The sequence below is a fragment of the Papaver somniferum genome, unplaced genomic scaffold (assembly GCF_003573695.1).
Source record: "Papaver somniferum cultivar HN1 unplaced genomic scaffold, ASM357369v1 unplaced-scaffold_15, whole genome shotgun sequence".
Taxonomy (NCBI): domain Eukaryota; kingdom Viridiplantae; phylum Streptophyta; class Magnoliopsida; order Ranunculales; family Papaveraceae; genus Papaver; species Papaver somniferum.
The window spans coordinates 363,365-435,453 of NW_020624376.1; the positions used below are offsets into that span (position 1 = coordinate 363,365).

The 72,089-nt window shown below is 36.6% G+C and overlaps 4 protein-coding genes, 1 long non-coding RNA gene and 2 pseudogenes across 5 annotated transcripts in view; 3 read left to right on the forward strand and 4 right to left on the reverse strand.

Moving 5' to 3' along the window:
* LOC113335629 overlaps positions 1-1,365 on the reverse strand; it is a 3,225-nt gene extending 1,860 nt beyond the window's left edge. The window contains exon 1 of the long non-coding RNA XR_003353430.1: positions 1,104-1,365. This is a non-coding gene — a long non-coding RNA (uncharacterized LOC113335629). The remainder of the gene's footprint in view (positions 1-1,103) is intronic.
* A 21,090-nt stretch (positions 1,366-22,455) lies between these two features.
* Positions 22,456-42,978, forward strand: LOC113335545 (annotated as a pseudogene).
* Positions 42,979-43,015: 37 nt separating this feature from the next.
* On the reverse strand, positions 43,016-44,965 carry LOC113335546 (nucleolar protein 56-like). Its single transcript, XM_026581582.1, has 2 exons — positions 43,841-44,965; positions 43,016-43,072 (listed from the first exon to the last, which is right to left on the reverse strand). Exons 1-2 carry the CDS (start codon positions 44,963-44,965, stop codon positions 43,016-43,018), a joined length of 1,182 nt encoding a protein of 393 aa, XP_026437367.1.
* A 4,919-nt stretch (positions 44,966-49,884) lies between these two features.
* LOC113335547 (codeine O-demethylase-like) lies at positions 49,885-55,498 on the forward strand. Its single transcript, XM_026581584.1, has 4 exons — positions 49,885-50,154; positions 54,401-54,651; positions 54,807-55,131; positions 55,223-55,498. Exons 1-4 carry the CDS (start codon positions 49,885-49,887, stop codon positions 55,496-55,498), a joined length of 1,122 nt encoding a protein of 373 aa, XP_026437369.1.
* Positions 50,493-51,637, reverse strand: LOC113335639 (zinc finger BED domain-containing protein RICESLEEPER 3-like). Its single transcript, XM_026581665.1, has 2 exons — positions 50,871-51,637; positions 50,493-50,729 (listed from the first exon to the last, which is right to left on the reverse strand). Exons 1-2 carry the CDS (start codon positions 51,580-51,582, stop codon positions 50,686-50,688), a joined length of 756 nt encoding a protein of 251 aa, XP_026437450.1. The 5' UTR covers positions 51,583-51,637; the 3' UTR covers positions 50,493-50,685.
* A 5,399-nt stretch (positions 55,499-60,897) lies between the features above and the next one.
* Positions 60,898-62,845, forward strand: LOC113335614 (annotated as a pseudogene).
* Positions 62,846-69,408: 6,563 nt separating this feature from the next.
* Positions 69,409-70,122, reverse strand: LOC113335548. The gene has a single exon (XM_026581585.1). It carries the CDS (start codon positions 70,120-70,122, stop codon positions 69,409-69,411), a length of 714 nt encoding a protein of 237 aa, XP_026437370.1.
* Between the last annotated feature and the right edge of the window lie 1,967 nt (positions 70,123-72,089).

A 72,089-nucleotide genomic window follows, 5' to 3' on the forward strand; every position in this document is an offset into this window, starting at 1 on the left:
TCCACGAAGATTTTTTAGCCGGAAAAATTTGTTCATAGATACAAATGAAAATGACTAGGTGCATGAGAAGGGTTTGGTTATGTGCCAAGCATTTAAACACACAACCAAGTTCACACAGTATAGTACTCATAGAGGGACATATGTTTAAAAAGAGGAAAAACGAAAGCAAGTCAACAAACTAACCCCTTTAAAACCAATCACAGTCTGTACCAAGGTACAAGTTCCAAATGAGAGTACCAACGTACAAGTCCCAATCAATAGTACGGCAAAACTTAGCCACCACAAAGAGGCAAATGAGGTGGATGTACAAAAATGATTAACACACTGAAGTATTGCTCTTGTTCATCTTAGCCAGTAACTACTATCCGTACACCCTGCACCAGTAGCTAGTATGAGCCGCATATCATCAAAGTCCAAATTATTAATTTAAGGAAGTGACCTTAGATCCGAGACAGCTTATTAGGCATATTTAGTGGACACACTAAAGTAATCATGCATCAGACAAACTAGTACTATTGATTTTCTGTAATACAGACTCCATAATGGAAGAGTGTTCACTGTTTTCTATATGTTTTAGATCAATGGGGTCAAGTACAGTACAGTAGGAATAGAAGTCTCAGTGTTCACTTGTTCACTAAAATCTTTTCTTAAGCTAAGATGTGTAAAATAATACATATGGAGTTCTATATCACATAAATCATCCTAAGCTATTTATGAGGCCATTCTGCTAACTTTTATCTACAGTTGGGATAACAAAATAGATCTCAAATCAGAACTTAAAAGAAAAGCATCCCTTTTTCTAAGTTAAGGAAATGAGGTGCCTTAATGGTTTAACATCGCCAACAGCTAGCGGCATCGATCTACAACACAAATAAATCCATCTACCAAAGGGAGTTTCAATTCATTGATTACAGGGTAATACAAATCATATAACAAAATCAAGTTATCAATCTAAGCTAATTGAAACCACATCAGAAATCAGTTCTATAATCAATCTAAACATTCAAAATACCCCCCAATTTCGCCCTAATCTATCACCCAATTTCATATGATTAAAAAAATTATCAATTGATTCTCAAGAAGTAGAGAACTCAATCACTTACCTAGTCAAATAAAAATATTGAACCAACGTAATTTATTATCAGCCGAATCAAGTCTCAACCATCTTCTTCATCTTCATCGTTCAAATTTTAGGTCAAACGATCCACATAACTAACAGAATACATAGCCCAGCTAAAATTGAACAAATTTGAATTCAAACTCAGATTAATTTTTAGGTGAAACTGGTTGGTTTCGAGATGAAATTTTTACACTCTCAGAGTGTGTTAATGGCGGCACACGACGAACAAAGGAAAGATAGTGTTTTTCTTTCTGTGTTTGGATGGAAAAAATCGAGAGAAAGGGATGATATTTGTCTAAGTCTATTTTCTACTGAGTCAAGACCCGTTGACTTGGTCTCTATGGATTTTTTCTAATATTAAATATTATATTAAAATTTAAAATAAAAATAAATTTTGATTAATAGAAATTAAATATAATTGTTAGTTTGTATAAAGTGTGAATGTTATAAATATCCTCCATTTTTGTTGACCTTGCACAAATACCTCTGAGGGGTAAAAAATAACTTTTTTGGAGTCAACTTAAGAAAGTTGCAACCACTTCCACTTAAAAATAAGTTTCTTCCACTTTTTGGAAGCAACTTGTATAAAGTTGCAACCACTTTTGGAAGCAACTTGTGCTAGTTGCGTCCACTACTGAAAGCAACTTGCGCTAGTTGCATCCACTTTTCAGAAGGTGGGGGTATTTTTAAAAATTGAATAAAAGTATAATTTAAGAGGCGAATTTTGAGGGGTATTTAAATAATGTTCTCTTGTATAAATGTTGCAAGAATTGTGACAAGAAGCGTTATAAATTTGGGGATGTTTTAGATGTGGTGAAATCTTTGGGTGAAATCGTCAATTTAGATTATAATTGTTGGTGTTTAGGTAATTTCCAACAAATATTATTGTTCCTAATTAAAGAATTTAATATTCCTAATTATTAGTACAAATATAAAATTTACTAACAATTATAACTGTTGCAAGACTTATCACGGGTGTATCTGTTACTGAAAAAGAAATTGTGACAAGTTACACTGTGATAAAATCCTGGATTTGGTGTAGTGGGGGCAGTAATCGTTGGTCGATTGGTAGCATACGGAGGTGGCGAGGTGGTGTGTATTCTCGCCAAGGTGGAGATTGTTGGAGTTGTGTGGCTCAATACACACATGTGAGTCACACATATGGTAGCTAAAGATAGTCTCACATGGAGGAAGAAAAGTTCCATATGGTGATATATAAGCAAGACGTTCTCCCTACACAGTACCGAGGCTTTTTGGATGAAAACCCCACACCTAAACCTAAGGTGGTCAAGTGGGGACAGTATCGGTGCTATATGGCCGTGCCCGGAGAGGTCCGCGGTCCGTGAGTCCTACAAAATGGTATCAGAGCAAGGTGGAGCTACCGGGAGTTGGGCTGAAGAGTGGTTATGGAATGCCAATAGTCGGAAGGTCGCAGGTGGAGCCGGTAATCTCAAGTTTGAGTAGTGTTCCAAGAGCATCTGGTGGCAGTAATCATTGCCCGATTGGTAGCATACGGAGGTGGCAAGGTGGTGTGTATTCTCGCCAAGGTGGAGATTGTTGGAGTTGTGTGGCTCAATACACACATGTGAGTCACACATGGGGTAGCTAGAGATAGTCCCACATGGAGGAATAAAAGTTCCATACGGTGATATATAAGCAAGACATTCTCCCTACATAGTACTGAGGCCTTTTGGATGAAACCCTCACACCTAAACCAAAGGTGATAAAGTGAGGACAATATCGGTACTATGTGGCCGTTCCTGGAGAGGGTGCGGCAGTCTGTAGGTCCTACAAAATGGTATCAGAGCAAGGTGGAGATACCGGGAGTCAAACTGAAGAGTGGTTATGGAATGCCGGTAGCCGAAAGGTCGCAGGTGGAGCCGGGAAGCTCAAAGTATGAGTAGTGTTCCAAGAGCATCTGGTGGCAGTAATTATTGTCCAATTGGTAGCATACGGAGGTGGCGAGGTGGTTTGTATTCTCTCCAAGGTGGAGATTGTTGGAGTTATGTGGCTCAATACACACATATGATTCACAAATGGGGTAGTTAAATATAGTCCCACATGGAGGAAGACAAGTTCATATGGTGATACATAAGCAAGACATTCTCCCTACATAGTAACGAGGCCTTTGGATGAAAACCCCACACCTAAATCCAAGGTGGCCAAGTGGGGACAGTATCGGTGCTATGTGGCCGTCGGGTCTGTGGGTCCTACAAAATGGTATCAGAGCAAGGTGGAGCTACCGGGAGTCGGGCTGAAGAGTGGTTATGGAATGCCGGTAGTTGGAAGGTCGCAGGTGGAGCCGGGAAGCTCAAGTATGAGTAGTGTTCCAAGAGCATCTGGTGGCAGTAATCATTGTCCGATTGTTAGCATAAGGATGTGGCGACACTAGTGGAAAACAGCAATTCCGCAACCGTCATGACCGGTCATATGTACGAGTTATACGACCAGACCCAACAGTCTCCGATAGGGTCGCTGATAAAGCGTTTTTTTTTGGCGACCCTAAGCCGTGCGTTTCAGAATAACGACTGATTTTAAGTGTACCGAGATGCAGACTCTCAGCCGTGGGTCTCAGATTTATATTATAATATAAAAAAAGAATAGATTCAGATTTGCTAAAATGCCTGGCTGAATCTGAAATGATCTGACTGCAAAGTCAAGTCAAATTGAATTGAAGTCAATCCATAGTCAAGTCAAACTGAATTGAAGTCAAGTCATAGTCAAGTCAAATTGAACTCAACTAAAGTCATAGTCAATCAAGTCAAGTCAAGTCAGTCAAGCCAAGTCAGTAAAGTCAAGTCAGTCAAGCCAAATTTAACTTAAATGGAACTCAACCTGAAATCCAAATTTAAACTCGAACTGAGAATTCCATATTCATTCATTCATTTCCATTGGGTTTAGAATTACACAAAAATGTTGATTCTGATTCAAAACAATACATGTACAATCTAGCTAGCTAGTGTTACCAACAAAATGTTAAACAAATAAACGACAGGTTCAGTTCCTCCGACGATGGACTTAGCCAATGCTTCATGAATGATATCAAGTAGAGCATAGAAAATCAACAAAGATAGTCGTTCCTGCAAAGCAAATCAACAACAGTACAAGGACTTCGTTCAAATCATAAACTCTGTGTGTTTTATTTTTTGGAGATTAACAACATCACAGGGGAATAATGTTAAAACCTGTATCAACAGCCAACATGTTATACATATATATATATATATATATATATATAACTTACAGGTCTAGTCGGGATTTCTTTAGATACGCCGGCACTACAATAAACAATTGTTTCCTCTCCAATAATGATAACACCCCCAAGAGGCACAGGGATGGGAATTAACAAGCCAACCCATTATCAAGATTATTGTGACCATAGACCCTCCGAGAAGTCTTTTTCCTTGAGTGCAACCGCATGTGTTTTAACATGTCTCACATTTTTATTGTACTGTAGTTCAGAGGAACCACGCCGGATTTAGATTTTACTAGACTAGAACAACTTACGAACAGAATATAAGTGCAACACCAACTTAAGAATAGTGCTTTGGAACATGTAGCAGGACCAACCCCATGTAGCCGGACCAACCCCGATCTTGAAGCTCGGCCAACTCTACAAGTACATATAACACACAAAGGAGAGTGTTAAAATAGAAAACAGAAACAAACCCAAAAACTAAAGAATTAACAGTTAGAAAATGCTTATTGTTTTGGTATAAAATCCGGTCTTACCCGCTCGGCAATATTATGGGGATCAGTAGCCTGTTCACGTCTTGCTATCACTCTAAGTAAGAAGGCAGGTGGTTGTGGATCAAAGGCACCAGTGGTGGATGGTTGACGTGCATGTAAACACTGGTCATAAATATTGTAAGTGGGCTCATTTATTATTATCAAACTTTAGATTTCACAAATCAAAAATAAGTTATATGCTTTCACTCACAGGCATCATACCAACATAAGACCTTAGTTTCGAACTCAGATGGGGGTATAAGTAAAATAAAGTAATATCATCTCTTTAGTTGCGGATCATACCCAGGCGAGCAACACAACCATTTCCAGTATTTCCACCTCCTTGTATTCTCATTGATGCTAACTGCATAATTCAGGTGCAAGGTTCTAATATATTCACCATGTACTTGTATTGCAGATCTCCTTGTATTCTCATTGATGCTAACAAACACTAATCTGATCAATTGTCTCGACACCGTTATCTTTTGTGATTTTCCTCCTTGCAGTAAACGTCTTGATGGTCTGGAAATAGACATTCAACATTAGACAAGCTAATTTCAAACTCACAAACAAATGAAAAAAAAACATATTTTTGGAAACTCTTAAAGATTATAAACAGACTCGTGTTTTCTTCCAAACATATTCATTACTGATGCCTAAAGTGCTTTATCGATCTACAAATAAGACCTCTTCAATAAATATAAAAAAGTATTATCATACTCTTCATATTCTTTGTCATAATATAAGTTATCACTCACATAACTGTTTTAGTAATGATGGTTTAAGAAGCCAAAGACATCCCTTGCATCCCTGTATAGGGCATATCAACAACTTAATGCAGACCAATATATGTTGTAGCTAGTTTTACATATGCAGCAAAATAAGTTTTCAACATCAATTAACCAAAATTAACTTGGGAAGTATACTACAAACTAGCTTGAATTGAAAATAGAGCTTTAAGGGATTAAAGATTATGCTGCTCAGTTTTTCTATGAGAATATAGCTTAAAGGGATTAAAAGGGATTATAGATTATGCTGCTCAGTTTTGCTGTGAGAATAAATACATAAAAGCAATGTCAGCTTCGAAATGAGATAATGCCATGATGATTGACTGCAAACCAGTAGAGGCTGTAAAACCTAGCTCTGTTTTGAAAAATAACTTAAGAACTCACATATATAGAAAAGGTACTACCCCTGTGTTACGATGGCATAAAGAAGCATGGTACTACGCTACATAGTACTTTAATAAAGACCCTAAGAAACACAAGAACAACCAAATTGTGCAGGTTTTGATATATGTGTACTCACAAGTTTTGATATATGTTTACTCACAAGGCACTTAGATTGTTAGTGGTTCAAACAAAAGTATGATATCATGTTGAAGACACCATGCATACATCATATGTCTGCAGCAACAGATTTCACAAGACTTCTAAGCAGTGACCAGAACTAGAGCATTGACAAGGGATTCGTAGATGCAGTGTGTATATAGATATTGATATGTGATTTATTTATTAGTCTTTCTATAATAGTTGTAGTTGTTCTTCTCTGGTCTGGGTTATAATGACAACAAAAATGTAAGCCGGTGAGACTTTTCCCGTATCCTGTAGTTTCGATAAAACATTTCAGCCATATACGATAAGTAATGATTATAATTTGTGCTAGTAGGTTGATCTAAGTAATTACCTTGCAAACTGTTGATATAATGATGCAGATTCCCATAGAAGAAGAGTATAAAGCCTTCGTGGAACTCCAGATGGAACTTTCCTTGGAATAAATTGTATGCGGTTAGGTGTGACCTGATTGCCAAACATAAAGAAGCAAATATAAGACCCAAATGTACGCATGACATCAAGAGTACCACCACAATAAGCAAAACTTCAGAATTTTTTGTTAGTTTGAAGGATAAATGATTCACTTTGACAAACACTCAGTAGAAAACTCCTTATCTCTAGCGGTAAAGCACTTTCATGGACTCCAGTTTTATGATACCTCTTTTAACATACTATAAGGCTCTAGAATCTTTCTTACCTGGACATTATGCAAACCCATAAAATCTTTTTGTCTATAATCACTTTAAAGATCTTCATAAACAATACCACCACCAAAATTACACCAGGCCTTGGAATACGGAACATGGACTAATCACGAATTATATCGAGTGTAAGAAGTGTGCATCTTTGGTCTATCAAACCCCAAGCTTATTCTATAACAATCACACCATCCTGTAGGGTATGAAGTGCAAAGGACAAAACTAAACCACTCCACCATTAACACAGTCCCATAAAACAAAATTATCTTCCAAATATATTGCATCATTACTAATCTATTATAATGATACTCATCTCCAATATAACAACATCAAAGCAATTGAAAAATCAAGTAAACAAACATAAGACAAGTGTGCAAAGGATATTACCAAACCCTTGGAACTCCTCATGTTGTCCTCTCCTGCATCAATTTTTTGGAGTTGAATAACCACCAGATGCTCCTCTTCCATAATCATACTTGCACGATGACTCCGAATAATCTTGCATAATGATACTCATCTCCAATATAATGATACTCATCTCCAATATAACAACATCAAAGAAATTGACAAATCAAGTAAACAAGCATAAGACAAGTGTTCAAAGGATATTACCAAACCCTTGTAACTCCTCATGTTGTCCTCTCTTGCATCAATTTTTTGGAGTTGAATAACCACCAGATGCTCTTCTTCCATAATCATACTTACACATTGACTCCTAATTCAAAAACTAATCCTTTCTCTTGTGTATTTTCCTATACATCCAGCAAAAAAACACAAAACTTCAAGATATTAGATACTCATCAAAACTCTATTTGTCATTTCATCAAACAAATAAATTGCATAAATAGAAATGGGTATCTGTTTATTAACTTCAGGGTCGAAATCAATACTAAACACAAAGAAATCCCCAAAAATATCAAAATCCTCAAAATAAAGATAATTAAAACCCTAGATTTGAAAAGTAAAGGGGTTGTTTTCTTCTCATCTTGTAAGAAAAATCTAAAATTGTTTAAACTCTTAAACAATCTGCAAATAAAAACCACAAATTAATCATATCTAAAGTTTAGATCTCTAAAAATAGATATTAGAGTGAAAAATTCAGAGAATGTTAGTAGTGACAGGTGAGAAATGGGAAAAATTAAGGTTGTGATGATAAAAAACGAAGATACGGTTTTGGTAGTTGTAGATGAAGGAAATAAAACCCTAATTAAATGCCTTCGTTTGCAGAATCAAACCCAATCCCAAGAATTTTGATACCAAATCAACACAAAAATTAATGAAAATTTCAACAAACACAATTTAGTGAAACCCTAAGAAAACCCCCAAATCAAATCCCTAATTTCATTCCAAATCTAAACATAATTTGAGATCTACTGGTTTCCTCTGCAAATAATGTGGATTTTCATATGAAATTAGAGTTTTGATTTAGGGGATATAGACATGAATTCTTTTTCATGGAATTTGGTGATTTTATTTTCTGTTTGGTAAACAAACCAAAAGAAAAATAAGAACAAGATCGGTGTTGTTTGTGTGCTGAAGATCGGTGTTGGTTTTTTTCATAGATGCGGTAGATTGATGATTATTGTGAAGGTAGATGGTGGTGGTTGGAGGGAGAGGGAAAGATGAGATGACGTTGGAGAAGAGATGGATGGGAGGGAGTACTGAGTAGTGAGTGTGAAGAGGAGAAAGATGAGGCGCAGACAGAAGGAGAAGATATTTTTATCCTCGATAATAACGAGGTCTATTCTTCCCGATCCAGCCATCCATCTCATCTCAACCAATGGCTCAAATCTTATACATCTTCATCCGTTCATCAGACACAACTGCAGCGTATGCCTAATGGTCTCTGAATCGGAGTTCCAAGAGGGATACTAGGGTAAATAAAATTTGTCATTCTGATACGGCTTAGTAGGCTCTCGGATATGGTCCGGGTTTTTATTATATCATAGACCGCTATGTGTGGTCCGCGGTCCAACTGCCATTAATGAGGGTCTCGGATGTGGGTAGCTAAACCCCCATTTTCTATTAGTGCAAGGTTGTGTGTATTCTCTCCAAGGTGGAGATTGTTGGAGTTGTGCGGCTCAATACACACATGTGATTCACACATGGGGTATCTAAAGATAGTCCCACATGGAGGAAGACAAGTTCCATATGGTGATATATAAGCAAGACATTCTCCCTACATAGTACCGAGGCATTTTGGATGAAAACCCCACACCTAAACCCAAGCTGGTCAAGTGGGGACAATATCGATGTTATGTGGTCGTGCCCGGAGAGTGTGCGGCGATCCGTGGGTCATACAAAATAGTATCAGAGCAAGGTGGAGCTACCGAGAATCGGGCTGAAGAGTGGTTATGGAATGCCGGTAGTCGGAAGGTCTCAGGTGGAGCCGGGAAGCTCAAAGTATGATTAGTGTTTCAAGAGCATCTGGTGGCAGTAATCATTGTCCGATTGGTAGCATACGGAGATGGCGATCCAAGGTGGAGATTGTTGGAGTTGTGTGGGTCAATACACACATGTGAGTCACACATGGGGTAGCTAAAGATTGTCCCACATGGAGGAAGGCAAGTTCCATATGGTGATATATAAGCAAAACATTCTCCCTACATAGTACCGAGGCCTTTTGGATGAAAACTCCTCACCTAAACCCAAAATGGTCAAGTAGGGACAGTATCGGTGCTATGTGGCCGTGTCCGGAGAGGGTGCGGAGGTCTGTGGGTCCTACACTTTTTATCTTGTTATGCCGTTAAGTAGTGTACTGTAAGAGGCAAACTATACCGTAGGAGAGTTTGTACAATATTAAAGGTTTATATCTTAAGGCTCTTCCTCTATATACCCCCAGAAATTATAACGATATCCCTTGATCCCTGTAACCCACAACCTATCTTCCTACCCCATCTTAACTGCCTATTTGTACAAGATTAAAGGTTTATATCTTAAGGCTCTTCCTCTATATACCCCCAGAATTTAGAATTTATAACCATATCCCTTGATCCATGTAACCCGCAACCTATCTTCCTACCCCATCTTAACTGCCTAACATCCTATACCCCCACGTACTAATAACAAAATACTACAAAAAAAAAGTATTGTCTTCATCTTCTTTCCTCTCTTCTCAGATCTTAAAAGAAACAATTGGAAACACTACTTATTTTTCTTCTTCTCCCTTTGGTTTTGAAGAGTAAAACCCTAGATTTTCACCTTGAATTTTCTTCTTCTTATTAAAAGCTAAACAAAGGGTATTTTGAAAAACAATTTCTCATCCCATAAATCAGTTTTTCGCCTCTTCTCAACCCTTAAAACGAAGGGTTATGCTTTTGTTATATGAGCGGGAGACACAAAGGGGATTGGATGTCACTCCAAATGCATGAAATAGCGGCATACACCATCGATTCATTTTATAAGTACAATCTATAAGATTTAATTTTATAGATACTTAATTTAGGATTGCTGAACTTCATGATTATCACACAATAATATACAAATAGAATAGTCAATATAAAATACCTGTAGCGTTAATCCATTGTATGTTACCAATCATCTTTGGAGAAGCGATAATACCTTGTGGACGTCATGGTTTCTCTATCTTGACCTTAGTTGTACTGAGTCATTCCTTGGATACAATAATGATGGTTATTGTCTCCCTTTCATAGGTAGAGAGAGGACCAAGTTCATAGGGTTTTATACTAGACATTAGATCTCGACCGTCCATCAAGGAAGAGATAATTAGGAAATAATCCCAGAAATGGTAACCGACATAATTTAGCAATATTCTCTAATTAACCAAAATTATTACATGGCCCAAAGGAATATTTCTATATACACAAATATTCTTACACAATCTAGTAGGAGCACCATGGGGAAACATTCTCCCACTGGTCCATGTGATAATCTATTTAACGGTTAATCGTATAAAAACATAAGCACGCATAATTGCTAAATAAAATTTAATGGTTCAAACATAATACCTTAACCAAGTAAATCATTTATGTGAGTCATAGCGGTCACACATTGTCCTGTTATCAACATGTTCCCTTCCATGCACCACAACACAAATAACTTACTTAACTAGACCTTAAGTTGGGATATCATAATGGTCCACTGATGTCTTCAAAAGAAAGATAATTTCTGTTAACATTCATCCATTCACATAATTGTATACTAAACATGGATACAGAAATAATTCATAATGACATTAATAAGAGCTTAATAAGTGTTCAAAATGAAGCACATAAATTAGCTGATTCAGTAATCAATTACTCCCACAGACCTAATATTTTGATCTTTTCTTAAGAGGTCTTAAAAGGTAATTGTTCATTAAGTGAATTTCCGAATTCAATTGTGCTTAAGTGATACATGAACAACTATGGTTTCTGAATTTCTTAATTCACGCATATATACTCAAGGTTCATGTGTTTTTTTCCTTTTGTATCATATCGTGCTTTGATGCTGTGAAGTTAAGACGATAAATTTCAGCAATGTAGAGACAAATCTTAAGTCTCTTAGTATCACAGTCATAAATATTAAAACTCAATTGTGGGACTAGCATTAATGGATTTTTCATTTATAGAATCCATACATCCACAAAATTGAAGTCTGAAAACCCAATAGTTGGGTTTGCTAACTAATTATAAGACATAAGTTAAGATAATATCTCAAAATTCTTGATAGCTTTCCCGTAATTTGTTCTTCGATTCTTAAGGCATTTAGTTAACATATCAACAACTTGTTATAAGTTTCATATCAGAATTAAGACGTAATGAAGATTAAATTTATATCTTCTATCCAACATGAAATAAAATCTGTTAAATATATGTTATTATCTCAAAATTCTTCGAATATTCGATATATGCCTTATATGAGAGCTTTAGTAATCCATATGATATTACTATCACATGGTAAGCTTCATTGATATCCTTTATTTCAAAAAATATAGAGATATGCATAAAGTCAAGATCACTACTCGTAGGTAGTATGTCTTAACATACAAGACCAAGAGTATGAAATTCTCCCACTGATCTTGAGGTATATGCATAAATCTGTAATAATTTCATCCAAAACTTGAAAAATTTATAGTTTTGTTGAATTTCATATACCATTATGGGAGGCTGCTTAAATTTCATACTTTGATTTCTAAAATTTATCATTCATAAAGGCTATTTTCACATTTAATTAATGCAACTCTTAGGTCATACTGAGCTACTAATAATACTATGATAATTCTGAATAACTCTTTCTTTGACACGAGAGAAATACTTATTTATAATTAATGCATCGTATCAGAGTAAAATCTTTGGCAATAAGTCTTGCTTTATACCGTTTAAAATTGCTATTACAGTCGTATTAGGTCAGAAAGACCCACTTTCATACAAATGATTTGTGTCTTTCGAGCAATTAAACAATATCCGAGACTTGACTATCAACCAATGATTTTTGCTCACATAGCATCAATACATTAATCAAAATTATTACACATAATATTTGTGAACCTAAAACCGAGTCTTTGCCATTCCATATGAAAATGTAATAAATTCTTGTAAGAAATCACTGAAACAACATGAATAACTTTCTTTCAATCTATGTTGAGACCTTCTTAATGCTGGTTCATGTTGTTATCAAATTTTTTTTTTTATTGGAAGTAGTTATATTATGGAGTATTGAATCAGTAATTTGTGGTCTTTCATTATCTAACATTCTTATAATGAGAAGATTCACAATATCTGTAGAAATCTTAAATAAAGGGATCGTTATCATGATTTCTTGAAATCCACGTACTCCCACTGATTATGCCATCATTAACGAATTTATATTTTCGGTTTCTACAAGTCTCATACTACGGTTAGAACGTTAAAGAATACCATTTGGATTATGTAGGAAAACCAATGAACCAATAATAATTTCCAAATCCAATTTTCATTCTTCGGAATGTAAGCCCCCACCTCCAACTGAACAACCATAAGTTAAATGTGATTTAAACTAGGTTTCCAGCCATTCTAGTCCAAAGTGTGTCTTTGAAACTACTTTACTCGGAAATCTATTTAAATTACAAAGTTGTCGAAAGAACATACATTCACTGATATGTGGTCATCATGCATAACTCATCATGCTTCTAACCATTTTCATAAAAGTATGATTTTGCATTTTGTTATACAAAATTATGCCAAGGATAAGTTGGCCTTGTGTATTGAGCAACAATTCTAAACTTTTGAAGATACTATACAAAAGATTTAGGATATTATCATGTATTATCATACCTTTCACAATATTCACCACCTTTGTCCGACTTTATGATTTTTCACTTTATCTATAACTGACTCTCAATTTCAATAATGAATGTTCGATAAAACATCCATGGATTGAGATTCATAATACAATCGATAGATTTACACAGTAACCCAAAAAATCATCAGGTGATAAACAATTTTATCTTCCAAAAATTGGACCATTAAAAGTCTACAAAATAATCATAATCTACAATTAATAAGAACAAAAGCTGAAATTTATAATAGAGATAAATGACAATTAAGCTTACAATAGTTACATACCTTCAATAAGATTCTCCTGTGGGTAAAACCATATCAAGGAACAATGTGAGACATGAAAAGAAAAACATCAATATGTATTTTACCTTTTCATACACACAACATTATGTTTGTATAATACCGAAACTAGAGTCGTCTGTGGAAGAATCTCGTCCTAACATGTATTAACAAACTCAAATAATTCTAATGTTCAACCTAATACAATATGAATTGTAGTCACCTGTGGGTGGCTATTATTTCACATGTATATGAAACATTTAGATAACCTTAATGCTTGTTTCAACGTGTGGACCAAAACTACTTGTGAGCAGCGTTGTTCTAATCGTTAAACAAACTAAGAGGACGCAATATATACAACACTTAAAAGATAAGAGATTTTAGTATCACTGTGGTGATGACTAAAAAATCTAGCAATTAACATGTACAAATGCAAATATCACCCTAACTTTTCTTGTGATATTGCACAGTCCCACTCAATGATATCGACATACTTGATCTGATCATAAAATTAGTCGATTATAAACAATTATATGTAACCCTAAAACATTAATCATAAACCTTTACTCAAAGGAATGTCATCATACATAAATTTAAAAAATAATAACACCCTTTAATTGAAATTTCCAAATATAATGAACTTTTCGTAAAACAAAATCGAGCATTAAACAAGTCTATAAGTATAATTCAATAATGAAATTTCGTGGAAGAAAATTCTTCGATGCATTGCTAATTTAAATCTGATGCAATCTTAATGATCATGTTAAAATAAGGGTTATAGTATGTATAAAAATGAAGGATGTTTAGAGTAGACAATGAATGTCATTTTCGCAAATATTTGAGAATGTATCCAAAAAAACAAAACCTTAATTTCTTTAGTAGATGCAATAAATTTTGGATATTAAACACATAATAACAATTTTCATGAAAATACAATAATGGGTTACCCAACTCGATAATGATTTAATTTGAGAAAATTTTCTTTTATGCATTTTATACAAAATAATTAAAAATTATGTAGAATTTACTTAGTCTTGATCTTAATTTTAATGTCTAATGCAGTCAAAACTGGCGCTCAAGTTTGTAAATGAAGAGAAATGACATTAGACACTCATTAAAACATAAAGTGATTCAGGTCTATAATGTATGATCAAATAAAGATCATACCTTTCAATATTTATCTTAAACATGTGAACTCAGATCACCTGTGGGTAATTGTTGTTCTAATATATTTAAGCAAAACAATATTATAAGCACTTGACATTATAACAATTATGACTGTAAAAATTATTTGACATCACTGTGGTGATTGCCAAACAACTCAACAATAATGCCATAATAACTACTAAACCTTTCCTTTACGGCTTGGCGTATTCGTGCTTACAATAAAATTATTATTATTGCTAAGATAAAACACTCTAGTATCACTGTGGTGATAAGTAAAGAATTATGACCTACGAATCTTAAGCACAATAATTTTATACGTACAATTGAAATTGTCATCAACATTGGGAGAAAAGTCCTACCATAATGCACGTACACATAAACCGTATCGTAATGCACACTCAATTTTAAGAGTGTCAAAAATGGTTATATGATAAGAAACGATTTCTTTCTTGATCAACGGCCAGCAGCTCAAGCTCAAAAGGTCATGACTCAAAGAAATTAATAAACCAAAGGGTAGCAATTTGCTTAATAATTTTCTTGTTATGATTAATCAATTGATAAGGCCTATTTATAGGCTACATTACTTGGGAAATAAGAAAATAATACTACTCTTAAAATACTATTCTAAACAAATATAAACTCTAAATAAAATAAATAAATATTTAAAATATAATAAAACACCTAAGTAAATATAAATTTTTTAATAATAAAGAGTATACGTTTATCCAATGCCTTGTGCCTCCATTGGACTTGTACGCAATGCCCCCTTGATTTTCTAGCCAGGTGGTTTCCATAATCTTGAGAGGCTTGACCCGTATAAAGGATCATATACGCCAAATACGCTTGAGTGACGTATCGGGTCAACACTGTTGACGTGGACCATAAAACGTAATCTTATCATTCCACCCTCCTTAAATCGGACTTTGCCCACAAAGTCCTCTATGCATACCGATACAGGATCCACATATGATCTTACCATTCCACCCTCCTTAAATAGGACCTTGCCCTCAAGGTCTGATTTTGGCCCACCCAAAATTTGGTGTTCTTCGTCGACAACTTCCGAAAAAACATTAACAGTATCAGACAAATTAACCGACTTACTGGATTTCAGAATCTCAATGGTGGAATAATCAGATGTAGTTGCAACAAGTTGTGGGTTCACGACTTTAGCTCCTTGATGCTCTTTAAACTCTAGAAAAGCAGACTTCCAATATTCACAGCTTTCGTCTAAATTTTGTTGCAAATTAGCGAGTGCAAGAGATGGATCTTCACTTCCAAAGTGCTGCAATAAAACTTTCCAAAATCCCTTCCAAGATATGTCCTCCATATAATCTTGTACCTGTACGCACCATTTATACGGAATACCGCTAAAGTGATTACTAGCTACTTTCACAAATTTTTCCGGTAGAGTTTCATGGAACTCAAAAATTAGTTGTGCTTGGAATAACCAACCCTCGGTATCGTCTCCGTGGAACGGTTGGCAGAGCCACCTTTTTGTGCTTCTCAGTTCGTGCATACTTGCATAGACGTGGATGGGCTGCTGGACTTGGGCTTAATATGTGTCAAGTCACTCAGTGTTCAACGGTAGTTGCAGCATCTTGCTAAATCTGTAGCGAGAGTATTGATAACCGGTGACGTGGAAACTTACGCAGACCCAAACCTGAGATATATATCGAACCACAACTAGCTTCGTTGACCAATTAAGCTTCTGAATGTTCTTACTCTCACGTCTTGATCTACCCAATGAAACCAGCTGACGTCGGACTTGAATGAATGTACACAACCGTAGATAGGAAATCCCAATCTATGTTGTGTACGTCTGATTCTTTTTTTTTCTTTTTTTTGATACGGTAAAAGATGGGGCTGATGGATGATTTTGGTGGCTGATGGTGATTGTGGTAGCGGAAGTGGGATATGAGCGAACTTGCTCTGATACCAATTGATAAGAACCGATTTGTTTCTTGATCAACGGTCAGCAGCTCAAGCTCAAAAGGTCATGATTCAAAGAAATCAATAAACCAAAGGGTAGCAATTTGCTTAATAATTTTTTTGTTATGATTAATCAATTGATAAGGCCTATTTATAGGCTACATTACTTGGAAAATAAGAAAAAAATACTACTCTTAAAATACTATTCTAAACAAATATAAACTCTAAATAAAATAAATAAATATTTAAAATATAATAAAACACTAAGTAAATATATTATTTTTAATAATAAAGAGTATACGTCTATCCAATGCCCTGTGCCTCCATTGGACTTGAGTACTCAACGCCCCTTGATTTGCTAGCCAAGGTGGTTTCCATAATCTTGACCCGTATAAATGATCATATACGCCAAATACGCTTGAGTGATGTATCGAGTCAACACTGTTGACTTGGACCATAAAACGTGATCTTATCATTATAATCATAAAATTTTACAATGAATTCGATAAGAAATCATTTTTGATTGTACATTAATTTTCGATAAAGCGGAAGTATATTTGTTGTTTCACATTTCTTTAGGTAAAACAATTTTATAATCCTTTTAATATTATCATTGATATTATTATCATTTATAATTGTGCTGACTATGGCTTAATTAATAGCTTAATACAATCTGTAATATCATGGAACTGAAACAAGCCTAATCGGATTCGGTCAAAACCAATTTGTCCCAGTTAAAGCCTACGATTAAAGTCAACGTAAAAGTTAACGAACATAAATCAAACAGTCAAGTCAAAACTTGAGTGGTCGGTGAAGGAAAAGAATAATGTCGTGCATCATTAATTCACTTATAATGCCCAATGGACTTGTCTTAACGATTTAATGTGGAGCCCTTAAAGGCTTAAACCCGTTAATGATTTCAGAACTAAGAACCACGGACCTTTTCATTTGAATCATGATTTTGGGCATACTGAAATCCTAACTTGGATGACCTTATAAGGGGTACCTTATAGGTAGTTCAATTACCTTTATACCCTTAATACAAAAATCAAAAATCAGTTTTCTAAAATATCAAAATCAGTTTCTCTTAACATCTCTTCTTCCTCCTCCTCCTCTAGCCGAACTCTCCTCCCGCGAAAAAAAAATTCATCACCGTGATTAATTGTTGATTCGTAAAAATTTGATCGTCGATTAAACTCAACTACATAATGACTTGTACAAAGAAAAGCAGGAACTAGGCAAACCAAATCGTCTTCTAATCCATCAATTGAAGAAGAAGAACCAATTGAAGATGAAGGTGTAGAAACTGAAAATCAACCACCAATTGAACCAGAAATTGAACCAACTGCATCTCCAATCTCCTATTTGTTGTTTTTCATCGATTAAATGACGGTTACGGTGTTGGGTTCGGCTCAAAGTTGAGCTGCGTTTTTAGCCGAACTGTTCTTCACAAAAGCTTCATATAAGTGTATATGAACAGTTCGGCATGAAATTTCATGCCGAACCTAGTCACAGATAGAGATGCATAGGGGTTCGGCATATTCAATAATCATAATATATGCCGAACCTAGCACATTTACGAGGTTCGGCTATTACGATATTCACATTATGTGCCGAACCAATACAAAATTCTTACCCCAACAATTATCACATTTACGAGGTTCGGCTTATATAATACTTATGTAAATAGCCGAACCATGTACTACCAAAAGGTTCGACGCTTACGATTTTCTCAATATAAGCCGAACCTCACGTAATTTTTCTTCCAGATCACACAGGATTAGGTTCGGCTCATTATGACATTTTTAAACAAGCCGAACTAGTTGGTTTCGGCTCATAATAATAACACTTTCAGCTTGCCGGACTGTTCATTAGTTGTCAATATCCAGGTGGGTTTGGTTGATATTTAAGACGAACATATTCCAGACTCGCCGAACCTTAGTGAAAAACACAAACTTTTTATGATTTTAAGCTACAAAAGTGAGATTAAACATAAGATAGAAGTGTACCTTCCTCATCCATTGAATCAAATACAAGTTTTTTTTTTTTCATTTTCCCCTTCTCCTTCTCAAAAAAAATCTAACTTTTTTTTTCTTACTCAAAAATTTTCATCTATACAAATTTATAATTAAATAATCTTAAAACTAATCAGTAATCAGAATTATTTTAACTAATCATTAGTATTGACACTAATCCTAAAAGGGCAGATTTGTCATTAAAAAAATTGGTTAAGGGGGCTTCTAATTTTGTTATTTCACATCCTTTTTTGGCTTTATTAGGTATGCCTAATAAGATTCATGTATGTCCAAAATCATGATTCTTTCATTTAATGGTCTAAAATTATTAATTTAACCAGGCCAAAAATGAAACCCATTGACACAAGGGGAAATTAGGGGGAGACCCAAAAAAAATAATATTCTCATTCTTAGGCCCACAATTAATTTTGTATACCGTGACACCCATAATTATATGAAATTATTATATGAATCAATACATAACTAGTTATGCATACTATCTTTTCAGGCATAACTCGTTAGGCAACCTAATTTGAGGGGTATAATTGGCAGCGCAACTTGGACATAACATATCTAAAAATCCGCGTCTTAGAATTTTACAAATTTTATATCGTTGGAAATCTTTTTAAAAGAGCTACGCAACGAAATTTTTTTTCTTAACGAAAAAATCGGAGGTGATCCTCATTTTAGGGAAATTTTTTGAAAACTTGATACTTAACCATTATGCAGTCACCAAAAACGATGCATAACACATTCTGTAGACGCATAACGAATTATGCATTTGGATAACAAAATTATGCATCTATAACAAGTTATATTACCATTTTTTTGGTTGATTTTAGCCGTACATATAAAAAATTGATGCATAATGCAGTATGCATCCATATTTACGGATGCATATCAGGTTATGCATCTATTTTCTCGATGCATAATGCATTATGTAGCCATATTTTCGGACGCATAACAGGTTATGCAGGTTTTCTGGACTGCATAACAAGTTATGCAACAAATTTTGTAGATGCGTAACAGGTTATGCATCCATTTTCACGAATGCATAACATGTTATGCAGACAGTTTCTCGACTGAATGACATGTTATGCAGTCATAACCACATCATCATCTTCTTTCATGTTTCATTAACTCCCACGCAAACCATTATCTTTCAGTTATTCGGGGGATCTTGGTCAAAATCATGTATTTACACCATCATCTTCTTTCATGTATTTACACCATCATCTGCAATTAAACCTTCTTCACAACTCATCCAGTATTGCTTACTCCAACTCAATTCACGGCTGAGAGTGTCATAAAAATCTGAAATTCATTTCAAAATCTTCATTGAAAACAAGTTTTGATCATAAATCTATGATGACCAAACCGTGTTCTACAAACCCATTTAGGGATTTTTGCTGCTACCATTAATAACAGTAGTGAATTGAAATTGTAATGAAGAGAATCGGTAGTAAGAGGGTTCGTCGTTAATTCGAAGAAGAAGACGATTTGGTGTTGTTGTTGAGATCAATCGAATTTAGGCATGAATTTGTTCTCGAAATCAATCGAATCTCTCCCTTTTTCTGAGATCTAGGTATAGTGGAGAAGAAGAAAAAGAAGAAAAAAAGACGAAGACGAAGAAGAAGAAGAAAAAAAAACAGAAACATAATTTTATATATTTTGGGTTTGGCAATAGTTTTCTTCCAGAATTTGGATACGCGCCTGTAATTTTGGGAGCATGGGTTTCACAATAGAAACATCAGGAAGAATGGTCTCCCTGTAGTTTCCACTTGACACAGCCACACAGGCCCAAACGTTTAATATTTCAATTTTGGGATTTCAACCTAATTTTCTTCCGAATACTAACAGGACTCGGGAGAAGCAAAAGTAGCCGCAAAATGCCAAAACCCCTTCATTCAGTTAATTGGTGATAACAAATCAAGATCCTCCACATGATGAGGAATTTCCATCACCTACTATCCTTAACATTTTATACCTTGCATCATGATATTTAAAATCAATATCGCTTATCAAGATCGGCTAAATATATTTTTACAGTTCTCGTGATGATGTAGCCGCAAACAAGAAGCACAAAAGGTACAAACAATTATTACAAATTGTCAAGGGACGATCATGAGTTCTACACACTCGCTCTAGATGTCAATTATAAGATTCAATTTTATGGATACTTAATTTAGGATTGTTGAACTTCATGATTATCACACAATAATATACAAATATAATAGTCAATATAAATTACCTGTGGCGCTAATGCATTGTATGTTACCAATCATCTTTGCAGCAGCGATAATATCTTGTGGAGGTCATAATTTCTCTCTCTTGACCTTACCGTACTGAGTCATTCCTTAGATACAATAGTGATGGTTATTGTTTCCCTTTCATAGGTAGAAAGAGGACCAAATTCATAGGATTTTGTATTATACAATAGATCTCGACCGTCCATCAATGAAAAGATAATTAGGAAATAATCCCAGAAATGATAACCGACATAATTTAGCAATATTCTCTAATTAACCAAAATTATTACATGGCCCAAAGAAATATTTCTATATACACAAATATTCTTACACAATCTAGTAGGAGCACCGTGGGGAAACATTGTGCAAGCCTAGAACCATCTGGACGTGACCAAAATATTTCCAACACTCTCTCAGAATCTGTTTCTCTTCGGTTCGACGTCACATAGCGATGTAGGTCTAACAATTGCAGTAATTTTTGCATCTTTGTTCGCCCCTCCATTATTTTTACCCTAAATTTGGACTTGACATTATATATTTTCCTTGCTGTTGAGACATTCTTGGAATCACGACTCTTCACAGTGGATAAAATTGAAGCGGGTTTCACTCCATTAACCGAAAGAGAAATGCACAAATCTTTTTCCTCAGGATTCAACCTACCTGAAAATGAATGGCCAATTAATGTTTCATAAGGGGAGTGATTGTGGTGGCCATTAAAAACCCGTAATTTCCAATTTGCTCCATCAACACATGTGATCCTCAACGGAAATGGACAATTACATTTCTTTGCTCCCGTCTTCCTCGGTTTTTCTCTATGATGTCTAGGCACTGCATCTTAACCACTACAAGTTCTATTAACAATTTTATATATCCCAAATCTTTCACAAGCCATTACTACAAAAGAACCTTGTACTTTAACTACTCCCACGATCGTAGAAGAGGGGTAAATGTATAAAAAATAAACGGTTTTTTTCTAAAAATTTCTACCAACTGAACTTTTCTAACCAACAGGGGGTAGCGTTAGAGTTTTTGGGGGTATGTAGAGGAAGAGCCTATCTTAATCTTCACCTTCCTTCAAACTATAAAAATAAAATAAAATCTTAATCTTGACCTACAGTTGTGTCCATAGTGCTGGTTCCTCTTTCAGTTGGTATGACATTGTTAATGTTTGGTGGGTAATTTTATAACGCTGACGAATTTTGTTCTTGTCTCTGAATCTTCATGTCTCTGATCCAACTCCTGGTGCTTATGACTCGCAATCACATTACTTTCACTTGAATTGGCGTTGCAGTGATCTGACGATATACTCTTTCTTTAAACTCTTTGTTTTTTAGTTATTGAAATGCTTGTATTTCTGATTGATCTACCAGTATCTGCTTTCATTCATACATTTTTGTTAGAAATGTAGAAACTGTAATTGTCTGGTAGACCTACAATTAATGGCTGCATCTCAAAACTTATATTTATGCTTTGAGTTATTTTTTTAAACATAAAGAAATTCTAGTGCATCTGATCATGCAGATATTCATTTTGAAGACAAGTGTATACCCTATGTGTCAATGATATACTTAAGATGTGGGCCCCACATAAATGTTGTAACCCGTGGATCAGCCACCTTGACAATCTATACAAAAAGATAGACAATCTGATCAGGAGGAAGCTATATTGAAAATTCATGGAGATACCAAAACCAGTAAAGCTTGGTGGTTCGTTGTTTGTACCTAGTGTTCACGAATTGGCCAAACAATTGCCTGCCGAAATTCCAGCTCGATACATACGGAATGATCTGGAGCAGTTGAATGACCTCTCTTGTGTATCTATGATAGATCAAACAGTACCTGTTATTGATTTGCAGAATTTACTTTCTCCAGAATCCATTATTGGAGAGTTAGAATTGGACAAGCTTCACTCTGCTTGCAAAGAATGGGGTTTCTTTCAGGTATGATTGTGTATGGTAATTTTCTTTTATCGTTATTTCAATCAAGTATTTTTATTGATTAAGAAGTATTTAGAGTTTATGTTGTAGGTGGTAAACCATGGAGTTGACTTTTTGTTATTGGAGAAAGTGAAATCAGAAATTCAAGATTTCTTTAATCTTCCAATGGATGAGAAGAAGAAATTTTGGCAGGAAGAAGGAGATCTTGAAGGCTTTGGACAACACTTTGTTCAATCAGAAGACCAGAATCTTGATTGGGCGGATATGTTTTTCGTCTTCACTCTTCCCCATCACATGAGGAAGCCTCGGCTATTTCCCGATCTCCTCTTACCTCTCAAGTTAGTTCTCTGTCACCCAAATTTTCGGCATGATATTATAGTACTAATCATGCGCCTTTCAAGCATATCTTTAAATGTTAAAAGCTTTTGAGGTTGCGTGCGCTTAGGATTCTATAATTGTCTGGTTGATCTCTTCGTGCAGGGAAACAATGGAATCCTACTCATTGGATTTGAGTAAACTAGGCATGGCTCTCATCAAGTCGATGGAGAAGGCTTTACAAATGGAGACTAACGTCATGGCAGATTTTTTTGAAGGCGGGGGACAAGCAATGAGGATGAATTATTATCCTCCTTGCCCTCAACCCGAGCACGTCATTGGCTTATCACCACATTCGGATGCGGGTGGTTTGACGATCCTCCTTCAACTCAATGAAGTGGAGGGATTACAGATTAAAAAAGAAAAGTTATGGGTTCCCATCAAACCTCTACCCAATGCCTTTGTAGTGAACATTGGAGATATTTTAGAGGTAAAAAGAGTTAATGAAATCCAATTATCTTAGCCTAGGGGTCTACCGAGTTTTGGCTATTAATTCTTTCTTGCTACCTTTTGACAGATAATGAGTAATGGAATTTACCGTAGCGTGGAACACCGAGCAACAATAAACTCAACAAAGGAGAGGCTATCAGTTGCAACATTTTATAACCCCAAATTCGATGCGGAAATAGGTCCCATACTTAGCATGATCACACCAGAAACACCTGCCTTGTTCAGAACAATTGGGCATCTGGATTATTTGAAGAAATATGTTTCCCATAAACTTGATGGGAAATCATTACTTGATTCCATGAGGATAAGAGAAGGTGATAAAGGCAATAAGGCTTTGTGATGGATGTCATGCACATATGTACATTTGAATGAAATAAGTTACTTGGCACTTGGCAGAAGTAAATTAAAGGGTGCTATCCAAGCTTTCTGTGCTTACAAATTAATGTATGAATAATAGGTGCCCTTCCTGCGTGTTTTTATTTTATTTTTTATTTTATTTTTCTTCTTAAAATGTCAAATTTTTATTAAAAAACGAAAAGAGAAGTACAAGATGAGAAGTGCCTAAGCACAACAAGTGAAGGCAAAACGCCGAAGATAACTTCTCAACAGCACAATGACAAGCCTAAACACACAGAGTCCAACTCCTATAACTTCTTCTTGGGTATAGGGGTTATTTTCCCTTTACTCAACTCCTCGGTGTTAGGACCCAAATTCTTGTTTGGTTTCGAGGAATGAGAAGAATCTACAATCCCTCGAAGGATTTTCTTAATTTCGGTTTCTTTACCTCCACGAGAAAGACAGAGCGAAGAACTAAACTTCCTAAGTTTGTCCATGTTTTGTTCTTTAGACATTGGTTTCCACTAACTGACCTCCTCAACTGACTTTACCTTTGTGACATCCAAGACATCATTGTCTGTCTCATATTCAGACTCTTCCTTAGAATCTTCACGTGTCTACTTCAGGGTCTTCAATATCTTGAGGATTACAAGTTTCCTCTCTGGTAACATCTTCCATATTTTCGGGCAGATTCTCTTCAAAGACTTGAGCCATATCACAATCTACTCTTGAACCATTTTCTGTGCTCTTAGGAAACTCTTCCACCATCTCTGAAATAACCATTTCGGGATCTGATCCTAAAACACTATAGAGATTCGAGTGACAAACTGGGATTTGCTTATGTGAATTACCCTTCTTGCTTGATATGTTATTCCTTCTAGCACACGTCTTACTTTTAATAAAAGGATCTTCAATTAGATCACCACTCTCTGCAGCTCTCTTTGAGATTCCTACACCCCGATTTGAGATGCGCACCTCAAAATTCGCAGTATCCACAACTCCTACACAATGTTGGACACCGTTAATTGCATTCCTTTCACTTATCGTATCCACAACAAAGTAATCATTTGCATTTGTTCAACTAAGCTTTGATCTCTAGACATGGGAATCCTATCATTCTCCTTGCTCTTTTCCAGCATACTTTATTCATCATAAGTTTGCAAAAGGAAGGTTAGAGTCAAGAATACTATAAGTACTCAAAACTTCTGTAGTCTTCATTGTCTTGTGTCCTTTTTTTCCAGCTTTTTTCTTCTTTAGACTTCCCGAATTTCCATCAGATGGAATAGGAACCCTCTCTAGGACATAATTTCCTTCAGTATTTTTGATGTCTGGTGTTGCATCGCTGATCTCCTTCTCTCCAGTTTGTTGTCTTTCAACTGGAACCTCATTTGTAGGCTGAGTTTCAACCACCAGAGGGATTTGCTCGACTCTGTCCTTAGCTCTATGCCCTGTGTTAACGACCAATTTTGCATTTTTTGGAGCAACTACAACTTCTGAATTAACCCGAGTTGATATCAGAGGCACGGAGTTTTTCTTGGGCTTAGGAATTAAGCTACATTTGACATCTGAATGCCCAAAAGTCTTTCAGTGAGAACAAGAATTAGGTCGCCTTTACTACCAGTTTTACATTATCCACTTGAATAATTAATTTAGCTAGGAACTCACAATCAGCTGCAACTTCAACTAAAACCCTGGCGTATGAATCCTAGTCTTCAACGCTGTCGGAGTATCGGTCATGATTGGAGTGCCAACAATACTTGCAATCCTAGTTAACCCTAATTGATTCCAAAGAAAAAAGAGGAACCTTTGCTGCCTCGGCAATCTAAGAATAGATGATTAATTGATTATTCCTCCATTTGGTGTACTATCCTGTGGATCACAATCCACGTTTGGCTGGATCCAATTTACGAATTCCCAAGCATGGTCTGGGTATATATTTTCGGGAGTTTGAGCTATTAGGCGAAAAATACAATTTTCCTGGCAAAAATTCTATATGAACCGTGTTTTGAGAAAAACCAAAATCGATTCACACGGAGGTGGGCCCCAAAAACCAGCACCCTGTAAATTCCAGAAGCACGGCCAATTTACTGTGAGTGGTTTTTACCTTGTCCAAAAACACGGATTTGTTTTCCTAGCATACTCCATGCAATGTACAGATACGAAAGTAGTGATTTTTAACCTCGTTTGATTGGGGGCCATGACATTTTATTTGCACCCCCAAATTTTCAAGGACGTATTAATCCGACTGTGAATATACTATTTTATCCTTGACTATTTTTTTTCAAATGACGACCCTAATTAATGATCTTCATAGACATTAACGACAGTTTAAAGTCGTCATATACATAATTAAAACAATAACGACTCTTCCAATGGGTCGTCAGGGAATTGATTATGTATATGACGATTCTAAACTGTCGTACATTTCCGCTATTTAACGATGAAGATAACGACTCTTTTTAGAGACTAACGACTGTTTTTAACGACACTTCTAAAACATTAACGACTGTTTACAGTCGTCATATACACAATTAAAACAATAACGACTCTTCCAAAGGGTCGATAGGGAATTGATTATGTTTATGACGACACAAAATCGTCGTACATTTCCGCCATTAATGAATCTTCGACAGTTTAGAGTCGTCACTGAAACAGTCGAAAAACTAACGACTGTTTGCGGTGGTCACTGAAAATTTTCAATACCATGACGACTTTTCATACAGATCTGGGCAAAAAAAGAAATCAGACAAAAAATCTGGAAAAAAAAAAAGAATTAAACTCTAATTAAATCAGATTATCACTAATTATTTAGGAACATTTTAGCCATTTAAAAAATATTTTTTTAGGGGTGACCCAAATTAGGATTGGGTGACCTTTTTTGTCCTCTAGTGCAAGACCCCAATTAAAATGTTTGGCATCCAATTAAGCTAGGATTTTTAAAACTAAAAAGTAATTAACATTTTTAATCAAAAAAGTTGCTTGTCTGACAATTGATTAGTTATTAAAAAAAGTAAACCAAAACAGTCGGTGGAATTTTAGTGCAACAAAAAGATAGAAGAATCATTAGAGAGAGCGCGACCGAGTTATATTCTGATATAGAGGAAAAGGAGTTTCCTCAATCTGATTAGCAAGCTATTTTGAAGATTCATGGAGACACCAATAAAGCTAGGTGGTTCTTTGTTTGTACCCTAATGTTCAGGAATTGGCTAAACAACCGCTAGTAGAAGTCCCAGTTCGATACATACGCACTGAAATGGACCCGTTGACTAACGTCGTCTCTGGTGCATATATGACAGATCAAAGGATACCTGTTATCGATTTGCAAAATTTACTGTCTCCTGATCCCATCTTTAGAGACTTGGAATTGGAGAGGCTTCACTCTGCTTGCAAAGAATGGGGTTTCTTTCAGGTATATATCATTTGAATTACTGAGAAAAAAATAATATTTCATTTCAATTAATAGGGCCATAGCCGTATGAATAAGGATGCTTACGAGTTTCGATTAGTTATGTTTTGACTTTAACAAAGTAGCCAGTATCTTGCTAATACTAGTAGTTACGCAGAGGTAACCTGTTTCATGGTTCAAAAGTAATTTGAGTTTATGGTGTAGATGGAAAACCATGGAGTTGATATTTTATTGTTTGAGAAAGTGAAATCAGAAATTCAAGGTTTCTTTGATCTCCCAATGGATGAGAAAAGGAAATTTTGGCAAGAAGAAGGAGATCTAGAAGGATTTGGACAAGCCTTTGTTCAATCAGAAGATCAAAAGCTTGATTGGGGAGATATGTTTTTCATGCAAACTCTACCTCGACATATGAGGAAACCTCGGTTATTTCCCAAACTTCCACTACCTCTCAGGTTTCATATCTGTCTCTTTTGCTTTCCGAGAATGTGATTTCATTCCTATATTTTTACATTATATTACTGTACTAATAGGCCATAGCAAACCGAGGGTTGAGGTAGGTTGAGATAAATGTTGTTGTGCTAATGTATCATTCTATCTACTACGACGCACCATACAAGCATAGATTAAAATGTTAAAACATTAAAGTTGCATAAGATTCCATAACCGGCCAGTTCACGATCTCTTCATGCAGGGAGACAATTGAATCCTACTCATTGGAGTTAACTAAACTAAGCATGACTTTCCTTGAGTTGATGGCAACAGGTCTACAAATCGAGGCCGGAGTCATGGCAGAGTTGTTCGAAGATGGGAGACAAATCATGAGGATGAATTATTATCCTCCTTGTCCTCAAGCAAAGGATATCATCGGCATTTCACCCAATGTAGTCAATATCGACCGTATCGGCCGATATATCGGGGATATTTCGGATATCGGCCCAGAACGATACGATAAGAAGGATATCGGGGATACGATATTCGCCCGATAATATCGGCCGTATCGGTCGAATATCGGCCGTTTCGGTCAAATATGGGCCGTATCGGTCGATACGAAATTTTCCTACATTTCCCGATATGAGACGGTATTAGTCGTTTTCTATAAAGTTTAAGGTTAATTTTGGCGAAGAAAGTCTTCCAGGTGGTAGTAGTGGTGCATGTAGCTCTCGAAGCAAGTTACTAAAGTTACTCTTTTGTTTTTTTGATAAAATTGATGTTATTTATTATATCTTATCCGAAAATGTGTGGAGAAAATGTTTAATATAAAATTATAGTCTCTAAATCTAGAAACGATATTATACCGATATTTCAACGATAATATCCCCGATATAAAATCGTACCAGTGTATCGGTCCCGGTCGAGATGAACCGATATCCGATATAAACTACATTGATTTCACCGCACTCAGATGCTAGCGGTTTAACGGTCCTCCTACAACTCAACGGAGTGGAAGGTTAAAGGTTTACAGATTAGAAAAGAAAATATGTGGGTTCCCATTAAACCTCTACCAAATGCATTCATAGTGAACATTGGAGACCTTTTGGAGGTAAAAAGAGTTGAAGAAATTGAATTGTGTAGGGCATGTACAGAGTACTGGATCTTGTTCTCAATTATGGGTATTGACTATTCTTTATTGCGTTTTTTGTACATATAATGAGTAACGGTATATACCGTAGTGGCGAGCACAGAGTAACACTGAACTCAGCAAAAGAGAGACTCTCAATTGCAACATTTATTAACCCTAACTTGAAGTCGGAAATAGGTCCGATACCTGTCATGGTCACACCAGAGACACCACCTGCCTCGTTCAGAACAGTTGGGTATGAAGATTATTTGAGGAAATACTATACATGGATACTCGACGGAAAATCATACCTTGAGTATATGAGGATAGGAGGTCATATAGACAATAAGGATACATGATCGTTGCTGCAGGTGTACATTAAGTTACTTTGCTAAAGTAAGTAGAATGGATCAGATCAAGTTTCCTGTGCTAAGAAAGAAGTTAAATTACGAATAGGTGCCACTTCTGCGTGTACCAGTATAACTCATATCTATGAATAATTGGCGTGTTTTATTTTGTGTAAGTATTGTTTCAGTTGTGTTTGTTGAACTTTCTGTATTGAATGAATTATGAATATGTGAATCACTGGACTGAACTGAGATTAAGAAGATGTTGGATCTGTCTACAAGTCTTTCTACAAATGTATTGCACAGTTAGGAGCAAAAAGGTGTTAGAATCGCTTCATTTTTACCTAAAACGATTTCACTCGCTACACTGAGTTGTAACTTTCAAGAATCGTTCACAAGCAGATTTGGGTTGTAGTTCAAGTTTTTTGGTCACCGCAGCATTAGTTACGGTGACAAATTTGGAGGACGACATAGAGTTTGAGTTGCAAAGCAAGTCTTTGGTCCAACCGTGGATTTTGGGTCTCGTAGAAAATTTCGGCTCAGGTCCTCAGGAGGTTTTTTTTTTTGTTTTTGTTTTTTGTTTCTGTTATTTTTTTTTTGTTTTTGTTTTTTGATACTAAGAAAGATTTTATTAATTGGCTCAGGGTTCAGGGTTCAGCTGAAATATTTTATTAAGTACAGCTTAAATCGTTTTTCACCAGAATGTTAATGAATTCTGAAAAATTTGACAAGAAACAGAAATTTGCTTCATCCTCTCTTGCTTTACGAGCTAAAGAGTGAGCGATATTATTTCCAAGCCTATTAACGACATTGAAGAACCAAAGTTTACTGACTCTATTACACTTAAGTTTCACTCTCTCACCAATACTTGAATTGAACCAATGAACCTGTGATTGTTGTTCCTTGATAGAATTTATCACATTATCACAGTCTGATTCGAAAATAACTCTATCTTGCTGCAGCTCATCCATCCAGTCTATAGCTAACTCCAATGCTTTACATTCATAATGCTCAGCCCATAGTCCTCATCCACTTCCACATCAAACTTCATACCTCTAGCACCTAAACAGTTACCTGCACAATTACGAATTATTAAACCAATGCTTCCTTTTCTAGTAGCTGGAATGTAAGAGTCATCCATATTAATCTTCACAAAATCTTTCTCAGGGGAACCCAAAATCTTATCGTTAAACTATTAATAGTATTAGAAGTAGAAACAGTATAATCAACACACTGTGTTATAAGATTTTTGATTCTAGTAATTGTGCTCTGAACCCAAAATCTTTCCCGATGTACCACATTGTGCACATTAATCTGCAGACATAGCTTGCATTATGTAAGGATAACACAGTATCATTATTAGCATCAGAGGAGAACCAAGTGATAATCCAGTCTTGAACAATATGAAAATTTGTTGCTATAATATCAATATGTATATTCATTCCTAGTCAAACAGATCTAGCAAATGGGCACTCAACGAACAAGTATCTCATACATTCCATACTACAGTCACAAAGAGAGCAACTAGTTTGTATCTCAGGCTTGTAAACAAATTTTTTAGCTCTAACAGGAACTATGTACTTAATACATTTCGAGATAAAAAAGTTGAACTCTATGTGGAATTCTACGTTGCCATAAATGAGACTAAACCTCTTTAGTAATGTATAGGTAATTGGGGAACTTTAGGTCTCGAAGTTGATTTCAGGTCGCTACGTGACAAAAAAATAATGTTGATGTTTTCGTTTATTCTTGTTCCTCGCCTGAATTTCCCATAAAAAAAAATAAACCTACATTGGGTCCTTGGTTGGGCACTTGGGCTGCGCATTACGAGGTCACAGTTTTTTTTTTTTTTTGCTCGGTAAAGAATAAATTTTATAAAGAAAAAAAAGCTGTTAGGAAGACCCTAACAACAGACCGCCAAGAGAACGCAAATACAGACAAGGCAAAAGTCAAAAATAAAACCAAAGTAAGGAGGGAAAAGGAAAAGAACCTACACTAGACAGACCTAATTAAGGGGGTTTGAAGAAGATATCAACCCAGTTAACAATAACATCACTAACTGAAAGACCCCTCATACAACTAGCCTTAGAAGCCCAGTGAAAAGCTTTAATCTTAATTTCAGTGACAATATCTTCAGGCTTTTTTTCCTTGAAGTTGAATGATCTATCATTTCTCTCCAACCACAGACACCACATAACAGCAGCTGGTAGAACATTTGCAATTCTTAATGAGCTCCATGGTAGTCCCAAAAAGATTCATATGAATACCAACAGCGACAAAGAAAGGCAGCCAAACTTCCTGCGCAAAGGGGCAAGACAGAAAAATGTGGCAGTTCGACTCAGGCGAAGTTTTACAAAAGCAGCAGAGGTTAACTACTTGATTCCCCACTAGGAGATATAAGATTAGTGTTACGCTTATGCAGATTATCCATAGTTGGGAGCCTATTTAATACGTTCTGCCAAAGAAAGAAAGCAACTTTGTGCGGCCACATCCTAGACCAAACTCTGCGAGAAGGAAAGTCTTGAACACCAACCTGTTGAGACGAAGCAGCAATGTAGGCAGACTTAACTGAAAATTGCCCAGATTTATCTCCAATCCACACCAACAAGTCTTCTTCATCAGGAGAGAAACCAATGGCATCCAGGTGAGAGAATAAAACAGATAATTCTTCAATCTCTATATCTGAGAATCTTCTATGAGTAAGTCCAAGGTTCCAAGAAAGACCAGTTGAGTATGCAGAATGCAATTGCGCCGAAGTTTGATGCTTATTTTGAGACAAATTGTAAAGGTTAAGGCAGAGCGGCTACACCATTTATCTTCCCATAGACGAATCTTATCCCTTTTACCCACTTTAAACTGAATGTTTTTAAAGAATTCCTCTTCGACAGCACCTATATGCCTCCAAAGACTGACCCCATAAGAATTTTTGGCTAATTTAGTTCTCCAACCAAAATCAGCTACCCCCTACTTTTCCTTTATTATTATCGCCCAAAGAGCATGTTCTTCCTTACCCAATCTCCACCACCACTTCATCAACAAGCTTCTATTCATCTTTTTCAAGCTTCTAATTGCCAGACCCCCCTTTCTAAATGGTTGACAAACACGATTCCAACGAACCCAATGATGCTTTTTTCTATTATCCATATCATGCCACAAAAAATCGCGGAAGATTTTCTCGATTTTAGAAATAACTTTATTCGGGCACATGAACAGAGAGAAGTAGTACACAGGAATGCTGAGAAGCACACTTCTTAAGAGAGTAAGCTTACCAGCCTTGGATAGAAGACCCTTTTTCCAAGATGCTAGCCTGATCTTACACAATTCGACAATCCTATCCCATTTAGAGCAAGTTAAAGATTTCTCTCCTAACGGAAGACCTAAATATGTAGATGGAAAAGCCGCAACTGAACACCCAAAGACTTCAGCTAAGTTATCCAACTTAATCACATCTCCAACAGCAAAAATATTGCTTTTACTAAAGTTAGTTTTCAAACCCGAAACATATTCGAAAAGAAGAAGATTGTACTTGAGATATCTGATTTGGTTAATGTCCGCATCCAGAAAAACTAAAGTGTCATCGGCAAACTGCAAATGACTAATCTTAGTTCCGTTTTCCTTAACTTCAAAACCACCCATCCAACCCATCTCTGTTGCCTTTGTGAACATAGTAGTTAAAACTTCAGAAACAAGAAGAAATAGGAAGGGTGAGAGAGGATTACCTTGGCGTAATCCTTTTTGGCTAGTAAATCGGCCGCACGAGCTACCGTTGACAAGAACAGAAAAGGGAATACGCTTGATGCAGCCAGCAATCCACATCCTCCAAGTTGCACCGAAGCCCATTTTAACCAAAACCTCATCTACAAAGGACCACTTAACGTTGTGAAAGGCTTTTTCGAGATCGATTTTGCAAATAATGCCTGGAATCTTGGATTTGAGTCTTGAGTCCATGCACTCATTAGCAATCAAAATGCTGTCCAAAATTTGTCTACCCTTAACAAAGGCCGATTGCTGCTTAGAAATGAGCTTGGGGAGCACCGTTTTTAATCTCTCAGCTAACACTTTAGAGATGGCCTTATAGATGGAACCTGTTAGACTAATAGGCCTGAGGTCCTGGACCTCTTCCACAACCTCTTTCTTTGGAATAAGAGAGATAAAAGTGGATTCGAGTCTCCAATCAATGCTGCCATTCCTTTCGAACACCTTGACCACTTTCATAACATCCCTCTTCATGAAATCCCAACATTTTATGATAACATTCACTTGAAAGCCATCAGGGCCGGGGGCACGGTCCTGACCAAGCTTCTTTAAGGCTGAAAGAACTTCCTCCTCACTAATCTCCCTCTCTAACAAAGCCTTTTCAGTTGCATCAATAGAATTAAGATTCATACCACTGAGATCAGCCCTGTAGTCTTCAAAACACGCAAACCGATTCTGAAAATGGTTCACATTGTTATCCTTAATCATTTGCTTGTCTTCAACCCAAGAGTCTTCAATTTTAAGCTTAGCAAAAGTATTGCGTCTCCTTCTAGACTTGGTTATTTTATGAAAGAACTTAGTATTTCTGTCCCCATCTTCTTGCCACTGCATTCTCGACTTTCCCAACCAATGAAGATACTTCATATCAGAGAGAGATTCAAATTCCAATTTCTTAGCATTTCTCTCACACACTTGAGGAGTAGAGAGAACCTCATCATCTCCCAGCTGGTCAAGAATAGCAATATCAAGTAAAGCTTTTTCACATTTCCTGTCAATTCTCCCAAAAACTTGTTTATTCCAGCGCTTTAGCTCTGCTTTTAAAGCCATAAGCTTTTTAGAAAGAACAAACCCCAGAGAGCCAAAAAAATGAAAAGAGTTCCACCACTCTTTCATGAGCGGCATCAAGGTGGGATCAAGGAACCACATTGCTTCACATCTAAATGGCGGAGGCCCCCAATCCTCCAAATCACAAGACAGAAAAATTGGTTTATGGTCTGAAAAAGGCTTAGCCAGAGCAGACACCGCAATAGAAGGATAATTATCTTCCCACGCAGAATTAACGAGAAATCTATCAATCAAACTTTTAGGCTGGTTGTTCGCAGTGGTAGTCCAAGTGAATTTACCTCCCGACGCTGGCAGATGAATAAGCTCAAGCTCGTCGCAGAACTTGTTAAAGTCTTTCATTCCCCTCGAAATCCTTGTGCAATCTTTACGCTCCCTCATGAATCTAACTTCATTGAAGTCACCACAAATGCACCAAGGCAGTTCCCAGATACAGTTCATAAGCTTTAGCTCCTTCCACAATAACTTCCTTTCCATCACCGAACAAGGACCATAAACACCAGAAAGAAGCCAAGAGAAGTTATCAAAGCAATTCTTAAACTGGATATTAACTGAGTATGTACCTACAATATAACTCTCCAAAGACAATCTTTGTATTCAAGATAATTAAATTGCATCTAAGGATCTCCAATCCATACACCCAGGACCCCAAATCTGCCTAACAATTGATTCATTACAAGAATTTAAAAGAGATTCCTGAAAAACAACAATGTCAGGCTTATTGATAGAGATCCATTTTTTCACTCTTCCTCTACGTTTGGGAGTCCTAAGACTCCAAGTAATAATTTTAAACATGGGTAAACAAATCAAAAACCCAAAGAGAAAACCAGAAAGATACCTAGGTTGATTCCACAACCTCCCTGCATTCGAATTTAAAAGCATTAGGATTCGTGACTGCCGTCTTTATAAGCATACGAATCAGATCGTCTTCCTCATTTTTAAACCCCATTCCTTGCACTTCACTCACCATCATCATCATATGAATAGCTGGACTAAACCTAGATTTCATATATTGAATAACCACTGTCTCTTTTTGTTTATCCACCAGAGCATCGGCGAAAAAATCAGCTGAAGGAGAAGAATTGGGGGGACAACGATCTAAATATGGCAAAGAAGGCACGATAGAAGTAGATACAATATGATTTACCTGTAGAGAAATATTATTCTCGCTGAGATTAGGCACAGAAATTGATTTGGGTCCGACCGGGGAAGATGAGAAAGATTGAAACTCCTCAATCTCATCCAACGAGACTGCATTTTCCTCCATGGTTCTCTTGAAATCACCAAACGAAGGTGACAAAAAGATTCATTAACCTCAATCTCCTCCAAGCCTTCGTTGAGCAATTGACTATCCAATGATTCCAATCTACACGGACAAGATGAGGTGATAGGATCAGCCGATTCAGTATGGAACGAGTCAGCCGAGCTCGATACAGATGGACTGTCGATAAAGAAAGATTTATGGCCCATTCTCCAAGGTACCGGAGGAGGAAAGCCCATTAATTTTAGATCCAGTGAATAAATTAGAATGAGGTCCCTCCCCAACTGGCAAAATAGGAGTGGGTTTGTCACGAATAACTCCATCTCTAATCTCTTCGTGGGAACCAAGAATACGGACCTGGGGAACGGATTGAGACGACATGGTTTTGCACATGATTCTTGCTAGTCTCATCTGCACCTCGAAGACCCTCCAATGAGATATCAACATCACGATCCCTAGCTGACATGGTAGAGTCTACAACAAAGGAACAGTCCTTGGATGGCGATAACTTTTGTCCTGATGAGCTAGAGGAAAAGTCATCACGGTTATCAGATTCCGAGAAGATTTTGATTCACCGATGAGGTTTATGAATGTTTTCCGATTGTTCTTCTGATACTGTGATGAGAATCGTGAAAGGGAGAGGCTTGGAATTAATAGTTGCCATCATAGAGTGGGCATCCAAAGGACCTCAGTTTCATCACTGATAAATCCCAACCCAATTTAGTGAACTTTGAAACCCCCAGGAGACCTCCACATTTAGCCCCGATAGATTCAAACGTCTTTTCATTCCATAGGGAAAATGGAACTCCCTTAACTTCGATACACCTAGCATTAGCAGAAGCAACCTCCTCCAGAGTTTGCAGATTATCCTTAGAAGACCAAAGTTTTAGAGTAAAAGCTGAGCCATTAAAGATCCACGACTCCCTTTCTTTGATATTCAACACCAAGAACATAGCTTTTTTAGAAGAAAAAGGCTGAATATGAAATCCTGATGAAGTATTTTCTGATACCCATACCATTATCGGTCCAAGAAGAAACATAAAGATGATTTTCAATCACAATCATTTGATTCCATTTTTCTTCCGGTGCTGGATCCACTCCTTCTCCATTTGTTAAGTTGATGTCGATGTTGTTGCTGATTGGATGTGATAATAGTTCCAGATTTCCACCATGATTGATCTTGCCGGAATGGTGAAAGTGAACGTCGGAAGAATTAAATTTTTCGCCCTCCATTGTACGACAGATCCTCTCTCCTAATTTTGGTTAATTTTTAATCCAGCGCGAGATAACCTTGTCAAGGCATCTAAACTGACACTCAAACACTTTGAGGATGAAATGAAAAAAGTGATGGAAACATTGAATTACGAGGTCACAGTTACAACGTAGTTATAAATCTAAAAAGCAGTTTATTTTATAATCAAATAATTCGAGGTTACAGATGCGAAGTTGTTGTAAATCTAAACAGCAGTTTATTTTATAATCAATAGTTGCGATTAGTAATTAAGAATGTAAAGAGCAAAGCGTCTGTGGTATTGTAGTGCGATAACAATGTAAAAAGCAAAGCGTCGATGGGATTGTAGTGCGATAAAAAGATGTACTAATCATTAAAGAGAGTGTGACATCGAGTTCATGTTTTGATGGTTAAGGTTCCTCAATCTGATTAGCAAGCATTTGGAATGATCATGGATGTTGGCGCAATGCGGAAGTGTGATGGGTTTATGGAAATGATTTAATTGAAAGAGGATTGGTTTAAGTAAAATGAGGCTTTGATTAATTGAAATTGGAAATGTTACAAGAGGTTTGGTGTAGCACCTTTGGCTTACACGTCTGCTTACAAAGGGAACTTTGGCTCACTTGGTTTAGCTCTCACTCTCATTCTTACTTCACTCACTTGAGTTTTCTATGGATTTTGATTGTTGTTGGATGATCCCAAATGAATCCATCCTATGCCTATTTATAGGCTTCATGACCAACTAGTTACTTCTCTAGATAGTTCTATCTAGACTCTTCTCAACTTAGATATATTACAAGAAAATTCTAGGAACCATAATATTGGGCATACCAAAATGTTCCAAGGCATACTGAATGAAGACAAAAAAGATTGTGAAATAGCAAATCAGATAACCCCTTAACCCAAATTTTTTTAATGGCAAATCTGCCCTTTACGTATTAGTGTTAATAATATTGATTAGTGATTAAATATTTTGTTTAGTGATTAAAATAATTTTTAGAATTATAAGAGTTGTTTAGATGAAAAATTTGAGGAAAAAAAACCAAAGTTTTGGTTTGGTTAAGAAAGAGAGAAAGAGAAGGAGAAAGTGAGAAAATTCTAATTCTTGATTCAATGGAGGATGAGGAGGGTCATATATCATCTAAAAAACCTAGGAAAATACACATCAACTACACCAATGATTCCCAAATGGATGATTTCTTAGATTATGAGAATGATTTTACACCCACTCAAACTCAAGCTCAAACTCAAACACAAACTCAAGATGATGATTTTTATGAGCCAAATCCTGATGATGAAGACATTGATGAGGAATCCAATGCTTCTAATACACAGGTACACTTATATCCTATACTTAATCTCACTTTTATAGCTCTCAATTATCAAAAGTTAGGTTTTTTGAATCATTGTTCGGCGAAACAGGTTGAGGTTCGGCTCACATCTATTAGTCGAATCTACTAATTGATGAACGGTTCGGCTTACTGAATCTGTTTACTGCATGCGCCGAACCTATAATTTCCAATTCCAACCCTTTTGCTAGACACTAGTTCGGCTTATATGAAAGTTTCATAGTAAGCCGAACAACATCCTGAATAGCCCGGAATAGAATCATTACTAATTCGGCTTACATATCCAAAATCGTATATGCCGAACATAATTTTTTAATTTCTAGGTTGAAATATTGTTATTGGTTCGGAACATATGGAGAATATCGTATCAGCCGAAACCTCTTATGTTTAAGGTTCGGCACATAATATGATTATAGTCTGAGCCGAACATGAATTTGTAAATTTTTGGGTTAAAATATTGTTCGTGGTTCGGCACATATTGAGGATATCGTATAAGACGAAACCTGTAAATGTTTTTAGTTCGGCACATAATGTGATTATCGAATGCGCCGAACCTTGTTATTATATTTCATAATTCACGAGGATACCAAGGATCACTTCCAAAATGATTTGGTATGTAAGAACCTTTTGTTTACCTTAATGTTGTCGAAATATTCCAAAGTTTTTCTTACAAATTACTTGTTTTGGAATGAACGTAGATATGGAAAACTAAACCAGAAGTTCTAGATTGGTTTGAGGAACACGCGATGAAGATAAATTGTGTACTAGTTAAAGGACAACAAAGCCGATGGGATCGGTTTGAAATGATTTGTGAGCGTAGTGGAACCGGCGCTAGCAAGGTTAACAAGGGTACTTAAAACTTAAGAAAAACATTAAAAGGAAGTTGGAAACATAAAAGGGCATTTAACCACGACCCCTCTTCTTAGTGGTAGGCTTTTGTGCGGGTTCCTAGGGTCCTTCTCCTTTGTTGATGATTGCATCCCACTTTTTGTAGAGGTAGTTTTGTTCTTCCACGGTCATTGGTGTTTTGCAATCAATTTTGTCCTTCATTTTTTTTTCAACATTTCCCTACCCGCGGCATTGGTCCTGACACAAGTATGAAAGTTATAAGACTAATTCGGCGCAAGTATGAATCATGTCTTGAAATATTTATTAGCTTACACAGAGAGTGGATCGGCTCATACCACAAAACAATTATAAGCCGATCCTATATATTCGGCTCACAACCGATACTGTCGAATAAGCCGAATCTATGATTATGAACTCAAACATGTATTCGGCGCAACATGATATCATATAAATAAGCCGATCCTATACACTTGTAAAATTTATGAAATTTTAACAATGATATTCGGCGCAACCCTAATACTATCGAATAAGCCGAATCTAGACTTATGAATTGAAACATTTATTCGGCGCAAAACTAATACAACCATACAAGCCGATCCTAAGCACATGCAAAAATTCTAAAATTCAAACAACATTTAATCGGCACAAAAATAATACAACCATACAAGCCGATCCTAAGCATATGCAAAAATTCTGAAATTCAAACAACATTTATTCGGCACAAAACTAATACTACCATACAAGCCGATCCTAAGCACATGCAAAAATTCTGAAATTCAAACAACATTTATTCGGCACAAAACTCATACTACCATACAAGCCGATCCTGCGCACATGCAAAATTTCTGAAATTCACAAAATATATTCGGCACAAAACTAACACCATCGAATAAGACGATTCTAAGTATAAGTCTCTGTGTCACTAAGTTCGGTTCAAAACGGATTTCAGATCTACGCCGATCCGTTCATATGCACTTTCAGGGTTCAGTTCCAAGAACAGCTCGGCGCACATCTAACATTTGTGTTACGCCGAACCATACCATGTAACCGCCGCAGAACACATGATTTTCACGAATTAAATCGACCAAAACAATCAAACACATCAAATATGTAGAACTAACCTTCTTATTCTCATTTCCGGAGTTGGTTCTTCTTCAATCTCTTCTTTCGGTTGATTTTGTGGTTGATTTTGAGTTTGTTCTTCTTCATCAATAGGTTGTTCAATCGATCGACTTGAACGAGATACTGCCTTACGAGGACCCATTATATAGATGAGTTTAATCGTCGATTAAAGTTTCACGAATCGACAATTAAATTTCCGCGATGAAAAAAAAGAAAGGGAAGGGTGAATGAGTTCGGCTGTGGAGAGGAAGAAGAAGAAGGTGAATGAAACTGATTTTAGGTGTAGTTGATTATACATTTTGTATTAGGGTTAGGGATAGATTAGTAGTAATTTAAAGGATTTAAGGGCATATAGGTAATTGAACCACCCCATAGGGTACCCCTTATAAGGTCACCCAAGTTAGGACTAGCGCCTTGTATGCCTAAGAAGATTTTGGTATGCCCAATATTATGGTTCAATTCTAGAGAAAAGAATTCTCTAGATAATACTTGATGTAAAGAAGGCCTAGAAGATTCTAGTATTGGGCTTTACTTAGTGTAAATGATTATTTGGGCTTTACTTATTGGGTTTTCACAAATTATGTTTTTAACAAGTGAAAACTACAGACAAACCCATTTTCTCAACTTCCACCACTGTCAAACCCAGGGACAGAAAAGTTCAGGCGCGCACCCATTTTCCCGTCAAAAATTCGTAGCAGACCCATAATTTATGAAATTCTGCTTCTCAGTTTTTAAAAGGCCAAACTACCCTTTTCTTCGAGGGAGGAACAGAGAGAAGCGAGAAGAAAACAATGGTGAACTCCGATTCTTCGTTTTTAACATTTGGATTTTTCCCTTTGTCAAATCTTTTCCCAAATCCTTTTCTGAATAATCTTCTCAATAAAACTAGGGTTTCTGATTCAAAATCTCCGGTTTAAATCTGGGGATTTTGGGTTTCTGTTGTCTTTGATTATTCGAGAAGTAAAAAGAAATTAAAATTGAAGTTGAAAAGGGTAAGAAGTGTGTTGCAGTATTTCGATATCAACTAAATTGGAAATTTTCATACCTTATTTGTTTCCATGTTTTTGATCTCAATCGGAAATTTATGATTAGATTTGAATTAAAGATGTTATGCATAATGTCTTATGCATAACATCAGTTTTGTTTAGATGCATAAAACATTATGCATTATTTTGTTTTAGCTGCATAATGTCTTATGCATTACTTTTTAACTTTTCTGGTTATGCATCAGTTTTTTTTAGATGCATAAGACATTATGCATTATTTTGTTTTAGCTGCATAATGTCTTATGCATTACTTTTTTTTCACTTTTCTGGTTATGCATCAGTTTTTTTTAGATGCATAAGACATTATGCATTATTTTGTTTTAGCTGCATAATGTCTTATGCATTACTTTTCTCACTTTTCTGGTTATGCATCAGTTCTTTTTAGATGCATAAGACATTATGCATTATTTTGTTTTAGCTGCATAATGTCTTATGCATTACTTTTCTCACTTTTCTGGTTATGCATCAGTTTTTTTTTAGATGCATAAGACATTATGCATTATTTTGTTTTAGCTGCATATTGTCTTATGCATTACTTTTTTCACTTTTCTGATTTATAGATTTTTATGCACGTGCATAATGTCTTCTACATCATTTTGTTTAGTGCATAAGACATTATGCCATTATTATTTCTGCATAAAACATTATGCATTATTTTTGTTTTAGATGCATAATGTCTTATGCATTACTTTTTTCATTTTTCTGGTTATGCATCAGTTTTGTTTAGATGCATAAGACATTATGCATTATTTCGTTTTAGCTGCAAAATTTCTTATGCATTACTTTTTTTCACTTTTCTGGTTATGCATCAGTTTTTTTTAGATGCATAAGACATTATGCATTATTTTGTTTTAGCTGCATAATGTCTTATGCATTACTTTTCTCACTTTTTCTGGTTATGCATCAGTTTTTTTAGATGCATAAGACATTATGCATTATTTTGTTTTAGCTGCATATTTTCTTATGCATTACTTTTTTCACTTTTCTGATTTATGGATTTTTATGCACGTGCATAATGTCTTCTGCATCATTTTGTTTAGTGCATGAGACATTATGCCATTATTTTGTTTTAACTGCATAACGTCTTATGCATTATTGTTTTCGCTTTTACGATTTATGGATTATTTTTTTATGCACGTGCATAGTGTCTTATGCATCATTTTGTTTAGATGCATAAGACATTATGCATTAATTTGTTTTAGCTGCATAATGCCTTATGCAATATTTTTTCACTTTTCTGGTTATGCATCATTTTTGTTTAGATGCATAAGACATTATGCATATTATTATTTCTGCATAACATGTTATAAACTAGTTTTTAACTGTATCACAAGTTATGCAACATATTATTACTTCTAAGTAACTTTTTTTCTGTTTCCTCTACTTGATTTTTTTCTTCTTCGTCTGTTTCATCCATTTTTGTTGAAATGTATTCTAGGGTTTAGTCAAAAATGATTTAGTTCTTTGAATCATCGATTTTAAATGATTTATTTCTTTAAATGATGGAGAAAAAATCTTTGCAGATCCGTTACAGAGATTAATGGAGGAATAGGGAAAGAAACCGGCGGAGAAGAAAAAAAATTATGCCCAAAAACGATGAAGGATAATAGAGTCTTTCAGTACGTTTTAAATATTTTTAAATAATTATGAGCGTGACTGTATCAGAAATTAATTGTGGGCCTGGCGGTAAGAATTTTTTTTTTTTTGGGCATGCGCCTAAGTTCTTTTAACAAATCCAACATCCAACTATTGGCATTTACAGAATTCTTGTTCTCAATCTCAAGTGGGTTTCGGGCCTTTCGGCTATATATTAATTCTTTCTTGCTTCCTTTTGACAGATGATGAGTAATGGGATTTACCGTAGCGCGGAGCATCGAGCAATGGTAAACTCATCAAACGAGAGGCTCTCAATTGCAACATTTCAGGGCCCTAGGCAAGATACGGAGATAGGTCCGGTACTTGGCATGATTACACCAGAGACACCTGCCTTGTTCAGACCAATTGGGTATGAGGAATATTTGAAGACATTATTTGCGCGCAAACTCGAAGGAAAATCATTTGTCGACTCCATGAAGATAAAACAAGGTGGTGAAGAATGTAACCCGCTTGTATAACTAATATCTGGTGTTTTAACAAGGAATATTTGTCGCACTACTTAACTTTGGCATTGATCAGTAAATCTGCCTGCTTGTACTTCAGCGAAAGTATCTAATGAGTGATAAATCAGAATTATGTGTTTTCTCAATGGCTTTTATTTCATTTGATTGATGCTTACTTGGGTTCTGTTGTCTCTTTTGAGCAAGTTACTTATGAGGCACACAGGCTCTTGCCCCTAGCTAATTATTTGGCTTCTTTCCAGTGAAGGTGGTACCCAAAATGGTAAGCAGGGTGTAATAAGAAAGAAAGTACTAATGCAGTAAGAACTAAAATATGTGAAAGAAAGTACTAATGCTGCAACCTCTAAATCTCTTATGATAGTACGATTCTCAAGAAGAGTGAATTTAGAGCAGGTAGTGCATATAACTCTCAAGAGTATATGAGAAAGAGCTAGAGTATATCATGCTCATAGTCGATTAATAGAAAATCATACACAAAACACGAAGAGGCAGTACTTGCCTAAAAACATTTCATCATAAAACTAAATTAAGATCCGTTCTGCTCTTATATTTCTTTTTCCTCTTAGCTGTTCCTTCTGCTCTTTTTCTATTTTCTAGTTTCTGAAGGAATAATGTTAACCCTTTATCGAAGGTACAAGGAAAGCACAAAAAGAGACAGAATAAAAGAAAGAAAAAAGGCACAAGCCAGTTCAGTTAAGGTGTAAGGAACACACGAGCTAGTGCACTTCTCCTTCTTTTTCTTGTTCTTTTTCTTGTTCTTTTTCTTGTTCTTGTTCTTCTTCTCAATCCCCATATCCTCCTCTGCAGCATCTCTATTAATTGCTTTAGCTGCTGGTTTGTCCTCTTTAATAACCTCTACCTCACCTTTGATCTCAGTTTCGTTGCTGCTCCTCTTTGCTGAACCTCCATGTTTTATATCTATCTCTGCTTTCATCATGTCAACATCATAACAACCCAGTCTCTCTTCAACCTGCCTACGTAGCTTCTCCCCGTATACAGTAATTCCTGTCCCTAAAAAGCAGTCATTGCGGGAAGCAATAGAACACCCAGCATGACGAGCCCCAACAATTTCACCAATAACAAAAGCCAAGTCCGGTGCAATTTCATTCATCTGATACACTAGATACTCATGTACATGCTTCTTGTGTTGTGCGAGGTCCATCACTTTCTGGGAAAATTGCTTGACATGAATCAAGTCAATCGGGGACAAATCTTGCCCCATGGATGCTTTCGCTGTTTCAACAATCTCCTTTGCTTTGTCTTCATCATCCCCAAGTATCTCAGTTAATCTTGGGATCTTGTGCTCAGAAAGCTCAGATTTGTTTTCAACATAATTTACCACTTCCGCATAAATATAGTTGTCGTTTACAATATCAAAAAGTTCAGGGAAGTGCCTAGCGTACCACAATCTGAGTTCCATGGAGGACGAGTTGAAATCTTTATCAAGCGTATCAAGTGTGGAGATAGCTTCAAAAACCATGTCATCAACCTGGTCGACATTGAACTTCTCCTTCTCCGTAGCTCTGCTGTCAGGATGACCCAAAAACCCAGCAAGCGGAGATTTATAGAAATCGCTAATCAAAGTTTCGTAATGAAAGCGAATACCACGGAGAAGTTCAAGAATGAATTCATCGCTTTGGCAGGGAATCTTAGTTTCCTTAAAGATTTGCGATCCAATCTTTGGATCAGCAACTCCAAGACTAAATTGAGGTTTCTCTCCTTTTTTAACTTTGGGTAACTTTAACTCCAAAAAGTTTCTCAACTCTTCGGTCATAATCCCTTCAGAGACAGCGTTATACTGGTTAAGCGCATCTAAAGCAGAATCAAACGGTGAAAAGGCAACAATCTGTACGACTTCAGCAAACCTATTAACATCAACTACTGAATTCCTAACAGCTTCGGTGTTTCTTCCTATGTCATCTATGCCATAATCTTGAATCAATGAGTAACCAGATGTAGCTTCAAAGAGTAGATACAGCGCCATTAGGGTTTATGTGAAGTTTATCAATTCACAAAAGCGATACAAAACTAGAGGACAATAACTTTAATGTTAGGTGATTACCTCTACGATGGCCTTCTTATATAGGCTTTAATAATCCCTAATACGACTAGGAAAAGGAAATCAAATTAAAAAAAGAAATCTGTTTGACTTAGTCAAACAGAGATAACTTGGTCAACTGGATATCCTACATCATCATGCTTTCACATATGTGATTGGAAAACTTGAATTTAACTCAAACGTGGGTTCATCAATCTTGATTTGGAAGCTGCTATTTCGAAGATGTTAAGCCAAGTCCTGAAGACTCTGCTAGAAAGACTGCACACCAAGTCTCTTGACCTAGTTTTATGTCAGATTCTAAAGCCTACATTAGTGGCATGCTCAGTCTTTGATTTGTTTACCTAATCTGTAACAGATTATCTTTGAAAGTGATTAATACAAATTGAACCACTCTCTGCACATAACAGGTGTGGAAGCATTCACCAAAATCCATATTCTAACTTGGTGTCAGCCTGATCCAAGCCATCTTCCGCTCAATACCACAAAAAAAAAAAAAAAAACTTTCATGGCAGACACAACAAATACCCTAAGACAGGTGCAGATTCATCACCTTGTCACATTAAAACACACAGAAACAAATCATATCCTCTGGAAGGCACAATTCAAACCAATCTTAAAAGGCTGTGATCTCAGTGGATTTGTAGATGGAACGAAACAAGTTCCTTCAAAGACATTACCTGAAAGTGAAGATATAAATCCTGAGTTTACAGCTTATGAGCATCAGGATTCTCTCATCGTTGGCTGGCTCAATTCAACTCTGACACCTGAGGTCCTGAGTAATGTAGCTCACCTAATAACTGCAAAGGATGTCTGGGATAAACTAGAATCCGAATATGCACCAAAAATTTTTCATCATCAGATGAATCTGAAAAAGCAGCTGCATAGCATGTCAAAAGGTAACAAAACTCTCAAAACCTATTTGAATGATGCTAAATCTTTGTTTGCTCAATTGGCAGAATCTGGCTGTGCTGTAACAACAAATGAAAAGAAACAAGCCATTAGTAATGGCCTTAACCAAAGCTATGATCTTATTGTCACTGCTTTGAGGATTGTTGAGGATATGCCCATAGATACCTTTTACTCTCATCTGATCACTTATGACATGCGCCAAGAATCACAGTTGTCATCACTGCAGTCTCCAATAGCAAATGTAGCTGTCTCAAACTTTCCCTCCACAAGCAGAGGTAATCAAAAGAATCCAGTCCAACAGAAATATTCATATTCCAACAATAATATGAATGCTCGTCAGCAGCAGAATCCGAAACCTCCTCAGTTCATAGAAAAGTGCCAGATTTGTAAGAAGAAGGGCCATCTTGGTGACAGATGTTGGTTTCGCTATGACAAACCAACAACCAACAACCAGCGTCCTGCGCAGGCCTATATTGCTTTACCTGGAGACCAGTTTGGAAATCAGTGGGTAACTGACACAGGTGCAACTCATCATCTCACTTTTGATATGAGAAATCTGTCCATTCCTCATGAATACAATGGCACTGAGCAGGTTCATGTTGGCAATGGTAATGCACTCGAAATCACCAATGTTGGTAATGCATCTTTTACGCTTAATTCCCGAACTTTTGCATTGAATCATATTTATCATGTTCCTAAAATCAAGACAAACCTGTTGTCTGTATCACAATTCTGTAAAGACAATAATGTTTATTTTGAGTTTCATGCTGGTTTCTTTGTTGTTAAGGACAAGCGCACGGGGATAATGCTGCCGAGAGGGTTTAACAAGAATGGCCTTTACATGTTTGAAGGGGTAGATTTGATTCAGCACTCAATAAAACCTGAAGCTATGATGACCTATACTCTTCATCTTTGGCACCAACGACTAGGACATCCTATGCTTAGCACTGTGTCAAAAATCTGTCATCAATTTTCACTTCCAGTAACAAATAAAAACTTTGGCTTCTGTCATTCTTGCCATGTGAGTAAAAGCAAGAAGTTATCTTTTTCTCTAAGTAAAACAATTTATAATAGGTCTTTGAGCTTAGTTGTTTCATATATATGGGTCTCACCCTCCTTATCAAGAACTGGTTTTCGGTATTAGATTTTGTTTATGGATGTCTATTCTCACTATACATGGATCTTTCCCCTAGTTCTACGGTCTGATGCATTGCAGACTTTCATTCTCTTTCGCAAACAAGTTGAGAATCTCACTGGTCATAAGATTAAAATTTTTTAATCTGATAATGCTCTTGAATATCAAAAATTTACTTCCTATTTAAATGAGTCTGGCATTCAACATCGTTTTTCATGTCCTCACACGTCACCTCAGAATGGTTTGGCAGAACGAAGAATCAGACATGTCACAGAGTCTGGTTTGGCCTTACTGTTTCATGCTCATATGCTTAGGTCTTTTTCGGCAGATGATTTTGTTACTGCATGTTATCTTATAAACCGCCTACCAAATTCAGTGGCAAACCCGAAAACACCATTGGAACTGTTATTCAACAAACTGCCAGACTATTCCTTCTTGAAAGTTTTTGGCTCTCTTGCATATCCTTGCTTAAGGCAATATAATAAAGACAAACTTGAACCTAGGTCAATTCAATGTGTTTTTATAGGATACATTAATGCACATAAGGGGTACATGTGTTTACACAGAGAAACAAACAAAATCTACATTTCTAGACATGTGCGCTTTGAGGAATCTACATTCCCATTCTTACCTCTCAAGCATCAATCCCCAGTGCCAAATCCAGGTATTGTACAATCCAGCACAAGTATTTTCTCTAAGACTCCATTTGGTATAGGAAATACTACTGTAATTCAGGGTAATGCTTCACAACCTACTGCTGCACAGACATCAGACAACGTGAATATTTCAGCATCCCCCTCAGAAGGTTTGCCTTGCTCTGATGCAACAATCTCTCCTGCGGCTAGTTCAGCATCTTCAACTTCTGAACCTGCTTCAACTTTGCCTGCTGCATCTTCCCATATTGGTGACGAAGTTGAGAGAACAACTCTATCCCATCCAATGGTCACAAGGGCAAAGGCCGGTATACACAAGCCTATTCAAAAGTTGTGCTTAACTGCGTCCAAGCATATTCTGCATGATGATGATTTCATGGAGCCAACTTGTTTCTCGGCTGCAAGAAAAATTCCGCAATGACGGGATGCAATGGATGTTCAGATCAATGCATTAATTAAGAATGGAACATACTCTCTGGTGCCATATGAAAAAGGTATGAATGTGGTGGGATCCAAGTGGGTGTATCGAGTTAAACAGAATTCAGATGGTTCAATCAACAAGAGAAAGGCGCGTCTTGTTGCCAAGGGATATAACCAACAAATTGGTATTGACTATGGTGAAACCTTTTCACCAGTGGTAAAGCCGTGCACTATTAGGCTTGTACTGTCAATTTTTGTTATGCACAACTGGGATATCAAACAGCTGGATGTGGAGAAAGCCTTTCTTCATGGAGACTTGAAAGAGGATGTGTATATGCAGCAGCCTCAGGGGTATATCGATGAACTGCATCCATCCCATGTCTGCAAGCTGCACAAATCACTCTATGGCCTTAAACAGGCGCCTAGAGCATGGTTTTCAAAACTGAGCAACTACTTGGTAAAGTTGGGATTTAAAGGTTCCATCTCTAACACTTCTCTCTTCATTCGTCAAACAAAGGATTCAACATTGTACGTTTTAGTTTATGTTGATGACATAATAGTGACCGGTTCACATCCATTTGAGATCTCTGACTTAATTAAAGATCTCAGTGTTGTGTTTGCATTAAAGGATTTGGGTGATCTTTCTTTCTTTTTGGGAGTTGAAGTCATACGACAGGGTCCTGAACTGATTCTATCACAACGTAAGTATATTACATACCTTCTGCGCAAGACAAAGCTAGATGGTGTAAATCCAGTGAACACTCCTCTGGCAGTGAATACAAAAATTCAGAAGCAAGGTTCGAAAAGGTTTTCAGATTCTACATTATATCGCAGTGTTGTGGGTGCACTGCAATATCTGCACTTAACCCGACCTGATATCTCTGTGGCAGTTAACAAGGTCTGTCAATATATGCATGACCCATTTGAGGAGCATTGGGAATTGGTCAAAAGAATTATTCGTTATCTTAAAAATACAGTAAACTTTGGGCTGCATATTCGTTCTACCTCAGACTTCTCTTTGCAAGCATACTCTGATGCAGACTAGGCTGGAAGTCTGGATGACAGACGATCAACTAGTGGATATTGTATATATTTCGGGGGCAACTTGATATCTTGGAGTGCACGCAAGCAAAATACAGTATCAAAGTCCAGTACTGAAGCAGAATACCGCGGAATTGCAATAGCTACTTCAGAAATTATCTGGATTCAATCCTTGCTACAGGAACTTGGTTTCAAAATTCCACCTCCATTACTCTGGTGTGATAATTTAGGAGCCACGTACTTAACTTCAAATACCATCTTCCATGCCCGCACAAAGCACATTGAGATAGATTATCATTTTGTCCGTGAACGTGTGGCTGCTGGTCTACTGCATGTCAGGTTCATCAGTTCACGTGATCAAGTTGCAGATATTTTTACTAAGGGGCTTGCATCACCAAGGTTTAATATTTTACGTAGCAAGTTGCAACTTCGCCAGCTGCAGTTCAACTTGAGGGGAGGTGTTAAGCCAAGTCCTGAAGACTCTGCTAGAAAGACTGCACACCAAGTCTCTTGACCTAGTTTTATGTCAGATTCTAAAGCCTACATTAGTGGCATGCTCAGTCTTTGATTTGTTTACCTAATCTGTAACAGATTATCTTTGAAAGTGATTAATATAAATTGAACCACTCTCTGCACATAGCAGGTGTGGAAGCATTCACCAAAATCCATATTCTAACTGAAGATTCATGGAGACGCCAAAACTAAAAAAGCTAGGTGGTTCTTTGTTTGTACCTAGTACAGTACAAGAATTGGCCAGACAATCACTTGCAGAAGTCCCAACACGTTACATACGCTATGACCAGGACACGTTGAGTAATAATATCTCAGGTACGTCTTCGACAGATCAATCAGTACCTGTTATCGATTTGCAGAAATTAATGTCACCAGAACCCAACATTTATGAGTTAGAGTTGGACAAGCTTCATTCTGCTTGCAAAGTATGGGGTTTCTTTCAAGTATGTACATATATATGGCACTCCAACGATAATTTTGTATGGTAATTTTCTTTTATCAGTCCGGTAGGAATTAGCTAGTATGCAGATGAATATTGATTTTCTTTTAAGAAGAATTTAATGTTCTATGGTGTAGGTAGGGCTGCACATGGGACGGGACGGTACGGGTTTTTGCCTAACTCAGTACCTGTACCTCCCTATGGACGGTACCTGTACCTTATACCTGTACCTTGTACCTATGCAATATGGGACGGGACGGGACCTGTACCTGTTTAACTCGGTACGGGACGGAACGGTACCGGTTCTTTACCTGAAGAACATAAAAAAAAAAAAAGCAAAATACTTGAAAGTTCTAAGTTTAAAAACTTTAACTGTTAAAAACTTAAGAGTCTTAAAACCTGTAACTAGACTTCAAGTAGAAAAAAATAAACCAACGAAAAAAACAACATTTGGGCTTTGGCAATTGACCACTTTCATAAGTTTGCTGCAACAGAAAACGAACTCCATCTCCAAGCTGGACCAAGCATCATTGCATCAAGCATCCAAGACCTCTGACAATTGAACCACACCCAAGATGTCTGCAACAACAATTTATATTTCAGTTAGTGTTTTGAAGTTACTCTCATACGCACAAAGGGCAGTGAACCAAGCAACAATTAATATATCAATCAACCATTGATTCAAATAAATCATAATCAAACAAAAAAAGTTTAAATTACCTTCCTCATCCTTAGAGTTATCATCTGGTACATAATCAGCTAAAAGATCAAGATCAATGGGTTTGCTTAACCAGCTTTGACAACAGATCAAAGCCTCAACTGTTCTTGGAGATAAAGAACTTCGCCATGGACTAAGCACACGCTTTCCGGTGCTAAAAGCTGATTCAGAGGCAACGGAAGACACTGGCATGGCTAATATATCCTTTGCCATACATGAAAGTATCTTATACCTGCTACTGTTAGCCTGCCACCAAGCCAGAATATCAAAACTAGACTTGCCTGTATTGTTCCCATCAGATTCAGACTCATCATACACTTCCATTAAGTACATATCCAACTCTGTTATTGTTGCCTCATCAGTTGATTGGTTCTGCTTGTGCCTTTTCTTTCTTGACTGAAGAGTAGCAAGTCGACCACCATTTGGAGCGATAACTGAGTTCTCAACTACAGCACTACTAGATGAACTTGCCACCTCCTCATTAATTGAATGAAAAGACTTGTATTCTTCAAAGAGTATCTTAAAGTCCCTCTTGACCTGTATCATAACTATATTAACCCTAACAAGGTCTTGCTCATATAAACACTGAAGAGCAAATTCTAAACCTTTTTCCTTCTCTCTTGGATCCAACAGTTGAGCAAAAAACAAGGAAGAATTCATCTTTTCATAAGCACCCCAATAAAAATTGTACTTCCTAAACATAATATCAGCCATACGAGCAATAAATGGATCATTAGTTGCATTATCTCTAAACTCAACTAACTGTTCATGGATGAGTACTACTTCCCACAAGAAACCAGGAGATGTAACAGTTGTGGAGGCAGAAAATTTAACAGTAGCATCAAAAAATATCTTTAAGCACTTCAGAAGACCTCTAGCATATTTCCAATCCTCTTCATATGGAGCATGTTGACGAGGTTTTTTGTTCTTGTTGTTGGTCTTTTTATTCCCCTTTTTATTACAATCCTCCTCAACTTCCCCCTCAGATTCAGAACTAGAGTAATCCTCAAAAGCATTATCAATTTCCATGTCATAATTATCAGTATCAGGTATAGCATTTTTCCTTGATTCTTCAAATATGTACTTCTGTCTAAAGTCCCTATCATGCTTTTCTAACCTTTTGAAAACCTTTTCATACTTTTAAGCAGCTTCTAACATTAAATAAGTACTATTCCATCTACTTTTCACATCCAAGATCAAACCTTGCTTATATTCAATTTTTTCTAATTCACAACAATATTTAAACTTATTCAACCTAGCAGGAGATCTAGTTACATATTTGATAACTGACCTGATCCTACATATCGACTTATTGTAGAGTCTTACTGCATCTTTTGTCACAATGGCAAGAACATGAGCTGCACATTTGACCTAATAAAAGTAAAGTGAACAAATCAGAAATGAAATGTACACATACATTGAAAAGAACACATGCATTGAAAAGTTACAGATATACATGCAAATATTAGAATTTAGAAATGAACAAATCAAAAAAACTAACTTACGTGCAAATATTCGGCTCTAACTGGAGCTGAAGTCCAACCAATCACACTTTGCTTCAAATATTCAATGGCCTTCGTATTAGCACTAGCGTTGTCTAGAGTAACCCCAAACACATCCTCAAGACCCCAATCCAATAAACATCTTTCCAACATTTGACCAATATCACTGCCTGTGTGACCTTCAATTTGACAAAACAAGATGATTCTCTTTTGTAACTTCCAATTTTGATCAATAAAATGAACAGTTACACAGATGTAGTTATAATTGTTAGGTGAAGTCCATGTGTCAGTTGTCAAGGACACCCTCATTTTGGAAGCTGCAAAGTAACGTTTCAAACTAAATTTCTCATCAACATAGAGTTGTAACAAATCCCTATAAATGGTCATACGACTCGGCATTTTGAATCTAGGCTCCAACATTAGCGAATAGGCCCTAAACCTTTCACCTTCAACAATTCTGAATGGCTTCTCATCAACAATGATAAACACAACAAGAGCCCTTCTGCACGCTTCTTGACTGAAATTAGTTGCAATCAACTTACTATCCTCACCTGGCCTTTGGGGTTCAAACATCAATAACTGTTGTCCTCCCACCTTCTTCTTATTAGGATTCTTGGTGCAATGCCTCAAGTGTTTCCATAACCCAGACGTACCATTCTTTTGACTACCGGATTTCAATTTCTTGTTACAATGCTTACATTGTGCCCATTCCCCATCTAATTTTATAAAATCCTTCCAAGATTTTGAACTGGATTTCGGCTTCGCGGCTACATCAACAGCAGGAGTTATAGCTTCATTTGGATCTTCTTGTGTAGCTTGCTGAACATTAACAGAAAGTGAAGGTACAGATGTAGGGTGAAATGAGGAACCAACTTCAGTTCCAGCACTTTGAGTTGTATTTGCATCCATCTGAAATGAAAAAACAAGTTAAAGTGTTAAACTTAGAGCTCATCCATCTGAAATATATACAATGAATATCTATGAAAGTATAACAGGGCCATCCTATCCATACATGCAACAAATAAGAAGGTACACCAGATTATGAGTGACAAATGTTATAGTTAATTGATATTTTCACCAGTGTAACTCAGTAGAATGGTAACTCATTTATCTCCATATCAATCAGACTAGATTATTGCAAATTCATCTGTTCCATCCCCAAAACTGATCAAATCAAAGCAAAAAGAATAACCACAGTTGGTATTACTCCATAGTCCATGGACTCTCTCTTAAAATCACCATACCTTACTCAAAATCAAATCCAGAAAAAAAATGATACAAACCCTAACCATATATTGAAGAACAACTGAAAATCAAATCCAAGTTAAAATAAAACCCTAGCTAAATTCAGAATCAGAAAATCAAATCGAATACCTGATGTGTGTATCAACTGATGAACAAACTGATGATCAGTTCTTCCAAGTTCCAACCCTAAAATCGAAAAAAAATAATCATATTAGAACAAAAAATCTTAAATCGATCAACAAATTGAAATCCTAAAATCGATTTTGAAACCCTAAGATCCTAATACAGATGATGAACAAACCCAAAAATCGATTTATAAAATACTTACAAGTAAATCGATACTGAACTCCTTAATCCTTATACAGATGATGATGGCTTACTGGTTACTGCTAGTGACTTCGACGATGGCCTCTTCTCTTATCTTCTCTGAGAGGAAAATTAAAATCTGAGAGAGGGTCAGAGGGAAGAAGAAGAAGGAAATGAGGAGAATCCGAGAATACGATAGAGAAACTGAGAAAGGATGAAGCTGAAACTGAAAGGGTATAACCCCTACTATCAACGGCCAGGATTTAATCCTAATATCAACGGATATAGATCCTCGGTACTACGGGACGGGACGGGATTAGCCTAGAACCGTTACTTGTACCTATTCTAGGCACGGTACCAGTTTTTGGTACTTGTACCTGTCCCATCTAACTGCGGTTCCGGGACGGTACCGGTACGGTTCTTGTGGTTCCAGTACGGTTCCATGGGACGGGACGGTTCCTGTGCAGCCCTAGGTGTAGGTGGTAAACCATGGGGTTGACTTTTTATTGATGGAGAAAGTGAAATCAAAAATCGAAGGTTTATTCAATCTTCCAATGGATGAGAAAATGAAATTTTGGCAGGAACAAGGAGATTCGCAAGGATTTGGACAAAACTTTACTTTTCAATCAAAAGTCCAAAACCTTGATTGGGGAGATAAGTTTTCGATCATCACTCTTCCCCAACATACAAGGAATCCTAGGCTATTACCCAAACTTCCTCTACCTCTAAGGTTACTTCTTTGTTAACTCTTTTGTTCTCAGGATATATGATTTCATTCCGATATTTGTTTTTGGGCGCCGGTCTGTACATAAAATTTTAAGATTCTGATGTTGCGTCTTGCATGTGTATAGTTAACTTAACTGGCTGGTTCATCTATTTATGCAGGGACACAATTGAATCCTACTCATTTGACTTGAGTAAATTAAGCATGACTCTCCTGGAGTTCATGGAAAAGGCTTTACAAATAGAGACTAGGGTCATTGCAGAGTTGTTTGAAGACGGAAGACAAGCAATGAGGATGAACTATTATCCTCCTTGCCCTCAACCGGAGCAAGTCATTGGATTTACACCACATTCAGATGCTTGCGGTTTGACAATCCTCCTTCAACTCAACCAAGTGGATGGATTACAGATTAGAAAAGAGAAGATGTGGATTCCCATTAAACCTCTATCTAATGCCTTTGTAGTGAATATTGGAGATATTTTGGAGGTAAAAAGAGTTGATGAAATCGAAGTATCCAAGCCTAGGTCACGTTACCAAGTTTTGGTTACTAATTCTTTGTTCCATCTTTGTGTGACAGATAATGAGCAATGGCGTATACCGTAGCGTGGAGCACCGAGCAACAGTAAACTCAACAAAGGAGAGGCTATCAGTTGCAACATTTCATAGCCCTAAAGTAGATACAGAAATAGGTCCAATACTTAGCATGGTCACACCTGAGACACCTGCCTTGTTCAGAACAATTGGGTACGAGGATTATATGAAGAAATTCTTTACTCGTACAGTCTTCGGGAAAGCTTTGGTCGACGCTATGAGGATAGAAGAAGGTTATGTAGACAATAACACGCTAGCATAAAGAATATTGTTGCAGTACTGTGGTATTGATTGAAGTGTGATACATGGATTGACTGACACCTGAGATGTTCCCATATCCATTACTTTTGTTTTGCTGCATCATTTATATCACAATATGGAAAACTTCCGAATGTTCATTAGCTATTAGCTAATGTGGTTTAATGTTTTCCACCACACTGATTTAAACTTAATTTAATTTTTGGGTGTTCAGTTGAAGGTTGCAGTTTCTAGGAAACATATTAAGTCGTCCATGTCAATGTATATTACAGTGTTGGTGGGCCGCAGTGGAACAAGCTCTCAGCAAGGATAGGAAGTTGCCTTACCCGACAACTGTTGGGCTAGCTCTCATGCCTAATAATTCTAAAAATTTGGGTTCTAAAGCCAATTTATGCCTAATTATCCTACCTTAATCGGGGGTCATCCGAATTAATTGGGGGCCATGCATTAGAGGACAAAAAAAAGGTCACTAGAACCTAATTTGGGTCACCCCTTATAAAAATATTTTTAAAATGGCTAAAATGCCCCTAAATGATTAGTATTAAAATTTAATTAATTAATGATAATCTTAATTAATTAGTGATAATCTTACTTAATTAGAGTTTAATTATTTTTTTCCAGATTGTTTGTCTGCAATTTTTAGTTTAACTTTTTTTTTTTGCCCAGATAGTATGAAAAATATTCAAGGTATTAAAAATTTACATTGACGACCCTCAACAGTCGTTAATGTTTAGATTGTTTAGTGACGACTCTAACCTGTCGAAGATTCATTAATGGCGGAAATGTACGACAGTTTTGGATCGTCATAAAAATGGTCAATTCCCTGACGACCCTCTGGAAGGGTCGTTATTGTTTTGGTTACGCATTTGACGACTTAAACAGTCGTTAATGTTTTAGAAATGTCGTTATAGACTGTCGTTAATCTCTAAAAAGAGTCGTTAGTTTATGACAGTTTAGAGTGGTTATTGTTTTGATCATGATGTATATGACGACCCTAAACTGTCGTTAATGTCGGTAAAGGGTCGTTAATGAGGGTCGTTACTTGAAAGAAAAAATATTAATCAATGGTAAAATAGTATATTCGTCTTTCGATTTTTACACCCCTGAAAAATTTGGGGGACAAACAAAATTCCATGGCCTCCAATCAGAAGTTATGGCCCCAATTAAACTAGGCTAATTATCCACTCCAAAAATAAATTGCCTCCCCATAGCAAGATTTTTGGCTTCGCCGTTTATTTTTTCTTTTTATAAAAAAAAAAGTAGAAATTGACGTTTAGTGAGGTGCAGTACATCACCTGTTCTGCTGTTTTTTGCCGTCTACATAATGGTAACCATGTTATATATATTGGAAATATTCCTTTGTGATGTACTGCACCTCTTTATAAATTTAGTGACTCAAGCTCAAAATAATTTTATTCAACATGGGTAGTGACATTGTTGCTTAGGTACACGATTCAAGTTGTATGTGTGTATAAAATGGTGCACGTTGTGCTGTCTCATTTATATATGGCATTTTATGGGTACGGATGTGCACATGTTGATTGTTTTGAAGATGTGGATAGTTCTGCAACTAAGTGTACATAGTTGTACACATGCTTTTTCTTAATGTGTACATATTTATACACATGTTTATTATTTTTATATTTGCGCATAATTCCGCAACTTTATGTTGTTTTTCTTTTTTCAGATCATTTCATTGGTGTTTTATGTTTTATTTTTCAGGTTGAAGATTATCGTATTGATGTCTAAGAGACCGGTAAAAGCTCTTATGGATATGATCATTAGTCTCATATCCAAGTCTCCATTTGGAAGACGAAGAACTCAACGGAATAAAATTGTTAGGGAGAAGTAAAGAATACCTATGATGTGCACTGAGTGCTTTACTTACCCCTCCCTTGATGATTTACTATCCTTCTTTCTTACGGCTTTGTGCTTTTTGTTTTCATGTAGCTTGTTAAAATGGATGATATATACTATCTTATTTATTTGAAGAATCTAGTTTGGTTTTTACTTCGATACATGTGTCTTTATTTCTGCAGGTATGAATAATTTTTTGACATGTCAGTACATGTTCAACATCATGTACATTTTAATTTTCTAACATGTCAGTAGATGTGCATCATCATGTACACCATTATGTACACATGAAAAAAAAATTTACCTATAATATACCCTGTAAATTTGACGCAAATCTACATTCAAAACATCATTCACACTAATAATAAGATTAATTCAAGATTTACTAGTAATGATAATACTTGTTTAAGAAAGTAAAGAAACATAGTTGTCAAAAGTTTAACAAAGTTACAAACAATTTAAGCAAGTTTCAAACAACAATCAAGTTGTTGCTCTCCTACTCGCACGCTAATCTTGGTATTCTTTATCTTCTGCGATATTTTACAGTTTGGCATGATCACCGATAGGTTTCTGCAGGTTCTGATGCTACTATCTCCAATAAGTATGCACGCACCTACAAAAATCAGGCAAATCCAACTTCAAAAATTATAAAACATGTCATTTATCCATGAGATAGCTTACTAGTGTACTAATATGTACACCCAACAAATCCAACTTTGAAAATCGCGGCATCTGTACTCACAAAACAGATCATATATCCATGACATAACATACTAGTGTACAAGTATGTACACACCTACAGAAATCTTACAAATCCAAGAGGTTCTACTGTAGTATTATTAAGAAATAGTATTTACCTGTGGTAAGAAAGGTTCAAATCTCTGATTAATCCTAGAAAAAGATATTTTTTCAACGAAGAAAGGTAATTCAGTAGAGCATGAAACTATCTTTTTTGTTCAAGTTTTTTCGCTAATTTATCTACTGTAAATAAAAATTTCCTATATTTAAACACAAAAGAAGGGATTTTTATGAATTACACGTATTTTGAAAAGATGATAATTAAAGTACCCCTTTTTTTTTGAACTTCTCATACGTACCCTTTTTTGATGTTTTTCTTCGAACAACGGTTTCCATCCAACTAAATGCTAGGTGGAAGTTATATCAACTATTAAAGTCTTATTTACCACTGAAACTTATATCTTGAAAGCGATGCAATGATCCTGAACTGGGCTCGACGAACCTAAAAGTGATGTAATGATCCTAATCAAGTATTATTTACCTAAAAAGTGTTGTAGAATATCGATTCTCCACCAACCAAAAATTCCAAGACACTTGGAAATGATGAACCCTTTTTGGGGAATGATGTAACAAACCTGAAAACGGTAAAACGATCCTGAATCGAGCTCAACGAATTTTAAAAATGGCGTAGAAGGTAATGTGGTAACAAATAAATGTTAAATAAATAAACTTTAGAAAACTAACTAGTGTTGACTAACTTATATGAAAAACTAAATTGTAAGAGTACTTTTGAAAACGTTTAAATAACGGGGGTAGTTGGTTAAGTCGGATTTTCAAACTTGGATAATTTATTAAAATTTTCCAAAAAATAAAAGTATCTTAAAACATTAAATGAAAAATTCAAAAAAGTTCCCCCATTTGGAAATCCGACTTAATAAGCTACCTTCGAAATTTGAAAGTTTTCAAAAGTACCTTCGTAGTTAGTTTTATGTCAAAGTTAGTCAACACTATTTTACTTTTCTAAATTTTACTTATTTACCCTTTATTTGTTGTCATGTTATCTTCTACATCATTTTCCTAGTTCGTCGAGAACAATTCAGGATCGTTTCACCGTTTCCGGATTCGTTACATCATTCCCCAAAATGGGTTCATCATTTGAGGTCTCTCTTTGGGTTTTTGATTCGTGGAGAATCGACCTTCTATAATATTTTTCAAGTTTGTCTATCCCGATTCAAGATCGATACGCAGAAGGAGTGATTCGTTTTTCACTTGTTATGCTAGATTTTTACAGTCACTTTATGTGTAGTATTAGATTCAATCTTCAACCCCTCAATCCATTTGGGATTTCCTAGAAAGGCTTTAGCTTTAATGTCAGATGGGCATGCCCAACCAGAGCAATGTAGCTTTACAGTACCTTCTGCAACATTTGTGATCAGAAATTGATATTGCAAAACCTATAACATAACCCATCTCCACTAAGGCTGAGTCTAGTGGAGGGGGAAAAAGGTGAGTTGTACAGTTGTGACATGCAAGCATGGGGGAAGGCTTGAGTCTATTGATGGGGAGGGAAGCTTAACATGAGCAAGGATTCGTCCTTGCTTTTAGGATTTATTTATTTTTAATAAATAAAGTGGTCCCGTGTATATTAATATTTAATTGAAATAAATATTTGGGCGAGGATTCAATCTCGTTTTTAGGATTTATGATTTTAAATATATAAAGTGGTCCCACATTAAGTTTAACTATTGATTTTAAATTGGAAAAGAGTGCTTTCCACGTTTTTTTTTTTTTTTTGAGAGGACACAAACCTCGCCCCTCTCTAAATCCCCTCCAACTTCTCCTGCTTTCAAGCATAGACGAATTGAGAATACGCCTGGGTTTTCAATTACTTTCGTCTCACTCTTATACTTCACTAGACTCAGCCTAAAGAAGCACCAAACTGTATAAGCTATTGGGCGATGAAACAAATAACCAGAGTTTGGTCAGCACCAACTTTTTTTTGTCGATAAAAAAACATTAAAAAAGAAAACATCTCTAGCGCAATGTAGTTAATATCGGATATCGGTTCATCTCGACCGGGACCGATACACTGGTACGATTTTATATCGGGGATATTATCGTTGAAATATCGGTTCTAAATTTAGAGACTATAATTTTATATTAAACATTTCTCCACACATTTTCGGATAAGATATAATAGATAACATCAATTTTATCAAAAAAACAAAAGAGTAACTTTAGTAGACTTGCTTCGAGAGCTACATGCACCTCTACTATCACCTGGAAGACTTTCTTTGCCAAAATTACCCTTAAACTTTATAGAAAACGATCAATACCGTCTCATATCAGGAAATGTAGGAAAATTTCGTGTCGACCGATACGGCCGATATTTGACCGAAACGGCCGATATTCGACCGATACGGCCGATATTATCGGGCGAATATCGTATCCCCGATATCCTTCTTATCGTATCGCTCTGGGCCGATATCCGAAATATCCCCAATATATCGGCCGATACGGCCGATATTGACTAGATTGCTCTAGCGGCCCAAAATCATAACTTCACATTACAAATGAGACACAACAGGCCAGGGACCAGGGTAAATAAGGTGTAATCAGAGGGTAAGAAAACAACAATAAACACACACATAAAAATCCCTAAAAAAAAAATCACCGTCACCAACACGCTCTCGCTGATCCTCTCAGAGTCACACCAAGTGTTTTAGGTAGAGATAGTGAGGCAGACAAAGATGATGTCTTTGAGAGTCATTTCACTCTCATCCTCAACTTTCTCTCATCTCCTCCTCCATAAACCCAAACCCATCTTCCCACTCTCTCTAATCTCTAAACCTTTTTCTCAAACAAGAAAATTCACCATCAAAATGTCTTCTTCTTCTTCAACTCAAACAATTGAACACATAGTCCTTTTCAAAGTCAATGAAAAAACAGAACCCACAAAGATCAATACAATGCTTAATCGTCTAAACAATCTCATTGCATTAGATCAAGTCCTACATTTATCAGCAGGACCCATATTCAGAAACAAATCAGCTTCATCTCTATACAATTTCACTCATTTATTGCACAGTAGGTACAAATCAAAAGAAGATTTGAATGCTTATGGTATTCATCCAGATCATCAATCTGCTAAATAATCTGTTTTACTAATCTGTGATGATAAAATGACTGTTGATTGGGTCTCTTATCTTGAAAATGGGTCTTCTTTAGTGGTTAAACCTGGGTCTGCAATGAAAATCCATTCTTGAAATTGAAAGAAGGGTTTAGTGAAATAGTAAAGCGGGTTGTTTTAAGTACCATTGGTGGGATTAAAAATGGGGTTGGAAGGGATTGTATTGAACAGATTAGTTTTGGTGAAAATTTTTGTGCAAGAGCTAAAGGGTTTTCTATTGGGTCGATTGCTGTGTGCCGTGAAGTGGAGGAGTTGGATATGATTGGGGAGGTGCTGGAGAAAGAGAAGGAAAAGTTTAGAGATTTGTTGGATGGTGTTATTGTTTTGGATTATGTCGTTCCTAATTCACTGTCGCTGAGGTTTTAGTAAGGAAGGTATAATCTTTGGACTTCAAATGTTATGTTTTGCAATCAATTTTCTCTATAAAATCAGGGGTTTACTAATTGTTGCCTAGATTTGTGGCTGCATTTGATGTTTTACGGTATACTCTTTCGATAACTTAGATTGTTGATGAATTTGAGAATTTTCTAATGCTCAGAGTTGCTGGTTCATTCTCTTCTTAGTAATTTGTTTGTTTGTGGATAAGAGATTGACACACTTGATGTTGGAGTATATGAAAATTTGATTTGTGCATTTGGGAGTTTGCCGTTTCTGCAGTCAATGACTCGATAATAAGTAGATGACAACGAATTTGCGGTTTTTGGTTGCTAGACTGCTAGATTAAGTGATTGTTGATCTTTAATAGTGTTCAAATGGTAGGAAAGTCCATAACTGAATGATTAATCAGTAATTGCTTTCATTTCATTTGATGATTAAGTTCTGTCGTCCAGTTTAAGTTTTGGGGCCAATGCATTTTTTCTCCTAGTTACAGGTAGCAATCAGGGGTCGTTGTTATGTTCTTGTGTCTTGCTGGTTTGTGGATTTAGTACCATGCGATGTCTATTTGGTGTGGTTTTATACTTATTGAAGCCTGGTAAACAAGTGAAATCGGAAAGATCGGAAAGTTGTTACTTTGAAGTCCTTAAGATAACACTTTGGTATTGCAAATACTTGTTACTTTTTAATCTATTTTCTTACTCTTGTGATGCTGCTCTCTACGTATGTTATGTCAATCTAGTACCACCATTGACCATTCGAACATAGCTGTTTTAAAACATTCAAGTGCATAACATTCCATAACCAAGTTCATCTGTTCATGCAGGGAGACAAATAAAGAGGTTCTTCAAGGGTTCGCCTCTCCTTGAGTTGATGCCAAAGGCTCTACAAAACAACACCAAGCTCATGGCAGAGTTGTTTGAAGATGGGAGATGTAGTTGCAGGAAATCCCACAACTACACCCTAATGATAATCTATCAAATAATCTAAGAAACCATTGATGAAATACTCGAGATCTATTATTAAAAATTTAGGACAAATACAAATGAGATATGATGAAACCCTAACTTGGTAAACAAATAACACTCTCTCTCATAAAATTCTAAGTTCTGCTCACCAAAAAGATCTCCCCTTTTACAATGATGGTTGCTCCCTTTTATAGGAGTTTACATAGTGGAGGACAGCTAATAAAGCCCCTATTTTCGGATCTGACGTGCGTAAAAGTCGCTTGGACATTTATATTGCCGCACGGATTTTTTGATGACACATAGATCTTCACACTTGTATCGTGACTTAGTGACATCATCAAATTCGTCCTCTTGAATATAAATGTGTGTTCGTCTTCGCATAGTGCTAAATATATTAATTCGCGTAACTAATGAGTGTGCGGTATTTTGCACCCACATTTTGCCTCTTCTCTTATCGTACATTCAAAGATGGAGCGATGAGAGAAACTTTAACTTTCTTCTTGCCGCACCGATTCATCTTTTTGTATTTCTTTCAACCGACATTCTTCCGGGTTTTCGGCATGACTACTACCACGTGTTGACTTCACCTCTTATCATTCGACACGTCTCTATAGGATTTGACAACCGTCGCTTCGCATCTATCTCATCATTAATGCGTCTGTAAAAGAGATATCTCGGGAAGAGAAGATATGATCCTTTATACACTCCAGTAAGTTCTCTTCTTCATCTTTTTACTCTTCCCCCCTTTGTTTCTTTTCTGTTCTCTGCAACTTTTCATGTTCGATGGTTCTTCAATTTTTGATTAATCGTCATACTCTATTTCGCGCTTTCTTTATATCTTTAACTGTTTCTTCTATCTTCTTCTTACTTTTTCTCGGTTGTGAACTCCATTTTTCATCATCATCATTTTTGATCATCTTGATTAAATTTCTTTCATCTCTCATTCTCATTCTCATTCTAGAAGTGCCACTTAAACCAGGTTGTAAGAATGTTAAAGACTTCAAGAGATTAAAGGCTGAGCTCGGGCTTAGAGGTTTTACATTATCCATCCCTCTTGGATCAGAACCCACTTCTTCTCTGGAACCCGAATGGTTTTCGTTTGATCAATGGAATGATCATAATATCATTATTTCGCTCGGGAAACTGCTCGCTGGTCTGCCCATTCCCCTTTACAATCCTCAAATTCCATTATTCTATGAGCTTCTATGTGATGCGAGGTTTTCGCACGGCATATTCCAATTAAGTGGAAAGAAATCATCCATCAGAGTACACTGTTGAGAATTTCTTCCTCCATTATGAGGTTGGTATCATGAAGAATGAATCAACTCGTTGGGGCATTCGCTTGAAGAGAAAGGATGGTCTCGCAGAAGACCAGAGGATCATGCGGGATGTTGACTTTCATGACACCTCCAATAACACCGCGCGAAAATCAAAGGATGTTCGTTGGGTGGACTACCCTATTATTTTGGAGGGCTCTTACATCTCTGGTAGGAGTGCTGATGGTTCAACTCTTCCACTCCCTGCGAATATTGTCGCCTACAAACCTTGGGAGTTTAAATGGCCCGAGGAAAGTGATGTGGTGCGTTTATCTTTAACTTTATCTTTCCGCTTATCTTCAGTGCTTTCTCTTATTATTCTCTCTGTGTTCAGATTGGTTAACAGAATAAGAAGGATAACAAGAAGGCGTCACAGGCGTCAACTTCGCACGACAATGAAGTAAGAAATACTCATTTAAATTTTTAACAATATTGTTGGCTCTGTTTCTTATCTTTTATTGTGTGCGTAGGTGTAGACTGGAGATGCTAAGGGTCTCAATGATGATGTTCCTCTCCCTAAAGGTGGTGGTGTTTCTTCAAAGATAAAGGACAAGGGGGGAAATCCTACTTCTAAAAAGAGAAAGTTATATTCTCCAGTTTTCCCAAATACCAGCACCCATAATGACGTGCTTCCTCTTCCTGATAATTCCTCATCAACATCTTCTATGGAGCAATTGTCAAGTATCTTTTCCAACTCATTAGCTTCTGTTAGTGATACTGGACTAACTCGCACATGTGATGCAGTTGCTAATATTTGTGATGCTCCCTCTTTGAGTCATGAGTCTTTTCAAGGAGTTGCCTTTGCTTTAACTGCAAATTTCCAATTCGCGCTTGGGTCTTTGTTGAGTATTCTTCTTGTGCGTCAGCCTTCGCTAAAGTTTCACATTTCAATCATTTTCCTCCTTCTCCCGTTGATATAGACTGCTCGTGTATCCTATGCGGTTACCAATGATTTTCATAGGAAGATTCACCATCTTGAAATGAAGAACCAGAAAGTCAGTGATGAGCTTTCCACTTATAAGGACAAGGTGGTTGATCTTCGTGAAAGAAACAATCAGCTTGTGGGTACGTATTTTTCGCTCCTTCTCATTTTGATATCTTCGCATTGCCTCGTCTTCTTTTAATTGCTTGTGTTCGCAGAAATCTACAATTTATCTGATGAAGCGTCTAACCTCCCTGATGATGATGAGACTCTTCTTCATCATCTTAACTCTTCCTTGAACAATTTCCCCAATGATGGATTAGAGAACATTAGTTTGGATGAACTTCGTTCGAAATATAAAACCCTTAATAGAGAACATATGTCAATGTTATCTGTGAATAATAGTTTTAAACGCCTCCTCCATGAAAATAAGGAGGAAATCAATAGGCTTGAGGCGAGAAAGAACGCACTCATTACAGAAAAAGATCAGGCAATTCTTAAGGGTGCTAAAGTTTTAAAGGAATTTCATGAACTTCAGCTGCAGATTCAGATGGAGAGGGATCAAGTTATAAGTGACAATAATGCCCTTCTCGCCCGTGAAAATAAGATTCTCTCTCGTCTTCTTATAGAGAATGGTGATGAGTTTCAATGGGATGCAAGGGTTATTGATAATGCTAGGTTTAGCTACAAATGTTAGTTTAGAAGCTGACCATACGGCATTAGTTAGGACTATCCTTTCTAAAAAAGAAGGTTGCTTATAATCCTTACACACTGTCTTCATTTTGGGTTGCTTTCTGAATTTCGTTTGCATGCGGTTTTAATCTTTTTATTCCCTTTTGTAGATACTGAGAAGCGGCATTTTAAGGAGATTGAGGATTTAAAGGAGAAGCTTTCCGCTAGAAATGATAAATGCCGCAGACTAAAGAGAAAGTTGGTGGTTACTGTTTCCAACTTGAATAAGGACGCGCTCCGTGTCCGTGATGAAGCTGTCAAGAAGAGTGTTGTGGAGATCTGTACTAATCATAATATTCCCATACCAGATTATGATTTTGCTGAGGTTTCCGCTAATGAAGAAGATTCCGAAATCTCTGATAGTGAAGCTGATTATGAAGAATATGAAGTAACTGATGAAGAGAACAGTGACTCAGGGGTTGAGAAAGATTGTGAAGACGATATGGGAGGGAAGTAACTGCGCTTTCTATATGTCCTCCTCCTCTTCGCGCTTTTGAATCCTTTATCAGTCCCTTGTATTATATTCTTCTTTTTCCTCTCTTGTATACTGGATGCTCCTAGTTTTTGGGATCTTTTCTCTAATGTGTACTCATTAGCGTTTGAGGCTTTTTTCTTCAATGTAAATTCTCCTTGTGTTATATATGCACGTAATCAAGAATACAAAGCAAAATACCTTTCTTTCTAACAGTTAGAATTAATTCAACGATAATAACATATTGCATAAGCGCATGAGTGTATCATATGAAGGAAAATAACATTTCATATCGACAATTGCATTCCCATTCTTGCCTCTGTTATTCACGTTTATTTGATCAATGATTTATGTGTGCGTAACTGTTCGCAAGCATATATATATGTGTGCGATATGATATAATTATGCGTGCGCTATTATCCGCATTAACTATATTACGAGTTCTTTATTGTACCTGACTGTTTTTATCTTACCCTTTTATACCTTTTCCTGCGTCTTTATTGATTTATGCCTCAGTTTTTACCTCTTTTATTGATTGGTTGTTCCCCTCAATGTTGCCTCGGTTGCTCTGCCTCATTATCATTTTCGCACTTGAACATTTTTTCTTTTCTCTTTGCTCTTGCTAGTTATCATTGTGCGTTAATTTCGTTTCTATTTTATGTTGCGTCTTTATAAGTGCTTGTTTCCCTACAAAATAATGTTAGCTGCATATATTGGTCAATTTGTGTTTGTTATGAGGTCTTATTGAGCCTCTCTAAGAAGAGGTCTTATTATGCCTCCCCTTATTGATAGGTCTTATTTTTGCCCCAAGGTATTGTTTTTGGTCGGGCGAAAAAATCGCAGGCGGTCTTTACACTTTCATGCAATGACCCATTGATTTTTCCTTATCATCTTTCGTATTGTTGCCTCTGCAGGATATATTTTCGCGCCAATACGACAGGCTTATACCCTCCCTTGAGTCATATCCTCGTGGTATTGACGTCTTTTGACACAATTCAGCTCCTTAATGGATGGTGTCGCCCTTATATTCCCCCTGACTGCTCCTTCAAGGAAGTTTACCCCTACCCGGGTTAGGGTGGGCTCTTCCCATCCAGTTATGCCGACAATCAGCTGTTTTTGTTATCTCGTACGAGATCACACCCTAGTGGGGTTTCTTTGGGGCCGAGTGCATCATAGTCAGGACTTGTCATGGATGGCCATGTACGCCCCAGGCACCCTTGAGTCAACCGTGTACCGCGGATCCCTGATCGAGTTTCTGCACTCCTTAGGATAGAACTTAGTACCTTAGTCTTTCGACTAAGGAGTCTCTGCTGGATAGGCTTTCGTTTCGCCCCAATTCTCCATGACTCAGGTCCCAGGGATGGTATGGCTTTCGTACGAGTCATGCATTCTAGGTTTTCCCCAACCATGACGTGCTTTAGGTCTTATTGTTTCCTCATGCAATTATGCGAACTAGGGTGCACGCCACGATTGGATGCCTAGCCTCCCTAGTTAGAGGTTTTAATTTTCGCTGCCTCCTATTAAGGTCTTATTGTTGCCTCGTTCTTCTACTTGTATCCTTTTATGAAATATTCAATTTTGAAGAAGTAAATTTTCATTATCATTATATCTTCAATTCATACATTTTTGATTTCTTCTTTCTTCATTTATTCGCCTGCATAATAACTACTACTTAACACATCTTATCCACTACTACTTTGCTGAAATGTATTTTTATTGCCGCATCTCCTAATTGTAGTACTTCTTCAGGTATTTTTGGTTCCATAGCTGATCGAGTATTTCCATTTTGCTTTTTCCATCTTTATCCATCAATTCATACATTCCGCTTCCAGCATCCTTCTTTATAGCATATGGTCCATCCCAAACATTCTTTTCTTTTCCAATTCCACCTTTCTTGTAGTGCGGTATTATTCGCAATACTAGTTCTCCTGGATGGAATTTACCTTGTTTTAATGCGGATGTTGTCGCCTCAGCGTAGATATGCTTTTCCGCATCTTTGTTTTTCTCTGCATCTTTGCCTCTTACCATCGTTGTTTCAGCATAACTATTATTCATTTCTTCTTCCCTGGTCACGATATCAACCATCAATATGTCTCTGCGTTTCTCCTCCTTTGCTGCATCTTTACAGTTTCTTCTTTTATTTGCACGTTCTTCACTATTCTCAACATCAATTCCATTACAAACTTTTTCTTCCGCGGTATCTCCTCTGATTACTCCTACTCCTTGGGGTAGTGGAAAATTGATGGACTGGTGATATGTAGATGCTACCCCCAGAATATTGTGTAACCATACCCTGCCTATCAAGGCATTATATGGAGATTCAACGTCGACAACACAGAAATTTATTTCAGTGGACATAGTCTTGAGTGGAATCTGCATGGTGACTTCTCTTTTTGGCTTATTAGTTGATCCGTTGAACCCGTAGATTTTGTAAGTTGAAGGTATTAGTTCTTCATATTTTCCACCCATAGTCTTGTACGCATGATAAAATAGTATATCTACCGAGCTGCCAGAATCGATCAGTATCCAATTTATTGCCCATGCGTCTGCGTCATTGTCTTCTTCTCCTTCTATTTTTGATTTGGGTATAATACCCAACTTAACCACCAATGGGATTTCATGTAATTCTCCTCCTCCTGGTACTTCTTCCGCACTGAATGTGATTGGTTGCTTTTGCCAATCCTTTAGTTTTGACACCTTTGCCAGGTTGAATATCTCATTTCCTTCATCATCTCTAGCATATACACGGCTTAATACATTATCATGAAAATCCTCAATACTTTTATATTAATGAATGATTGAATTGTAGTATAAGTTCTTTACGTTCGCTCCCACTTCTATCACATGCGTGTTCTTCCCTGCCTCCATTCCTGATGCCTGACCTTCTGGTGGTGGTGGTAGGTTTTGTGGTTGTGCGGCTAAGAAATGATTTAGTTTTCCTTGATTAATTATTTTTAGTATGATTCTTTGAACATTTCGAAAGTTATTAGTGTTGTGACCGTGGAAGCGATGATACGCACAAAATTCTCTACTTCTTCTTCCTGACGGTGGCTCTTGTCCTAGATTTGGTGGTGCAGGTATTTCTTCCATCAAAATTACCGCCTCCCAGATCTTATTTATTGCTGTATTCAGGTGCGGCATTTTGATTTCTTCATAAACTCTGTTATTTCCACCCGGTCCTTGGTTATAATATATTTTTTGTCCTCCATATCCATCTGCTTGGTTTTCATACCTGGGAATCCTGTTTTTACTTGCTTGATTGTTATATTGTCTTTCTCTATATTGTTTTTCATACATTTCTTGATCCCTACTGCTCATTGCTACCTTCTTTTGCTTATCCTACATCACTTTCTTTTCTTGACTCCCTTGGGATGTGCTTGCGACCGCATTTGTTGTTCTTGGTAGTAGGCTTGCATTCCCTTCATTGACATTTGTAACCGCAACTGGATAAGATTACATATCTCTTTGCTTTTATTCAAGAGCAATGTATTCTTATTGGAACTCATAGTAATGGTATCTTTCATCCTGAATATTTGCGTATACAACAAATTTGTTGGGAAAAGTGCATTAATGAAAGCCAAGATGAAATTTCTATCATCCACTCTTCCAGCCATCTCATTACACATGGTCCTCCAACGTGTTGTTAGGTTATGCAATATTTCATTGGTTCTTCTCCTTAAGATGAATATCTTTTTAATTCCTGGTCGTAACATGTTGTTACTGATGTATGCTCCTAGGAATATACTTTGGAGATGATTAAATGATCTTATTGTTCCAATTGGTAACCCTTCGAACCATTGTAACGCCTCTCCTGTTAAACTGACATGAAAATACTTACATAAGACCGCATCGTTATCTTCCCATTGCAGTAAAGATCTGTTGTACCCCTTTATATGCTTCACTACAGATGTGGTTCCATCAAAAATATTAGTAAAGACAGGTAAAGTGCATTTAGCTGGTACTACTGCCATTTGTATCTGCCTTGCGAATGGTGTTTTTCCTACTTCTTCTATGTCTTCATCCAATTGCATCCTTCCTCCATCTCTTCGTGTTGTCATCATCACTCTTACTTATGCTAATTCTCTTAAGATCGTTTCGTTCATGATATTATCTTGTTGCATGGGTCTCTTCAATCTTGCTTGTCTTACTCTGTTGTCATACCTACTTTGACGCAGCGCCTCTTGTAGTTCTTGTTCTTCCGCCTCCTCTCTTATTCGCCTGCGTCTCTCTCTTTCGTTCCTTTCATTTCTTGCATTTTGACGCGCTTCCCTACGTCTTTCATCTTATTATGCCTGGTCGCGTTGATTTCGCAACATTTCTCTGCATTGTAATATCATCCTTCTCTGTTCTTCATCACTTTCATCCACCTGATCATAGTATGTGCGGTCATTTTCTCCCTGTTGTGCATGTTGATTGCCCCTATGATCTCCTTATATGCGATGATATTCACCTTCTGGTATGTATCGATACTCCACCGGTTGGTATTCCATGCGATTACGATCGCGCCCTTCATGTATATTATATCCTACTTGAAAATTCCCAACAGTGTTATCTAGTGGTTGTTCTTGTGTTTCATCCCTGCGGTTAGATATGCTACGTCCTGACGTTCTCCTGCTTGTCCTTGATCTTGAGCTAGCACGTGTTGTCCTTGATGTGGTTTGTGACCTTCGCTCTAGCAACCTGTTATTTTCTTCTCTTAGTTCGTTGTTCTGACGCGTCAAATTCGCACACACTTCTTCTTCTCTTCTCCTTTCTTCAACTAATCTTTGTCGAAGCTCTTCTATCGTCATATTCTCCTCATTTTCTCCTACTAGTCCTTCTTCTCCAATTCTTTGCTCGTTTTCGTCCGCTGTATGTGTATCTGTAGTATGAACACTTACCTCATCATAATTCCTGCAGTTGTTTTTCTCTTCTTCCTACTGAATCTGAGATTGAACATGTCTATTCTGGTTGTTTCTTTCGCCCATTCTTGACGATTATGTGTGTTTGCCTCTTCTTCTTCCTGCTCCTTCTATCTGGCGTTACGTTTTCTCCTGCGAATGCTTGTCTCACCATCTATTGTTCCTGTAATAATATCTTTTCTTGACGAAGGAAAAAGTACTCTATAAAGAACCAGAAAGATACTAAGGAAAATTTTTGTTCTGAGATGAAAACTTTTGGTTACGCTTTTCAGATCTAAACTTCTAAAACACTAAAAGATTGATGATGAAAAGATTAAAAACTAAGAATATTTTTAAACGCTTTTTTCAATGAAAATCACCAACAGGGTATATCATCCAAGTTGTATTCTAGCGCCAAAATGTAGTTGCAGGAAATCACACAACTACACCCTAATGATAATCTATCAAATAATCTAAGAAACCATTGATGAAATACTCAAGATCTATTATTAAAAACTTAGGACAAATACAAATGAGATATGATGAAACCCTAACTTGGGAAACAAATAACACTCTCTCTCATAAAATTCTAAATTCTGCTCATAAAAAAGATCTTCCCCTTTTACAATGGTGGTTGGTCCCTTTTATATGAGTTTACATAGTGGAGGACAGCTAATAAAGCCCTATTTTCGGATCTGAGGTGCGTAAAAGTCGCTTGGACATTTATGTAGACGCACAGATTCTTTGATGACGCATATATCTTCACACTTTTATCGTGACTTAGTGACATCATCAAATTCGTCATCTTGGATATAAATGTGTATTCGTCTTCGCATAATGTTAAATATATTAATTTGTGTAACTAATGAGTGTGCGGTATTTTCCACCCACAAGAGACAAATAAAGAGATTGAATCATTATCTTCCCTGTCCTCATGCAGAGCTTGTTTTATTCGTCATACCACTCTCAGATGCTAGCGATTTAACAGTCCTCCTTCAACTCCACGAAGTCGAAGGCTTACAGATTAGAAAAGAAACATATGGGATCCCGTTAAACCTCTACATAACGCCCTTGTAGTACATTGGAGCTCTTTTGGAGGTAAATGTGTGTTCGTCACACTTTTATCGTGACTTAGTGACATCATC

Excerpts from the sequence above, each read along its gene's own strand:
- LOC113335547 (XM_026581584.1), top strand. The coding sequence starts at position 49,885 with ATGGAGACGCCAAAACTAAAAAAGCTAGGTGGTTCTTTGTTTGTACCT. Across the intron at positions 54,652-54,806 it reads AAACTTCCTCTACCTCTAAG|GGACACAATTGAATCCTACT; the intron begins GTTACTTCTTTG and ends CTATTTATGCAG. Across the intron at positions 55,132-55,222 it reads ATATTGGAGATATTTTGGAG|ATAATGAGCAATGGCGTATA; the intron begins GTAAAAAGAGTT and ends TTTGTGTGACAG.
- LOC113335546 (XM_026581582.1), bottom strand. The coding sequence starts at position 44,965 with ATGGCGCTGTATCTACTCTTTGAAGCTACATCTGGTTACTCATTGATT. Across the intron at positions 43,073-43,840 it reads AAACTGAGATCAAAGGTGAG|ATACTTTCGCTGAAGTACAA; the intron begins GTAGAGGTTATT and ends ATCACTCATTAG.
- LOC113335548 (XM_026581585.1), bottom strand. The coding sequence starts at position 70,122 with ATGACAACACGAAGAGATGGAGGAAGGATGCAATTGGATGAAGACATA.
- LOC113335639 (XM_026581665.1), bottom strand. The coding sequence starts at position 51,582 with ATGGCTGATATTATGTTTAGGAAGTACAATTTTTATTGGGGTGCTTAT. Across the intron at positions 50,730-50,870 it reads TAACTCTAAGGATGAGGAAG|ACATCTTGGGTGTGGTTCAA; the intron begins GTAATTTAAACT and ends TTGTTGTTGCAG.